We start from the raw sequence: 72,089 nt of genomic DNA, 5'->3' as shown, positions 1-72,089 counted from the left end.
TACCCTTATCTCCACGTCTCTTCCTCCACTTTCTCCACCTTCCCTCTCTTATCACTCATGTTCTCCCATTTCTCCCCCTTAATTGTCCATGTTCTTTCGAAGGTCATACTCACTTTCGTCCTCAGGATTTTATCCACATCACTATATGAATTATTATTTCTATGTTTATCCACGCCTGAATATGAAGTTTAGTTGACCAACTATAAGGTTGGGTGGGTTCCATTCTGTCAACAACCAATCCAACGACTTATCCGAACAGTACACGTCCCCCAACCTCTAGCCGAATCGTGCTAGGCGAAGAGGCTTACATGTTTGAGACTAGACGACTTGTTTATTTCGTATGTTGCGAGGCAATTACATTCAATTTTTCATGTTAGATTCAAGTTTCTGACCATGCTTCTTTTGTGCAATTCGTAATCATATATATGCCTCGTCGGCTTCTGAGGCTATTTTCATAGCATTTCCAAGCAACTTTCTGGTCTACCTTCATGGTAATCACCTCCCCTTCTAGCGAGGGTAGTTTCAGTTTTAGATGTGAAGTGGACACCACCACCCCTAGCTTGTTTAACGATGGTCGGCCAAGGAGAAAAATGTAGCATGACGCAACATTGACAACTATGTACTTGATGGTTATAGTGCTTGTTGCGTCTCCATCCAAAAAGGTCATCCGCAATTTCAGATATCCCTATACCTCAAACTGGTCGATGTTAAAGTCGACGAGGCAACCATAAAAAGGTTGAAGTTGGTCAGGAGGAATCTGAAGGCCGAGGTAGGTATCCTAGAACATGACATCCGTCAAGCTTCCTTGTTCGATGAGCATTCGATGCACCTTCCGCCCCATTGTTGTGACCGAGAGCACGACAAGATCATTTTCATGAGGGTACACATCTTCTAAATTTGCAGGAATGAAACAAAGAGAAGGAACTAAAAGGGGTGACCGAGCTTACAGGGACAATACCTGATGGGTTGATACCAAAAGATGTGTTGTTCTTATTGAATAATGAGGTGAAGGTGGCAGAAACAATTGAGGTGATGGATCAAGGATGACTCATATAGAGCTATGGGTTCCTTATAGGTGCATGAAATGTGTGGAAAGTGATTGGTTGGGTCATATCACTTAGAGAAAGGTGAAGATCAAGATGTCTAACCTAGAGAGGCTAGACAAGGGAGTAGAAACTTGCAAAAATTTGGCAGCATTTACTCATATAAATTGATCTTACAAAACATGAGCCATGCACCTTATTATATAGGTGCAAGTGCCTTGGAGAACAAGGAGCAAGGGTAGGATGAGGAATACACGAAAGATGGGCAACTAGGGTATTGACTAAAGTAAATGCCACACCCTAGGAGCAAAGTTCTAGAAGATAGGTCAACTTCCTACCCAATGATAAAGAAACTAGCTCCCATGGCTTGGCCTTTACTTCTTGTGGCCCTCTTTGAACATATAAAGAAAAGTTTCTCTACCATCAGTAGTAGAGTCCCAATCTTCTTAAATCCTTTTTTCCATGGACCTAGTTGTTAGGCTTGAACTAGAGCCTGAGATTGGGCCTCTTCCATCAATACCAATCTTGAATATTGTTTCCGGGTTAATGAAGAAGTTCCTCCTCCTGAAAATCTGTCTGCTATCATATGTAGATCTCCCAGTACAGGGATTTCGTGATTGTGTTCCTGTGACTGACTCTTCCCCTTCTGGTTGACATCGAACCCCTTGAGATACTTCGTCAGAAAACCTTCGTTGACCAGCTTGGCGAGCTGGTATTTCAAGGTCATGCATCTTTCAGTATCATGGCCTCGAGCCTGATGGAATTCGCACCAAGCTTCCCTTTTTTGCTCCTAAAACTTGCTCGATATTTTGGGAGGAACTAAAGTTTCTTTATCACATCCTCTTTGCTCAAAAGAGATTTTATTGTCGTGTTGCATTGGGGTTTAGGCCGATCATAACTCACAGGATGGCTTCTCTCCATATTGCTTTTGGCTACGTATGAGACGTATTTCTGCTTTGGTCTTCTTCCAGTCGGTAATTCATCGTTCTTTGTTTTGTGGTTGTGCGAGCTATCCTTATATCTTCCCTATCTTTGTAGTTCGTTTACTCTCTTCCTTTTTATGGCCTCCTCCATCTCGATGTGAACTGCTGCTCTCTCGCGAATCTCTGTTAGTGATTCGACCCTATTCCAGATTAGTGAATCACTGAACCAACTTGCTCGACGGCCCTTCACGAACGCGTCTACTACCAATTCTTCATTCGAATTTCTCAAACATACAGAGACGACACAAAACCGGTTGAGATAGTCTTTGCAAGACTCCCCTTCTCTTTGTCGTACATCAAATAGGTTGGCAAGGCGAGGGGGTTCTATCTTGTTAATGAATTTTTTTTCTTTGAACATACTAGAAAATTCTTGGAACGATGTGATGCTGCCCTTAGGGAATCCACTGAACCATTGAAGGACGATCCCGATGAGCGCCCCTACAAATATTTTACAACAAACCACGTCAGATCCTCCTAAAATAATCATTTGGGTTCATAACGCTTTTAAGTGTCCCTCGGGGTCCTCCACCCCCGAGAAAAGTGTTAGTCTGGGAGTGATGAAGTGTGGTGGAACTGGCTTCTCCATAATGGCCTACGAGAAAGGCCTGGGATTATCTCGTGCCGAGATGTCAGTAGAACAGACTTGAGTGCCCCTTCGTACTTGCATGTGTACAACCCTCCATGGTTCATCATTTGTAGTCTGTAACTCCTCGTTCATCCGGACGGTGTCCTCCATCGCCTTCCTTGCACGGTCCGCCTCCTCTCGTAGTCTATCCTGCTTGGCCCGGGACTCCTCCTTGTCTACCCGAGCCTTTTCCCGCAGATGATCTTGCTCTTCCTGGAATTCTCGTGCTTGTTGCTTGACTTCTTCATTATCACGTTGTAATACTAACATTGTTTCCATGATTTGTTGGAGGGTGGGTGCGTTATTCTCCCCCCAAGCTTGCTGATGCGTGGTACCCATCTCCGTCAATAGACAATTCATAATCTCCTCTTTGTGATGGGTGGGACCAGTTTTATCGGCCCCACGGTGGATGCCAAATATTCTCGTCGGGTGACGTTCTCACCGAGCTATCGAAGAAAGCAACTTTGCTCTCCTTCTTATCCCGAACTCTCCTCACTTTTCCCTCCTTTTCGAACTCTCTTCTTTCCTTTTATTCTCGAACTCTCCTTCTCTCCTTTTCCAAAAAATGTTGTCCCTTTCTCTAGTTACTCACCCCTTTTTATCCTTGTTCCTCCTCTCCTGTTGGGTATTCCATTACCCTTATCTCCATGTCTCATTCTCCACTTTCTCCACCTTCCCTATCTTATCACTCATATTCTTCTCTTTTCTTTCCTTTAATTGTCCATGTTCTTTCAGAGATCATACTAACTTTTGCCGTCAGGATTTAATCCATGTCAGCATATGAATTATTAATTCTATGTTTATTCATGTCTGAATATGAAGTTTAGTTGACCAACTATAAAGTCATATGGTTCCATTTGGTCAACAATCGATGCAGTGACTTATCCAAATAACATAATTTAATATGAAACTAATATAAGAAGACACGTAATTCATTTAATAAAAAGTAAATCATACATGTTCATTTCCTACCAAATAATCTTACAAATAATTATAAATAATTATAAGAATAAATACTGTGTTGTATTTAAATATTTAAGACTAACATTTGTTATATCATTCATTATATATTTAGTTGTCAATGATTATTCAATTTCGAATTACTGAAAAACAATTGTCCATTTTTTATCACTTTATATTTTTATCTATATGATTCAAGTATTCAATAAAATTTGAATATTTTATTAACACATCTCATAATTCAATATCCACGTTAACTTGTATCAAGTTAAATTACTCATCTAGTAATCACCCCTCAAACAATCTTATCAATAATTTCATCTCATTCAGATGTTAAATATAGATTAAAAAAAATTGGATTCCCACACATTTTCAACCATAATTATATAAAAAAAAAAACATTAGAATTACTCAATATCATATATAAAAGACTTTTGTAATTAAAGTTTTTCATGGACATCATTTTCTATTAGCTAAATATATCACTTATTTGATAGATTTTATTAATGGATAAACTTAACAGGTTTATGTTAACTTTTTTTTAATCAAAATTTAAGATTCATTTTACGAATTAAGTCTTCATTTATGAGATAACTTTTCTCTAATTTCTTAACTATAGTTTTTGATCTTTTATGTTTGAATGTTTAATTAAAGGTAACTAATTTTATTTGACTCACCAATTATTTATGATTGTGGCATGTTGTTCATCTTATGATTTCCTTTTTTGTTTTATATTTTAATTTTCTAATTCATCTCGCCTAAGTATTATTTGTTTCTTTTGTTTTTGTTTAAGTTTTAAACTTAAGCACAACATTAAAGTATGATTTTCACTGAGTATAAACTTTTAATTTATGTGTTTGAAATCAATTAATCAATTCAACTAGAAGTGGAATCAAATTAAGAATTAATTATGATTTGTTGTATTAGATATGATAGAAAAATTACTATATACCTTCCTTTTTACAATATATGTTCAACTAATTGAAATAGAAGAAAGTGTAAACAACAAATGGAACATGACCCAAACAACAAAATAGTTTGAATGAACATCATATATTATAAGCTCAAACCAAAACATTACTATTAACCTATGATTTATTAACGCAACTAGCAACGAAATTAAGAACATAATTATTGACAACAAAAATTAACTACTAATGGAATTAAAAACACACATCATGACAAAAATTAGAAATTGAAATGAAAATAGAGAAAAAAAATTAGATTTGTAACCAAATTCTAAATTAAACACCAAATTACTAATTCAGCTCAATTATTCATAATTTCCATGGATTTAAACCTTGTTATAGTAACCAAATAGTGAACTCATAGTCAAAGATTTTGTTTATAACCATTTCCAACATATCATTAAAAATTAGGATACACGAAAGAAAATAAGAAGATGAAAAAGACGTTACACTCGAAGATGATATTAAGTTGAGAATGATTTACCAACTTGAATTAACAATTTATCACAAAACAAAACTTTATTTATTTTTCTATAAAATGAATCTTAATATTTGACAAAAATCAATATAAGTTTATTTATAACAAGGACTAGGACTACTCTGTCTATTCACTAACAAGGCTCATTTGATAAGACATGTAATCAAATAATAAAAATGATGTCTCTAAGATACTCTAGTCACAAAAACATATAAAAATTAAAAAAGACCACGTAAAAATACTTTAAGAAAATAATTAAATTATAATTAATTTTAAAAACTAAAATAATTAATTATTATTGAATTAAACCAGAGATATTTTAAATATTAAAAAAATATTGTTATTTGAAATAGTTTTTAAATTAGTATCTAACCATTAATTATCAAAATCTTATTTATTAATATTTTAAATTAATTTTTAAAAGACCAATTTAGAACCTAAAATATTAGTAACTAAAATTGTGATAACTAATTTATATACCAATTTAGAAACTATTTTTTAATTTTTTATTAATAATAAAAACCATTTTAGATATTAATAATTTTTTAACCTCTAAAAGAGTATATAATCTAGTTAATACAGTAACTAATTATTTTTTATCTAATTTTAATTACTATTTAATAATATTTAATAATTTTTTTATAATGAAATATATAAAATTCATATTTTATTCTCAAGATTGTTTCTCTGATCTATGCACTCATCTTAGTCATAAACACAATATAATTATCAACACCATTATAAAAAACTGCAACATTATAAGACGATCATCATAAAAATGTGATTTGTTCCATCCTTGCACTCCATGTTACACCCTCAAAAGAAAAATCAACCTCATTCTCCCACAAATATTCCAATTAAAATTGTTTCACCCCCTTTCAATACGTCTTAATAACATAAAAATAACTAATTCCGACATATGCAAAGTAACCTTATTCATATCATTCACCATTAGGCAACCCCTACTATGGAACCTAATAATGATATTTAATGTACTTAAAAGTTTTATCTAATTTACAACTTTTGACATCTATGTGGCTATAAATGTAAAACTCATCTTATGAAGTGACATTCTACTTCATGGTACGTTGAAAATCATGGTTTATCCTAGGGTATCCTATTATTTAAATAATACTAGAGACTTCTGAATACTATGGAACTCGATAAACTAGTCAAGCCAGCTTTATTACTGAAGCAGAGATCTTATCAGAAGGTTTATATTCAACCTTTTATTAAATAACATGTATGCGTGCATATGGTACTTTACATATCAACAGATACGTGCATTGATGGGTCACAGATCCTCATCAGAACAAGCTTCAAGAAACTCCTTTATTCTCACTCGTTCCTCCGTTGTAAGATCAGGATCATCAGAAGAGAATCTCTCCCGAAGGGAAACACGATCACTGCTGCTATTATCACGGACCTGTTAGAAGAGGATGAAATATGAGAAATCAATAACAGACAAATAGAATGTGCACAAACTAATAATTTAGAGTCAGATGGTGAAATATGATGTGATGGGCTAAAATACGAGATAAAAAAGAGGGTTAAAAAAGTTTTTGGTTCCTCCAATATTCTTTATAGCCAACATTTAATAAATATGTTAACTTGGTTGTGATATTAACTCTATTGTTTTTAAATTATGTTAAAATGTGATCATTCTAGTAAGATTGAAACTTTTTTTAAGGTATCAATGTCAATAACGATCAATTTTTAACTCTAAAAAAATATCATGGTTGTGAACCAGAAATGTTGTGGTACATTTGTGTTCTTTTTATCTTTGAGCTGATTATCAGTACTGATTATAGCTTCTAGCAATTTCCTAGGATTCGAAGGAGTAAGTTACCAATCACAAAATTTATTTTCTGAGCTATTTAGTTGAAGTTTATAACTTACTTGAATGAAATTGTTGACATGGCCATCTTTGTTGGGAGAGGTTACAAGCTCATCTTTATTGCATGTCCATTCCCCATCAACAATGTACTTGTACTCATAGCGTCCTTCCTGGTAAATAAGACGATAAACTTGTTTCTCATCAATCTATTGCTAACATCACAGCTGCTGAGTCGATAAGTTATTGAGCGTTCAATGTTAAGACCAAGCTTTAAACAGACAAGTAATAGCAGCCCAATTTTAACAATTTCACTTACAGGTAATTCCCTCTCGAGGTACCACAAGCCCGATTTGTCATCAAAATTTAGGGGTACTCTCTGAAAAGAGATCAAGATTAAGTAAAGATTTTGCATGAATTCGTATAAACAAGGCATATGTTCAAAACATAGGTCAAACGATGTAATTCAGATAATTTTAAATATAAAAAGTCTTCGAATCTGACATGGGATGGGGACTTCATATCATGCGTTGAGAACATCATTTTGGCAAGATGTCAGAAGTGGTTTAGTTTAACTTTGAACTTCCCAGGACCAAACATCCAATTTCTACTGATATATTATTTTTCTCCTATTTTGTCTGAATTCATGATAGCAGCAGCGGTGAGAATTGGTAACAGCTATTAGTTACTCCGAGTTGAATAAAATGTGTCATCTACTTAATAAACAATAGATACTTTAAAATGTTTTTTAAACTAGGAAATGGGAGCTAAACAAGCTAGATGAAGACACAGGATTTACAGATGAGATCATAAGTGACAATGGAAGAAAAGGAAAGAAATATGACAATTGAAGATGCAAAATTGGCCAAGCATATACATTATAATAAAGACTTCCATTATCAAATTATTTCTCATCTAAACAGTTTGAATATATCTAAGAATGTAATGGTAAACCCTTCTCAAATATTTTGACACAGAAACATCATCAGCCACCTCTAAGTAAAATTATCAAAAGGACTCTAAATCACAGTTGCCTTAAGAGGAACTACAACCAAGAGTACACACAATATTAGTAAGATAGTCTTTAAGGTAATGAATTATGAATACACAACATAAAAGTCCCAACAGGAAAAAGAAAATTCATACATGTGAACATGTTTCACAACAAAATGATAAATGGCTATAACCGAAGCAGTTAAGGATGATGGTGCATATAATAATATCTCCATGTAACTTAATGCCGTTACACGTACTATAATAGAGGAACTAATATTCTTAAATCTGAACAAAACGAGACTCAATCATCACCTGCCCCCATCCAATATCAAGTCCGGAAATTTCCACCCTAGAGCAATTGCTGTCTTCCCATGACAGAGTGACAGGTTTCTTACTGAGGCCTGTAAGCTGAGTACCACAAATAAATAATGTTCAAAGGTGACTTTTAAAAAAAAAATGAGAGGGAAACAATAAAAAGATAAAAAAATGAAGAACAGTTTCAATCAAATTCTCATCTTGAAACATCTAAATTAATTATGTCAGTTTTTATAGAGAAAAGACTTATCAGCAAGATCACACCAGTATTAATACAATTATACAACATAAAAAAGATCCCATTCAAAGTTTAAATCACAATATATATAGAAAAGTAAATTGACTCACAATGTCAGCTGTCGCACTTTTAATGGCATCTAGTTTCGGAAAGCACTCCCTTTTGCTCTACAAGACAAAAGAATAAAAAGAAGGGCACAAGAAAACTTGACCAAATTCCAATTTCATTTCTCTCTTTATACCAAATGCATCTAAAATTGGTTCAGAACAATTATAAACCTCAAATTATCAAATATGAAACTGCTAGAATGAAAATTCTGACATGCAGAAAAAGAAAATGATGATATTAAATTAATTTCTTTAGGTATACATCAGTTAGAGAATATGACACATTTTTTAGTAAAAGAACTCAGGAAAATAAATTAAATAAGAGTGCTTGTAAACTAGATGTAAGAAAATAAATCTGTCAGTAAGTAAACTGCCCAGTTCCATAATTCACAGATACCTAAGTTTAGAAACTGGTGATTCAACTGTAACTATTGAAGAATCGGTAATTGCTACACAATCGGTAATTGCTACTCAAGAGTTACTTGTGAGTCAAGGAAATTAGTGGAACAAACTCACTAATAGGTTTACCAAGCCTAAAAAGGAACTTTGTCAAAGTCATTGAGAAGAAAATAAAAATGGAAAAATTATTTTGTTTAATCCAGGCAATACGGGGTACTGAAAAACATGCTGCATATTATCTACCAAGAATCCTCGTGCCCTTAAAATGTGAAACAATAAAAAGGGAAGTATTGAGCATAGAGTTACCTGAAGTAGTGTATGAGCCTCCTTAAATGTATAACCCAGAACCCAAAACATGTAGGCCGTCTGAGCCAAAACAAATTATTAGTAAATAATCTTACACACACACACACACACCAATGTGGCAGAATTATAAAAAAAATATAAATCATTAAACACGAGATGCCAAAATATTTGAGAAAAAGAAAATCAGACACCACTAACTTTTTCATCTCTATCTTCGTCATAGATTTAAATGATTAGGAGTCCACAAAGGTCATAATTTATGTTGACGTCTCTACTGAGAAAATAAAGGATTTTTTTTTCTACCCTTTCTTAATAAAAACAATGGCATCTTCAATAAACATCTACAGATGAAATTAGGAGTGAATGTAACCAGATGGCACAGGTCCAGACTACATCAAGACAAACGATTCTAATAGCCCAAGGCACAAACAGTGGACAATAAAAAGGGTCGGCCAATGCATAAGGCTCCCACTCTCCCACTATTGAGAAACCTTGGGGAGTGGGGAGGGTCAGATGCACATAGCCTTAATCATGAGAAGAGTTTGTTTCTGTAACTATAACCTGTGACTTCCTAATCACAAGCCAAAATTCTTACTATTGTTTGTTTAGGCAAATTTCTCTAAAAGAAATAGGAAGGAAAAAAAGAAATAAGTCTCTCTATAAGGTCAATTAACTTATTCACAGTTAAATATAAGAATTTAGAGAAGCACGAGAGTATCTACAAATTAGCTTACGGAAAAACTCATTTAATTTTTTTTTCTTAGAAGTGCTTATGGAAAAACTTGTCCAAATAAACCTTTCTAAGCACTGCTTAGACTCCAATCCCCTATGTGCCAAAACTGTGACAACTTCACTCACCAATTTCGGTCAGTCCTTTGCAGGTAGTCCTTTCCAAGGCATTGACAGCCAACTTTGATGGGCTGCAACAGGGCGAGCTAGGGGTTTTCTCAATTATGGGGGTGTTCAACAACATCGTCATTGAAAATGATTTATAGGTGTTTCTTTTGTATCAATATATTTAAGTTAAAACCTTTTGAAACCATTCAGTATGTGAGAGGTTACTGGATACATTCAACACCTGCTCTTTCTGTATTTAACTTCTTAAACAGGAAATTATTTCCTTTATGCCATACACAGAACTAACCAAAACACTGTTTCAGGTTAAATATTCTAAGAGTAACAAGTATCACATAAATGAAATCAAGGGACATACTGCAACAGCAGGAGCTCTTCCAAGTCCAGCAGTGCAATGAATATATGTTACACCTCCGTTGGAATTTACTGCCTTATATAATTTGCTAACTACAGCTGGAAGCTGCATCCGTAGATCAAATGCATCAAAGTCCCTGTTACATCCATGTTAGATCATCACACAATGTGAAGAAGAACATGAAAGACAGGCAACAAAATGTAAAATGCAGAATACATCACTGTTTAGTTACAAATGCCATGTTTACTAAAATACCCATATATACTAGGAGATTATAAATTATTATATGAAGGTGTCATCACCAACTAGTGTTACACAAAACACACACAAAGAACTGACCTAACTACTTCAGTTTTTGGCTCGCTCACAACCAAATACCTAAATCTTCAAAATCCCCTTTTGGCAACAATTTATAAAACATATCTCAGATTTTTTTTCTAGAAGATTTTAGGGGGATGGGGGAGGTTATGAAAACATATATCTAGTATCTGTTTGAGCAAGGGAAAAAAGGAAATGTAGAATTTTCATGTGATAGGATATTCAAAAAAAACGTATCATAAAAGTGCATCAGTATTTGTAGGTTTATATTATCAAACAAAATTTTGTCCATATTTGAGTGCATATTTACACATCCAGAGTTAGGATAAGTATAACTACTTGCTAACAAACTGACTGAAGACCTGGATAGAAAACCAGGATCTTATTCCCAACCAAGTTCCACACATCATTGCCTCACTCAGAAAAAAACATGTGGCATACCACTACCATATTTGAGGTTTTCTGCCGAAGTAGTTGCCTTCTACTACCATAAAACAAGTAGAATACGACTTAAACCCTAACTAAAGATATAGAACAGTACATAATTGTGAGAAAGTTACTATGTGTGACACACACATAGGGTCTATCTTGTGAGGAAGTCATTTTTATACGAAAACGAGAAAAGAAAATCTAGATCATACAATAAAACACAAATGATCGATATTTGAACACAATCACTTTAAAAAATTCCATGACTTTTACATCTTAATCTTTTTCATTCGTGATAAGATCTAGAGGTAATGAATAAAATCATTCCTCTCATTCTCATAAAAATAAACTTGTAAATGATTTTTTTATATATCCATGATTTGTAAGAAAAAAATATAATTAGAAAAGAAATAAAAATTAACAATTTTGTGCAGGATTTATTCTACCTATAGTTTTAAAGAATAATTTTGTAGGAAAAAAATTTCAAATTAATAATAATTCAGTTCAAAGTGGGTTTCCTCATGCACTTATTATTAAAATATCAACAAGATGTCTCACAATGTTTTGATTGTATATTAGAATATTTTAAATATCAGTACAATATATTGAAACTCAAGAGTAATATCATAGTTTATTTTCTTTGGCAAATGTCAATTGTTAATATGTTAGTGTTTTTGTTAGTGTGGGGATTTGAACCCACGATTTATCCCACCCTCCCTTCTACTTTTACCACCAGGTCAACCTTTTATCTTGCAATTCAATATCATAGTATTCAAAGCATCCTTTGTTTGTTTTTATTCCTGCCAGTTTAAAAACATAATTATTTCTGACAGTTATGATATAAATATTTCATGACATAACTAACCTTATCTCAGCACGCAAGTGTTGAACATCATGTGTCTTGGCATATTCTCCTATGGCCTTAATATCAACTCCAAAATATCCAAGCAGTTGTAAGGAAACACAATTGTTCATTTGCTAGACTAAATAGTTGTTGGTCTTTGTCTAAAATGCAGAAAGTGCATCTAATTAAACAAATTGATTAGGATACTCAAGGTCCGAATCTTGTTGTAAGCAAAATATAGTTTTCACTCCAATTCTACGCAACTTCTCAACATCGTCAGGAGTCTGGCAATTTGAAAAAGATAATAATAATAATAATAGAAGTCAGAGGACCAAACAAAATTTGACATAATTGGCTCAGGTATCCATAATTGAAACAAAAATACCTGTGGGCATGATCCCACAATTAAGTCTGGACGGATGAAGTTATAGTTCATTCCTAACTCATGCTTATAAGACAAAACTGAGTAGCATTTGTTAGAAAGGTTAACAACATGAATTATTCAAAGAAAAAAATGATAGAATGGGCAAATGAGTGCTCCTATAGTTAATCCAAACTATTACCTGAATATGAATATTACAAAACCTAAGAATGTTAGAATTGGTTGCAGTAAACATAATGGAGGTTTATCACCATAATTTGAAATATTTCAACACAGCTTTCTGAAAAAGAAATTACAATTGAACAGGGAGCTTCAAGTTCAAGATACTCTCAGTTTCCCCCAAATTGTATTCCATGTCTTTTACTAATCAGTAACCACAAAGTAGGAAAAGACCAACAAATGTGAGAAAAGTAGATCAAATGGAAGATATTCTGATTCAAAGGGGCAAACAAACACTGAAGAAAACTTAGGAGAAGCAATTAAAACAAGACCTTGGTCTATACTGAAATTTAGGTTTTTGTTAGGGCCTAAATGATGTTTAGCCAAGTCTATCTAGCAGGATAAGACTGCATCATTGTTGAACTAGAAGAACAAAAATAGTAAACATACCAACACCCATGGCTTCTGTCATGTTATGAGAATATGTCTCAGACTTCTCCTCTTCCTTGTTCGCACTACTTTTGTCTGCACTTGGTACAGAACCTGAAGCAGCCTGCAAAAGAAAATGTCAATCAAGTTCTCTATAAAACAAAGGAAATATGAAGCAGAAATGACATGAATAGCAGATAAGTCCACTTAAACAGACAAGCCTAAATGATGATGAATATTTCACAGGGCACGGCATATAAATAACAAACGGTGTTCATCTTTTTAGGATTTTATAGTTACTTCTACAGCAATATCTCCTTGTTTTCTTTTCATTTAAATTTGCTCGCGGGCACACACCAAAATGACAAATCTTACAACTTTCAAATGACAACACCATCATCAATTCTGGTAGATTCCAGAATATGCCGTGAACATGCCACGGTTTCCACGCCTTCAAATGTTGTCTAATTATTCCATTACATAAGCTCAGAGTGTAATCCTCACAAAAACTGAATCAGCTTCAACACCATGAATGGTATTGAGCAACCAAAATCCAACAATATTATCTTATTTAATGGACGTTGACAAAATGCGATATTATTCCAAGTCTTAGCATTTAGGTTGGAACAAATTCAATCCTACATAACCGACTTATGATATGAGTATAACTTCTCACATACATAGTTCAATCAGGTCTTATCACTGGTTGCACAAAAGGGACTTAAGATTATTTAGACAAACTTCTTCATGAGGATTTCCAAAAGATTAAAATTAACTTGTGCATAGGCTAAAAAGTAAGACTTTAGAAAAGTTATAACAGCTTCTACAAATTATACATAAACTAATTCAAAAAAATCATTTCACTTTTTCTTGTAAAAGTTGTTAGGAAGAAGTTTGTCAAAACATGATCAGATGATAGCTTCCCACTTGTATACTTGAATAGGACATATCACTAGTTGACGCGAAATTTCCAACACTAAGATCTTTAAATAGATTGAACTTGAAAAGACTACAAAACCAATATCATAGCACTAGCAAAACACCATTAATATTAAAAAGAAACTAAAGGAAGGAAAAACAAAGAGTGTAGCTACCTTGAGCGCCATACTTCGATTATGATGAGAATTAGTGACGATTCGCTGTATCGAGCGTTGAAAAAAAAAGAGAAGGTGTGAGAGAGAAAGAGAAATATAATTGTAGAGAAGTACTAACGAAATAAAAGGGAAAATGGAGTGTACCAGGGACAGGGGAAGGTTGTTGCGGTGGCGCGTGGCAACCGTTTCGAAGGGTAAAAGAGAGAATCTGAAAATTGAGGAATCTGATTCTTTGGATGTGGATAAGAATAGGAAGAATTGAAAAGGAGAAGGATAAACGAACCGAGAAAGATTGTGAAGACAGTTCATGATTTTTGTCTGTGTTCAGTGGCGCACTGCAACACTGCACTGGGTATTGTTTGGATTTGATATCGATGTAGTTAATTTCTTCTTCTCAAATCTATTCTTTGTTGTGAGGGAAAAAAATCAAATAAAAAACCAGCAAGAAAAAAGACAAGATCCTTTCTCACTTTTCCTCTCCTCGCATTATTATCTTGTTGAATCACGAGAAGTATCTTAAACTCAGCCAAAAATATCTTTCTTTCTAAAAATTCACATTCATCAAAATTTATAAATTTTCGTAAAATTCAACCACTGCTACAAAACGTGTACCCAAAAGTTATTCTTTTCACTAACAAGAAATTGTTATTTTAAACAAACACGGTTTTTCTTCTTCTTCTCTTTACACATCTGTTTTTACTTTAACTTTTTAAGAGATATTTTCTTACAAACTATTTTTGTTATGCACGTACATCTCATGTAATCAAAACAAGTTCCACGTAAATAATAAATAATAAATAAACTATAATATATTCCTTCATAAAGATAATTTTTTCCTTATAATTGGTGTATATACATTTTTTCCTATATCTTATTTTATCTTTTAATTTTTAAAATTATGAGAAGAAACATTTTCTCATTTTATATGAATCACTTAAAAATATTTTTTTTTTATTGTTTTAAATTAATGTTAAGAAACAATTTTATATATTTTTAAGAAATAGAGAAAGAAGGAAGAAAGAAAGAAAAAAAAAAAGAAAGAGAAAAAGATATCTTTATTTCTATTATTAAGTGAAATCATATTTTTTTTTTATTTACAGTGAATCCTGACCTTAATTTAAATCACTAATAATAATAATAATATACAATCATATCTATCCTATTATAAATTACTCATATGCATATAATATATATATATATATATATAAAAGAGTAATAAATTTGTCACCAATCTTAATTTATATAATTTAAACACGTCGGCACTTTAATTAAAAAACATCAAAATTATTTTCAGAAAATTAGAAAAAGTTAGAAAAAATTAAAAATTAATGAGATTTAAAGCAATAATTAAATAATTAACTCAATATAACTTAAAATTGTAATTTTTATTATATTTAAAAAATAATATTTTGCTAAAGCAAACATGGGATCTCAGAATAGGTAAGGATATAAATGAAAATCATAATTAGATTGAAAAAAAATCATTAGAATATAACTTTTTCGCAACTTAATTATTTTTCTAAGAATAATCTTATAACAAGCAAGAAAATATCATATTCCTAAATTCTTATTCTCAAATTTACATTCCCAATAACTTTATTGGTTTCTTGAGAATTATTTTGTAAAGTTCAAGAGTCTATAACATTATTGAAAATTTTAAACATATTTTCAAAAACAGTTTTATAATAAATATTTATAATGCGATCAACCATATAGTGAAGAAATAACAATCATTCAAGAAATCAATCGAACAGATGAGAAAATCCTAAACAAGGTAAAGGAGAAAAAACAAAGAGAAAAAATAAAGTGGAAATCTGAATAGCAAATCAATGGAAAAAAACTGAATATTATTGGATTTATAAGAGTATTTATATGTACTTGTCAAATAGCAAAACATAGATGACAAACAAAAAACCAAAAGCCCAATGATGGTGGCCCAAGAATTTTATCATCCCCCGACCAGTTTGGACTGGAGCTCTTTATGTATTGTAGGAGCAAGAGTTTTGGTAAGGATGTCTGCAATCTGCATAGAGGAAGAGATGGAAAGCAACTTGAGAAGGTCATCATTAATCTTGTCTCGAACGATGTGACAGTCAATCTCAATGTGTTTGGTGCGCTCATGAAAGACTTGATTTGAAGCAATGTGTATTGCAGATTGGTTGTCACGGTAGATGGTTGCTGGTTGGATATAGGGATGTCCAAGGTCTTGAAGGATGTAGGTTAGCCATTGAATCTCACAGGTGGTTGTGGCTAAGGCTCTATATTCTGCTTCAGAAGAACTCTTGGAAATGGTTTTTTGTTTCTTGGATTTCCATGAGACAAGAGAATCACCCAAGAAGATGGAGTAACCAGTTACAGATTTTCGGGTTTCAGGATAAGTAGCCCAATCTGAGTCATTGAAACTACGAAGTTGGAGAGTGTTGTTGCTGTGAAAGAAAATGCTATTCTCAGGGTTGCCTTTCAAGTACCGAAGAAGGCGAAAAGCAGCTTGTTGATGGAGATTGGTAAGAGAGGAAATAAACTGCTTAGGTTGTTGACAACAAAGGTAATGTCAGGCCGTGTGTTGGTGAGGTATTGAGCTTGTCAATGAGTCTTCTATATGCAGAGGTTTCAATGTCAGTGAGTCTTGTACCATAGGAGGAGGAAAGCCGAGATGAGTGAACCATGGGTGTAGACATAGGAGCAGAGTTGATCATGCCAGTGTCATGAAGAAGGTCCAGCACGTATTTTCGTTGACAGATGTGGAGCCCTTGGCTGTTTCTGGCAACCTCCAGGCCCAAAAAATAAGTGAGGTCTCCTAGATTCTTGATTTTGAATTGAATGTCCAACAAAGAGGTGATGTTGGTAATTTCCTCATGATCATCACCAAATCATCAACATACACAAGAATAATGGTTATGTTAGGTCCATTATGGTTTAAAAAGAGAGAGTGATTAGTGTTAGAATATATGGCCTTAAACGAGAGGGGGGTGATTTGTTTAAGAGGGATTTTCGCAAACTTTGAAGGTATAATGAAAATCAATGCTGAATGACAGAGAAAGAAATCAAAGAAACAAAGAACCAAAATTGTTTCAAGATGATATCAAAAAAACAATCGGTTGTTTTTATCAGCAGTTTATAAAAACAACTTAAAAACAGAATTTAAAGGGTTAAGGGTAAGAGATAAGCATGCAAGCAATTTATACTGGTTCGCTCTTACACCAAGAGCTACATCCAGTCCCTAGAAACCACTGGGTATTCCACTATGCAATCAAAACCAGATTACAAACACCACACACCAAAGTAGTGACCTTGAACCCCTCAAGAAACACACTACCTTTGGCAAACCACACCAAGAATGTTGATCTTGAACCCCTCAAGAACACACAACACTCCTTGGCAACACAACTACAGAAATACAGTAATCAAGGAAGAAGGGAATAGAATACACCTGGGTATTACAAAGCTTAAAGATCAGAATTACAACCCAATCCTATTCCACACACTTAAGAATGATCCAAAGCTCTTTTCAAATCTTGGAAAAACTGTTTTGATAAACTCTTTCTGTTACTTCAAGATTAGGAGCGTAAAACTACCTTTATATAGACCAACCAAGTGGTCAAAAGCATTTAATAAAGGAGCCAAGTTAGTTAGGATCATTTAAAACATATTAAAACCGCTTAACAGAATTCTGTTAAGGTTTTCAGGAAAACAATCGGTTGTTTTGTCGAAACAATCGATTGTTTTGGTTTGACAGCAAAGTCAACCAAGTTTTTCAAAAACAGCTAAGGCAAAAACAACCTGTTGAATTTTTTATAGCTTTTTAGAAAACTCATCTTTTCAAAAGGTTAAAGATTCAAATGAACTTGGATCAAATTAAGGAGTGAATTAACAAGTTTCAAACAACTAGACAACACACACACACCTAGCAGCAAGGTCTTCAAGCTTTCCTCTTGGATTTGGAGACATCAAAGCATCTTGTTCAACAATTAGCAGAGGATAAAATGTAGTTATTTGAAAGTAAAAATTGAGACAGTTTTGCATACCATTGACGGTCGACCTGGCGAAGGCCATAAAGTGATCTTTGTAATTTGCAGACATGTTGAGGAGATGGAAGTTTGAAGCCTGGCGGTGGTTGCATGTAGACTTCCTCAAGGAGGTCACCATGGAGGAAGGCATTATTCACATCAGGTTGTTTAAGAATCCAGTTTTGAGAAGTAGCAACAACAAGTAAAAGTCTTAAAGTGGTTAGTTTTGCTACAGGAGCAAAAGTATCTAAGAAGTCAAGACCTTCTAATTGTGTGTAGCCTTTTGCTACCAATCGTGCTTTGTGGCGATCAATGGTGCCATCAGATTTGTGTTTTACCTTAAAAATTCATTCGCAACCAATGGTTTTCTTTCCTGGAGGGAGAGTAGTGATCTGCCATGTATTGTTAGCATTAAGAACATTAAGCTCTTCTTGCATTGCTTGTTTCCAGCAAGAATGCTTAGAAGCCTCGGTTTAGGAGTTGGGTTCATTGTTAGAAGATATAGAAAAAAATAGTCTTTTTGAAAGAGGGTGAGAGAACATTATAGGAAAGAAATTTATGAATGGGATACCGATTACTTACAGTGTTGGCAGCGGGTAAACAGGTCTGGAAGTCCTCTAAATAGGAAGGGAGTCGTCTTTGTCTACTGGAGCATCTAGGTGGAATGATGTTGTCTTCATTGTGAGTGATGGGAGTCTCGTGCTCATGATTTTGACAGTTATAATCAAACAAGATATCATCATAGAATGTATTATAGTCAGCAGGAATGGGTAAAGATAAAGTGTCGGGGCCCTGTGTGTCATCATGATTCAATTTATATGGAAAATGATGTTCATGAAATATCACATGTCTTGAAATTTCAATGCGATGATACTTTAAATTTAAGATAATGTAACCTTTGGTATTATGTGGAAAACCGAGAAAGATGCCATGAACAAACCTAGTATCTAATTTCTTTCGATTAGCATGAATGGTAGTAGAATAATAAGAGCAGCCAAAAACACGTAAGGAAGAGATATCACAAGGTTTTCGAAATTTTTTTTTCATATGGAGCAATATCTTGTAAAAGGGGAGTATGTGTAGTATATGTGCAATTTATGAGGAAAACAACATGTTGGACAGCGAAGTCCCAAAAAATATGAGGTAAATTTGCTTGAAACAGTAAAGCGCAAGTCATGTTTAAAATGTGTTGGTGTTTACATTCAACTATACCATTTTGCTTAGGTGTTTCTATGCAAGTAGTTTGATGAACTGTGCCTTTGGAAGCAATAAAGGTTTTTATGGAAAATTCAGCGCCATTATCAGAACAAATGCATTTGATGTTAGTTTTAAATTGATTTTCAGCATAAGCAAAAAAGTTTATGAGATGGGTGCGAACTTCAAATTTAGCATGCAACAATATAGTCCATGTATAACGAGAAAAATCATCCACAATATTAAAAAAATAACGAAAACCTTGCATAGATGTAGCAGAATAGGGTCCTCAAATATCAACATGAATGATGTCAAAGATAGCAGTAGTGTGAGAAGTGCTTAGAGTAAATGGAAGTTTTCTTTGTTTTGCACGATTACAAATATCACACATATGAGTTTTATCAGCAGAAACAAAAGGGTATTGACTTTTCAAGACATGCAACCTTTCATCAGAGGGATGCCCCATTCTACAATGCCATAAATTATTTTCCTTAACAGTGTAAGAGACAAAAGGAATAAAATTGTGTGTGGCAGTGTGAAAAATAGAAGAGTTAAAGATGAACAAGCCAGCCAATATGCTTTTTGGAGAGGTTGTCCTGTATAAGACAATGTGTGGGGTAAAAGATCAAGGTACATTTTAAGTGTAGAGACAATTTAGAAACAGATATAAGATTGCATGTAAATTGAGGGATGTACAACACATCAAGAAGATAAAGTTTATTTGTAAAAACAATTGTCCCATAATAGTTTGCAAAAGCATGTTGGCCATTTGGTAAATTGATCAGGACAAGTTTAATAGTTTGACAAGAGGTGAAAGCAGATAAGACAATACAAACGTGATCAGTGGCACCAAAATCAACAATCCAGGAATTATGACAATGATTTAAAGAGGTAAAGGAGTGTTTACTCGTTGAAGACGACTCATGTGCGTTGGGGTTTGCAGAGAAGGAGCCCACTTGATTCACTTGATTCTGCCTCAAAACATCATTGAGAATTTGAAGTTGATGAGCAGTTAGATGGTAATCACGTTTTTCATGTTCTTTTGGACAAGGCTCAAAGAAAACTCTATAAGTAGTAACAAGACTATTAATCCGACTAGTCCTATTGTTGTTATAGAATTTGTACCCAGGAGGGTAGCCATGTTTCTTGTAACAGGTATCCACAGTGTGACAATTCCTGTTACAGTGCGTGCAAACCTTTCTAGTGTTGGATTTTGAGTTCCTATTGTCTTGATTAGGGAACCCAACCTTTTTAAAACAAACATTTTCAGTATGCCCATGCTTACCACAAAAAGTGCACAGTGTAGATGAGGACGTCCTAGTGGAATTAGCATTGTTAATACTAGAGATGCTAACAGAGATGTTATTTGTTAATTTCCTTTCTTGTTGGGCAACAAGAGAAAAAACTTTGATATAGGTGGAATTGGTTCCATGAGTAAAACGTGTGATCTAATGTTATTGTACTGATCATTTAACCCTCTCAAAAATTGCATAGCATGATCTTCATATTTTCTTTGACTTATGATAGAATTGACCGAGTAAGAATATTTTACAGAACATGTGCATATGGGGATAGGCCTAAAATTATCCAACTCGTTCCAAATTATCCTTAATTTTGTAAAATACTCAGTCACAGATAAATCCCCCTGGTTTAAAGAGGCTACTTCTAGTTGAAGATTAGAAATCCTAGATAGGTCACCCTGAGAGTATTTGGTTTTTAAATCATTCTAGATGTCTAGGGCAACATCCATCCAGATAATGCTTTGCCGAATAGGGAGGGAGACAGAGTGTACTAACCATGAGACTACCATATTATTGCATCTGTTCCAGGATGAGAAATTATGATGATCTTTTTTTGGGCAAGGATGCGTTCCAAGAACGAACTCCACTTTGTTTTTAGCATTTAGTGTCATCAAGATCGAGCGACTCCAGGAGTGGTAATTGGAAGCGTCCAACACCGGTGAGACGAGCGGTGCAAAGGGGTTCTCACTAGGATGAAGGTAGAGGTAACTATTCGCCGGATCGGCTTGAGACGGAGACGACGAAGCGACGCATTCTTCCGCCATTACTGCAAAGAAAACCCATAGAAAGGATTCAAGAATAAGAAAGAAGAAAACAAGATTTCGGAGTGCGCAACAAAGCTCTTCAATTAAAGAGCTCTGATACCATAATGCGATCAACCATCATAGTGAAGAAATAACAATCAACCAAGAAACCAATCAACAGATGAGGAAACCCTAAACAAGGTAAAGGAGAAAGAACAAAGAGAAAAACAAAGTGGAAATCTGAATTGCAAATCAATGGCACGGAAAACTGAGTATTATTGGATTCATAAGAGTATTTATATGTATATGTCAAATAGCAAAACATAGATGACAAACAGAAAAACAAAAGCCCAACTATGGTGGCCCAATGTAAAAGGATTTTATCAATTTACACAATTAATATGATGTATGTAACTTCTAAAATGGGTAAATAAGTAATTTTTGTTTGTTTGAAATAATACAATGTATCTAAGTTTCAAGGTTAAATTGAAATAAGTTTAGTTTATTTTATTTTGACATTATTTAAACTAGCGAGAACGGGAACACAAACGCAAGAGCGTTTGGTTTCACATTTTTTGTTTAATATTAAAATTCGAATAAACAATGTTATTATTCACATATTTATATTAACAATATAAATTTATAGTACATTTTAATAAATATAAATATATATAAGAAGACACGTAAATTATCTAAGTGCACCTTTGTTATATTAGGAAGGAAACATAATCAACATAATAGTTATATAGTTTAAAAACAATTTAAAAATAGAGAAGAAAAACAGTTTCCAAAACAAACGAGTCAAAACTCAAAATCAAATTGTTTTGTGGTCCACAATTAACAACGGTAAGTGACAATAAATAAAATAAATTTTGAAAACTAAAAAACTGCTTTGTTAACGGTTGAAATTGCAAAATAACTAAAATAAATTAATAAAATAAAATAGAATATTCATAACTATATAATGACAATTGAAAAAAATGAGTCTAACACAACAACATACCAATTTCTCCACTCTTTTCAAATAACATGATGCATACCTAACAACCTTTAAGTGACAATAAATAAAATAAATTTTTAAAACTAAAAAATTATATTGTTAACCGTTGAAATTACAAAATGACAAAATAACCAAAACAAATTAATAAAATAAGATATTAATAAGAATAAAATAGGAATAAATTTATGTAAAAGAAAATTTATAATAATATGTAGGTATATATGTGACATTATTAGCTAGCTATTCTTTGATTTTCCTCTATATTTGTTTTCTAACATGTCTATCTAACTTAAAGTCTAAAATTCAAATACCAAAAAAAAAATAGTTCGTGGATTGATACTGAAAAAAATTGTTAAATTTTTTTATGTATTCGATTGTTTTGGTCAAATCCTTTCATGTAATTGATTATGTACCCTGTAGCTGTCTGTATGGGTGTGAAAATGAAAGCACTCTTTTTTTAAATAATTATTTAATACTTAGTTTACTTAACACAAATTTAATAAATATAATATAAAATAACGGCATATTGCACCTTCATGCTCATGTAAATTAAATGATTTGCGCTTGTATATAATACATTAAAGTAAAATTAAGTGATAAATATTTAATATTTTTAAATTGTATAAAAAATTGTAGACTTAATGTATTTGATTAAAAAAAATTGAGTTAATGAAATTTAATTTTACAAAAAATCATTAAATAAAGTAAGATAGCCTTATTGTTGAAATAAGTGGTTCAATGAAAGCCAAGCATTCATGGAGTAATTTTTGCCCTCTTGTTGCTTATTTGGTTAAGAAAGTACTAAATCGATGGACAACACAAACACAATACATCTCCATTTTCCCCAAAAATAAAACATGCATTTAAAATCTTTTTTTTTCTTCTGCACTTCCATAACTTGTGGAATTCCATACTTCTTAAAATACTAAGAATACCTTTTATTTTGTTGATGTTTTTTATTTTGAAATGAGTGATCACTAGAACTCATGAATTATGGAATGAGAAGGTATTTTTGGATTACAAAATTCAGAAGATAATTTCAGATCCGGAATACCTTCAAAATTTTGTAATCCATAATATATTTCTTTAAAAAAAATATTTTAAATCATTGAATCTGAAAATAGTAAATAGAAAAAATATATTTCTGGATTGTAGAATCCAAAATATATTTTTTAAGGACAAAATGGTCTCTTAGATATTGGGGATGTACAGAGAAGCTATGAGCCTTTTCATCCTATGCCATAAACTGAATCCCTATCTGGCCGAGCATTTTAAATGAAATGCCCTAAACTTAAGAGGTTATCAAGTAGATCAAGAAACGAGAATAAGGAAAATGGAAAAATATCCAAAGATGTGCCTCTTCAATGGAACCCATCACATAGAAGCTACTACAAAACATCCTTAGTGGAATTTTCAAATTTAATGAAGCCAATTTGATTATTCGCAAAGTTTCTAAAATAAAATTACACATCAATAATGGTCTTTAGTTTCAAATTTTCCACCCAAAAAATAGAAGTAAATGCTTGGAATATCAGTGAAGTGGCTAAATATACAAGGGCTTAGATAAATGTTGATACAACAGCAGAGCACTGAAGACAATCAAGAATTTGAGTGTTGTCACATATCAACTGGTCCCCAAACATTTTGATCGTCATAAGACTGGGGATCTCTCAAGACAGGTTTAAACCTTGGTCTTGCAGGTTGGTCTTTGCCCATGGGAAATTTCCAAAATGAATCAGAGTTCTCAAAGAATATGTAAAATGCAACAGCTGATGCTAAAAATAGTCCCAAAAGCACCAAATAGATCTGCCACTCTGCAGGTTTGGAAGGATATTTAAAATGTCAAATTAAATAAAATTATTGTATGCCATTAGAAGGAAGAAGGGATGGGTGCATCTGTGTAAGAGAGAGAACCTTTCCAATCTTTAGGTACAGTCAGCTTAGTGACCAGCGCTCCCCATTCTGCTGAGGTTGTCAGAACAACCCTGAACAACAAAACCCGGGTTAGACAAAAATGGTAGATTTATTAGGTTAATTCGGTGAATAACTTACTAATGTGAAATTAGTGCCAATCATCATGCAATCAACCAAGGTTCAATTTCAAAAAAGTCCACATTTGATGAGGGGAAAATCCATTGCTAAAATTACTCACGATCTAAGGGAATGTAACCTATCCTAGATCCATTTCAGCTATAATCTGTCAGTTACACTGTGCCTTGCTAATCAGAACTAGTCCAGGGAACAGTCTCATCATCCAATATTATCTACACTCGTGATTTTTCGCCAAATCATTTGTCTTAAAATTCTAATTTAGAACCAACTCAACCTTCAAAAGCTAACTCATAGGGTGAGGGTTGTATGCGAGACTTAGTTTTTCCTAGTATTTTGCATACCGTTCTTCGCATGTACGATTTTGTGATTCTATGCTTCTGTCTGATTTTCCTTGATTTCTCAAACAAACTTGAGTCAAAACACAACCTAGTGTTTTTGAAAACCACTTATCATGCATACTTGTTACATCAACCCAATGTTTCGTAATAATAAATATATAGCTTCTAAATATTGGATCCTTGGATTATAAAATCCCAGAAATATGATAAGGGAGAAACTCAAGAGGATTGAGCATATTCTTCTTTATGTAACCATCTATCTTTTTGGCAGTTAACATATTCTCCTTAGCCTCTAGCTTTTTGTTTTGCAAGTATCACAAAGGCTAGTATAACTTTGCCTTTTTAACATTTACATAGTTCTTAAAAATACCCTTCACACTAACCACTATGTTCCCATTTTTGGTTTTAAAATTTGGGAAAAGAAGGCTTTAACAATTTACTCAAAATCTACATAAATCCGTACCCAATGAATGTTCCAATATTCAAATGAATAGCTTAGTCCCAACTTTGTGACCAATATTGAAAAAGAAGGAGGTTTAAGAAATATACTAAAAGCTTACATGGATTGATATTTATTTATCAGAGGTGCCAAATTAAACCGATAGAAGATAGAGACTACCTTTCCCGGGGACAGAACTCAAGTGATGAAATATTTGTACCCAGGTGCAGTCTTTTGCTATAATGGTATATCTGCATCTTCTTTACTTCGACTACACATATGTCTCCATCCTTACTGCCCCTGGATTCAAAGAAGTTTAATGAGTTGAAGAAATGCAGGAGGCATATACCGTAGGCTGTAATGTGATATAGAAGTTAAGTGCAAATCATATCACAAGCTTGCAGGCCTTCAAATATTTTTAATCAAAACATTATAGTAATTTTTTGGTGAATATATAGTAGTTATTTTATAGCTGGTGCACTCCCGACTTTGGTTTACAAGTGCACTACATTTAAACATTTTTTTATAATTATGAAAGAAGCAATCGCTTACTCTTCCTTTAACAAACAACTACCCAGGAAAAAAACAAAAAAAAAGTTGACAAAGGCAAGCCACGATTGAAAAAAATAGAATCAGAGACATCATCTTAGGTCATACTGTTTACAGGGAAAATGAGTGTTGAAAAAGCTATTACGATTATAAAAGGAAATAGGATCAATCTGACACAAAATGAGTTTTAAACAAGTTAATTTATCTGTAGTTTGCAAACAACTTTTCAACCACTTATGCATTAAATTGGAGATATGGTTAACACAAACTAAAAAACTTTGCAGTTATGCGGAAGAAAATGATTGGTAGTTCTATCACCCAGATGACTAATGTGTGCAAAGTTAAAAATGATTCACAAGAAAAGACATAAATATAATTAGTGCAACATAAATATAAATGTCAAGCTATAGTAGATCAGAAAGAGACAAAGTAATAAGATGGAAAAGTTTGGTCAATTCTAATACCGTTTTCTTCACTCCTTAACAGTTTTAGCAACATGGACAAAATCACAATATGTTTAATAATTTAGATATACTAATATAGACAAGGTGTTCTATACAAATTAAGAAAGCGACTGCGTTTTTTTACATAAGGAAGACTCTACATGGGAATCTCAACATCATAGTAAGATTAATTTAAATTTAAAACAAAAACTTCTTTTTGTGATCATGTATTCATTGAAGAACTTCCTGGTCAACATTTTTAGGTTAGGATATTTACTTCCTGGTTATCGTGACAGAAGTTATAGTTTTGATTATTATGGAGTGGTTTGTTTAACCTAGGGAGAAGTCAGGTAAACAAAATACATTCCTGGTCAACATTTTTAGACTGGGATATTTACTTTTGAATCAGATAACGCACGGGGGAGGAGAATAAAGGATTTCTTCCAGTATGTAGAACTGCTTGGCATAACAGAAGGCAATTGAATAGCAATTGTGTGGGACAAAACAAAAGAAATAAAAATTCTAAATCCTAAAGATAAGACTTGCAATAGTCACATGTCTCAAGAAATTTTCAAAATCAAAACTGACAAAAGATTAAGGAAGAATATTGACCAATGACCAAACATAAGCCCAAAATTCAGAATGTAACTTACAGAGAAAGGTATTTCCCATCTTGGCTAATGGACATTACTGAAGCAGACTTTCTAATCAGCCTCTTATGCCCAACTTTTTTCCATGAGCTAATATCATAAACTGAAGTAACTGAAGTATCACCTGCACGAAGACAGAAGTGTCTATAATAAAGGCCAAGCTCTGCTGGTCAAATAGATTTGAAGAATATTCAAATTACTACTATAGAATAAACACTAGAGACTAGATACTCTTATACCTTTTTGAACAGAGCAAAATAGAAATGGTTTTGTTCCGTCCTTGGAAAATCGACACAGTTCAATCTTTTCATCCTAAAGAGACAGAACGAAATTTTTGGATCATGCAATATAAGTAACTGCTTACAGATCTTGCCAAAGGTCCTTAAATCAAATATACCATACCGACTGGCGAGACAAAGTAGTCAATGGAACGCCATCTTCAATCTTCCAGATTCTTGCAGACCCATCAGTAGAAGTTGAAGCTAGAAATTCTGAGTCTAGACTGACGTATGAGAAAAATGAAAGGCAGTAGAGTAGGTATCAATGTCTTCAAAGTTTCCGGCTTAAGATATTTACAAAGTAACATACTTTTATTATCTAAATACATAAAAGATCATATATCCACAGTGAAGTTATTGCCGGCATGAAAGTGCAAAGCAAAAATTATCTTATCTCATCGTAAGAACTCCAAATAAGATTACTATAGTTACTAACTCTATCAATTACTTTTAAAATTTACTAGATGTGTGGATTAGTGCATCTTTTAGAAGGATCCAACTAGATTTGTTTATTATACCTACCTAAAATCCATATCCCGGACTGATTTGTGTGCTCTTGGTTCATCCAAAATCACGCCCATACTAGGCCACTGCATAATTCTCAGATGTCCATCCTACACTTGTTAAAGACAGAAAATCAAACATACAGGATCAAACTCAATACTGCACAGAAAATAAAATCAATTGGCTGGATTCTAGAGCTATGCTTACCAACCCACCAGCAGCAAATTTAGACCCATCAACACTAAAACTAATGCATTTCTGGGGACCAATGCCCTGTAGAGGAGCGAGTTCCTTAGCCAACAACTTCATGTTTGTTTCACGACCATACAGCTCAAACAATCTACAAGCATGGAAAAATAATTCAATCCTTATATTTATTTGAATTAAGAACCATGGGAGGATCTCCCACCCAAGATTATACATCTAGAGGCTAGAGAGCAAGTTTATAGGCTGGACCAGACATGTGGGGGTGAGCAAACATCAAGACTGAATATGCTTTCATATCGCATTAGAATTTAAAATAAAATGGGTCTTACAAAACCTCAAAAAGTTAACTCAAGTGGGGAGGACTGCCAAAGTCATTATAAAGTGTACTTTGGCCATATAACCAACTGAGTAGTTTCTTCACACGGTATTCAAAGAAGACAGACATCATATGATGAAAATAGCTAGAGGCAAAAATTCAGCTATCTACACTTCAGAAACAACAATAACTACTATGTCAGACATTCACCTAGTTTCTGGGTAAAAAAAGAACAAAAAACTGTGCAAAAGAAGTTTGGTAGACTTGAGCCTACAGTATTATTTTGCCCGTTGAGTAGTTAAAGGAAGATAATATGTTGTTGGACGTCTGATTATGAGATTATTGAAAGTAGAAGGGGCTGCTAATTTTAGATATGCAAGTTGAGACACAGCATTAAAGTATTTCATCGGATGGATATATATAGAAGAACAAAGTTTCAATCCCAAAAGCTCTGAAAAGGAACTTACTTGCAGCTACCATTGCTGAAAGCACACACAAAGTCATCCCCACTAGGGTGAACTGCAAGAGCATCAGGATCACCTTCCTCTGCTTCCAATACATAGGTGGTCTGAAATATCAAACAAATAAAAACATCATTAAAACAAAAGCAAAAGCCCATACATGCTTTGCTTCCATTCAGCAACCCAGAAACTCAACACTGAATATTTTTCAACAACAGAATTCGTGCATAATATCTACTTCCACCAACTATCTGCTTCAGGGAGGAAAACATAAACAGTTTCAGCAAGAAGCCAAAAGGATAAACACAAACTCGAATGTCTCACTCAGAATCTACATGCTCAGACATCCACAAACACAACACATTAAGAAACACAACAGTTTCTCAACTTACATTAAAAAGGGCCAGGACAAAGCAAATTAATGTTTCGAATGATCACACTACACAATATAGGATAAATTACAGACGCATGCATGCATAAACACACAAAAGACACACATGGTTGATATGTATGTTCAGAGTTTTAGAGATATACCAGAGGAGAGGTACACAAAGAAATGGTTTTAGGGTCGAAGGAGAAAATCTCGAGGAGAGCAGGACAAGAATTGCCACGCCTTGACCTTCCCAACACCACCAAATTCACATTCTCGGGCCTCCGAATCCACGACCCGCAGGTAACCGGACCCTGCGGTGACCCTTCATCATTTCCCATACAAAGTGTTCGAAAATTGAATACCCAGATTCCAAGTTCGTTTCTTTTTCCAATTGAGGTGCAACAAATGGAACTCTTGGACGATCGCTGAATTAATTCCTATGCAAATTTAAATAGAAATGTCAGAGAAGAAGAGAACCCCATATAAAAAAAAAGTCAAAAAGCATAGAAAGAGGCTTTGGCCTGTTCTATTTAATCACTAACTAGCAATAAATTAAGCACCCATTCAAAACAGACATGTCTGACCTTTTGATGTGAGTAGTAGGTATGCACAATTGGAGGGTTTTATGATGATGTTAGTTTTCAAGATGTGAAAATAAAATTTATAGAAAATATTAGGGTTGGAAAATTTGAAGCGATTTGTTTAATGGAAGATGGGTCCAGTAGAAGGATGATGGAAGAAACATTGTCAACTATGAAAATATTCGCTTAAGATTCCGCGACATTAGCGCCAAGTTGTTACTATGAGCCGTAAGGGGACAATAGAAAAATTGTTTGGCACTGTTGTGTGTATGTGCAGAGGGTTACACTGATTTAAATGATTAATTTTCATTGAAGATACCTAATTTGACTCCATTGGAAGCAATGATAAGTTGATGACCATAAAAAATCATATTAAGAAAGTAGAGTTGTGAAATCGCATGTCAGTCAGGAACCTCACCACCAAGAAGATGCGCAAGGGAAGGCACTGCACGATTAATGGAGTAGACTTGAAAAAAATACATGGTATTTTATATCAGAGTATTGGTTTGACTAAGAAATTGATTTCATTCAAATTTATAACGTAATTTTTATTAGATTAAAATATATATAATTTATAGTTTTATTATTTTTATAAATAATTATTCCGATACGCAATTTTTATTTTTATCATTATAAAATTATTAAATAAAAAATAAAAAATTAATCTTCAATTATTCCATATTTATATTATATATTTATTGATATATTTATATTAATATTTTTCAAACTAAATAATAAATATTTTTTTATCAACAAAGGATTTTTTCAACTTTTATATCTCGTTTATTGTTTTCTAAGCATTCTAATTTTTTTCACTTTCTTTTACTTTTTAAGTTAATTCTATTTATTTATTTTAGTATTTTTTTTATTATCCATGCAATTTATACATTAATATTTATTGATATATTTCTATTAATATTTTTTTATTATCCTTGCAATCTATACATTAATATTTATATTAGTATTTATTGGTATATTTAAAATTAAATTAAATATTATTATTCACATATTTAAGAGTGTAAATTTATAATTTATTTTAATAAATACGAATATATTATATTAAATATAAAAATGATTATTTTTATAAATAATATTATAATTTAGTTTGATTTTGAAAACTGGGCTTTTCTGTTTTATTTAAGAATGATATTCCAAAACAAAATTATATAAATAAATATATATAAATTATTTAGCTTTTCTGTTTCTACTACTTGAAAATCTCTTAGTCACCAAACAACTTTATGTTTTTTTCTTCTTCCACTTTATTATGCCTTTTTGTTATTTTTATTTATTTCACGTTGTAATTCAATTTTTATTTTTCTTATAAAAATCAAATAAATCATAATACTTAGCAATCTATTTTTTTTTTAATCTTTATAAGAATATGCAAATAAAAAATAATACATAAAATTTGTAGATTTTTAAAATTAAAAAAATTATAAATGATATATTTTTATATAATTTGATTATTATTATAATTTAATTAATGAAGATATTCGTTAACAGTGATTTCTTTTTTTTAATAATATGCAAAAAAAAAAAAAAATCTTAAATATCGATGTTTATTTTTATTTGATCTTCCCTTTAAAAAATAATTTAATATTTTTTTATTTCAAATATATATATATATATATATATTTTATATAGATAGATAATTTGATATTTAAAGGATACAAATATACATATATTTATATTTTATTTAAATAAATATAAATATATATATAATAATAATAAAAATAAAAAATTGGATACATCGGTGGTGTAATAGCGTCTCTGTTTTTGCTAGTTATTATAAAATATTTTTCTAAAACAAAGATGTTTTCAGTGTAAACAATATTTTTTTATATTTTATGATTAGAATATTATTTTAGACTCAACATTTTTTACTTTTCATTATTAGGGTCTTATTTAAAGATTTACAATTTTAACTTTATTATAATATCAACATATTTTATGCCTTTTTTTTGTTTTCGTCGATGCATTTGGATGCTATGCATTTTCTTTTTCTTCACACAACTACACAGATTAATATTGATTAAACATAGGCTCGGAGGATTTTACATGCATACCCTTAATCCTAACAATATGCATGACATTCAAGTTCTTCAAGTTGTTTTCGTAGTTAGAGGCAACAACGTTACTCATGGAAGAGTAAGGCGGAAGAGGTAAAATTGATGGGATAATCGATTCTCATTGACATAGTTGAGCTATGAGAATCAATTTTGTGTTGGTTTTTTTTAGGAGAATCGACTCTCATTCAGGTTGATTTCATGGAAGAATCGAATTTGTCCTAGTGTTGCTTATGAATATCGATTATCGTTTACTTTGATTTCATGTGAGAATTGACTTTGTCCTAGTGTTGCTTATGAAAATCAATTCTCGTTTAGTTGATTTCATGTGAGAATCGATTTTCAATAGTTGTCGGTGTCTTTGAACCCAAAATCAAGTATTACCGATGGAAGAATCAATTTTATTCATTTGTTGGTTATGAGAATCGATTACGATGGTTCTTGAATACATGATATAATCAATTCTCATACTTTTGGTGTCCATAATCGATTTTGTGTGACGTGAAGACAAGGATCGATTTTCTCCTTCTCTTATTTTTATTGGAATGATTTTTTTTTTATATAATTTTTAATGAAGATTGAAATGCTTATAATTAATTTTGAATGTTTTAACAATTTTATATATTTTATATTTTTATTTAAATATAACATTAAATATTTAGAATTTGTATTTATTTAAGATTTTATATATTTTATATTTTTATTCAAAAAGGACATTAAATATTTAGGATTTGTATTTATTTAAGATTTTATATATTTTATATTTTTATTCAAAGAGGACATTAAATATTTAGGATTTGTATTTATTTAAGATTTTGAATATTTTAAAACTTTTATATGTTTAAGATTTTTATTTAAATAGGACTTTAAATATGGATTTGTATTTATTTAAGATTTAAATATTTTAGGAATTTATATATTTTATATTTTTATTTAAATAGGATATTAAATATTAAATATTAATATTTAATTATAATTTAAAATATTTAATTATTTATTTTTATGTTAAAGTTTCCAATTTTTACATATATAACCCTAATTATGTTACGTAACTCATATTTTTTCCGAAAATAATTATTCAACAGTATAAAAAAATAATTCACAACAATTTAATTAACTCAATTCTACAAAAAAAAATATATCATAATTTATTATTCAAATATTTTTTCATAACAATAGTAAAAAACAATAAATTTCCTCTTAACCATTACATCAATAAGAAACTTTAATAAATTATCCTCACAAATCCACACTAACATGCCTCAATCCAAACAACCTCACACATCCTCTCAAATCATCACAAATTCACTTTCTCCCCTCTCTAATCCAAACACAACCTTAGTGTAAAGGTTTTATAAAACTAAATAGTGTAAGCGTCTTTTAAAACAAAATCTTAAATTTAAGATAAGATAAAATGTCTCTTCACTCTCTTCTCTAAGCTAACTCTATTAGAAATATGGACTTAATTTACTTCATTGAAACCAACCATTCTCGTATTATTCTTAAGTTCCTCAAGTTTCACAAATTTAGTCTACAAATCCATACTATGATCATATTTTCCACAATGCATCAACTTAGCTTTTTCATTATTTTTAAGATTTCTTATGCTCTAGTATGTTTACATGCATGACTGGATTTTTTGAACGTTTAATTGTTGAGTTATTATCACACATGATGATTATGCTACCTTCTTAAACATGATTTACGTCTCTCAAACTCAATCACATAAATTGACATACACAAACAACAACAATCATGAATTATGTTTTAGTAGTTGAAAAAAAATAACAATTGGTTGTTTTTAGAAAACAATGACCATGCTCTTAGCTTAATAAGAAAACATAATCATATGTACTTTTAGAGTTTTTTTTTTATCTCATACATAATTGTGAAAGTAAACAAGTCTTTTGCTCCTCCCTTCTCATAAAAGATCTATTATTTAAGTACATTAATATTCTTTATGCAGTTTGTAAATGCAAATGTGTTGGTTTAGATGAATATTCCTAACTAAGATCACACTAAACCTTATATTGGACCTTGTAGTTTCACGATATATCAAACTTCCAATAATTTGCTTAAAACAAGTGTTATTGACAAGTACAATACAAATGTCATTGTCATCCTTACTATATCTATGTGTGAAGCAAAGTAAAAACTTTAGGATTTATTAGTTTCATGTTGTGCTGTTAAACTTGCCAGTTTCACCAAAATCGTTCAATTTTGTCTAAAAAATCTATTTCACTACATTTTCTTTTGTTTTAGTTGGCCAATCCAAGAGCTCCTAAGTTTGGTTCTATTTTATGAAGCTTATTTCAATGTATATAATATTCTTCCATTTCTCATGCTTCATAGTTTGTTTTGCCTTTGGTATGTATACACATGTTATGCAACCCCAAACTCGAAGGTGTTTTATTGAAGGTTTGACCTTGGTTTAAGTTTCTTAGAGAGTGATGTTCTCCACAACAAGTATTGGACATCAATTAAATAAGTAAAATGTCCAATTTACAACTTCGACCTAAACAAATCGTCTTCCTCCTTTGTCCATCCGCAAACACTTGATAAATGTCTTTGCTTCATTTTTCATTAGTTTCTTGTAAGTCTCAAAACACTCAAGACTTATGGTTTTCCCCCCAAAAAAAGACTAAACCCTTACGAAGATAATCATGAAGGAAAAGAGATACCTATTTCCACTATGTGATATAGGCTTTATTGGTATGTAAATATATGCATGTATGAATTCTAATCTTATTAGCATGTCGTTCACTCTTTTTAGGAAAAAGATTGTGGTGTTTCTTACTCATAAAACAATCTCCACAATAAACATTTTAGGCTTCCAATTGAGGTAATAAATGCATCTTTTGTTTGTTAGTAGTGTTTTCAATCCCCTGTAGCTTAAATGTCCATACCTTTGGTGCCGAAGGTAAGTTAGATTTGAGGAAGCACTCAACATTCTTCAATAATGTTTGATCTTTCATTGAGAAGAATAAACATGTGATTTGTAATCATCTTCATATGTGTAATCAATCCTTTTCTTTGACGATAGATATTTTGTATCCCATTTTTTTATGAGAATGTCAAGACCTTTTTCAGTAAGTGTTTGATACTCAACAATTTGTTTCGAAGCTTAAACACATATATAATGATAATGATTTTTTATGATAATGATTTTTTATAATAATGTTTTGCACTGTGACTCATGTGAACAAGAAAATACTGTGAATAATGATATGCATTTCATTTTTTGGGACAATCCTCCTAAGCACCATCCTCACTACCAGAATTTGATTTGGGTATTGTGGAACATTGGGGGTATCTCTCGGCGCCCTCCTCTGCCTCATCACCCTCCAACTCCTCCACGAATATCACCTATTAAGGCATCAATGATTCGCCCTTCCCCCATTTTTCCTTTACCATTGGCTAGTCCTCCACCAATACCCATTTTGTGTGGCGGTGGTTGTCGCTCCTAATTTAGGGTAAACATGTATTAGTATCGACATTTCTCTCAAATTCTTCATATCCTCACCACTGACTCATTCATCCACTTGTCCAGCCTGTCATGTCCCTCAACAAAATCATTTGCTCTTACCTTCCGCTTCTCAAGTAGCTCCATGTTCGTCACACTCGCCCATTCCGTCGTTATCGCCATCGAGATCCTCCTCGTTGTTGCCATTGATTGCTTGATCACGAGAGAGCATGGTGGTTGGATGGCCAAACCACTTCGACTTTGGATTCTAAAGTTGGTTGCGATGCGAAAGTTGGTTTAAGATTACATTTGTGTAAAGAACTAGGATCCACTTTGAAGGCTTTGAAAGAAAAACGATTTAATAATAAGCAAATAGGATAATAGATGCGTTTAAAATTAATGACGAAAAAATAGTTTCCATGATTCAAAGATGACTCTAACTCTGACTCAAATTTCTCTTTTTTATAACACATTTAAAGATGACTCCAATTCTGACTCATATTCCATGTGGAGTTCACCTATTCATAAATGTGCGACTATGTTTGTCACATCACAACCACTTAAAGTTCATGCATATTTAACGGAAGAAATCAATTGCATGTTTTTTTTTAAAATAGGACGAAATTGAATTATTTTTTTAAACTAGTGGACCAAAATGACTTTCGACCCTTAATGCACTACAACAAAAATTAATTTTAATAGGGGTTTATTACCGGAGGTTATTATAACCTCTATTAAGACATAAAAGTATCAGAGGTTTTTCAAACCCCAGGTAAGTGTAGAGTGTTTTTATCATTATAATATCTAATTTTACTATTTTCATCCCTTTTCAAAACTCAACCCTCTGGAACAAGCTCACTCTTCTTCCATGACTTATCAAAACCCTAAAAAAAAATTCCCTCAATCCTCAAGTAGACTATTCTAGTTCCGATGCTCTCTCGCCTCTCCTTGATCTCAATCACTCATCCTCTTCGCAAACCACACTCTACCCTTCGATTACAACAACCCTCGTTCAGAACCTCTTCTCCGAGGATGCCTTCAAGTACACTTCGTTCCCCTCCGCGTCGCCTGAAGCCACCGAGGAGATCCTCCTTCTCATCTCCGGAGCGATAAGGAATACAACGTCGAGCTTACGTACGGGGACTTTTCCGTCATCCGCCTCCGACAAGGAGACAACGCACTTGCCGTATACACGTGCGTCGTGGACGAGATCCAATGGCCGTTGCGGAAGGACGAGACCGTCGTGAAAGTCAACGACTCGCATTACTTCTTGTTCCATGAGAGCAACTACATTATTTTTCTCACTATAATATGAGGAAATTATTTTTAATGTTCTTTAATTTCTCATGTTTAGTTTATTGTTTAGTTTTCTTCAATTTCTCCTTATTGTGTGAGACTGTAACTTCATTAAAATATGTTTGCCTAGTATTGCTGATAAAAATTGGGTCGGGTTGGGTTCCAATTTATTTATGGCTGCATTTTGCTCCGGGGAGATTGTAGTATTTAGAAATGTTACTAATAATTTTTTCTAAGATTATTGAGAAAGTACATCGGTGAAATTGTAGGGTTCAGAACAAGATCTCTGCTTTTTCTGTACTATAGTGTTTTCTGTTATTTGTTATTTTATTTTTACAAGTGAATATGATATCATGAAAATACATGTTTGGTTCAACTTATTATTTTAAAATGACAATAACTTGTTTTTCTCTTCTTAAGAGACTTTGAAAAACTAGTGATTATAATGTGAATTTGGATTATGGTATTAGTTTCCATGATCTCTAACTTGGAAATGTCCAATATGTTGTTGTATATGGCAACTAGCTTTGAGTGCTAGTGTTAGATCTGTCAGGCCTCCTCCTTCTTAAAGATCCCTTATTTAAGCCTTAAGTTTGAACTGTGAATGTTTGACAAATTTCCAATCTTAATGGCATAGTTAAGGCTTAAATGAATAGAATTTTGGATTGTGTTAAAAGAATTATATGTTGTTATAATAGACATAACTTGCATAGATTGTGAAATGTCATCGACCTTTTATTGTATATAACTTTTGAAACATCTGCATCTAAATTCATTCCAGCAGCTTAATTAAAACATTTCAAAACAATATATTGATGACTAAATTATGTATTTAGTACAAGAACAAGAGTAGATATTTGGTCCTGTGATGGTTCTCATGAAGTTTATTATAATAAACACATAATATAACTAAATAGTTATATTTTTTTTTCGGTTCTTACCATGTTTTTTTGGCTAATCACTTGAGTGAGATGTGATATAGATAACTTGGTACAATTTAAATTTTATATTAATTTAGTTTGGTTTTGCAAGCATTTTTTGGCAGAATGTATATAGGTATGTGACCATCCCTTTCATTGGCTCAACTTTTTTCTAATGGTAACAAATAACAAATAAAAATTAGCCTCTACTCCTTAATGGAAATACGTAAATGGTGCCAGCGAAAGTGGTGATGATTAAAGGAAGAAGATGATTAAAGTGGAGGATACAAGAAGGTTGTAGTAGAAGCAAAATTGAAGGTTGCCATTAACGGGTTTGGAAGAATTGGAAGGAACTTCTTGAGATGTTGGCACGTTCGTAAAGAGTCCCCTCTTGATGTGATTGCCATCAATGACACTGGTGGTGTGAAACAAGCCTCTCATCTCCTTAAGTATGATTCCATCCTTGAAACCTTTGATGCTGATGTCAAGCCTGTGGGGAGTGATATCATCTCAGTTGATGGAAAAGAAATCAAAGTTGTCTCTGACCGCAACCCTGCCAACCTTCCTTGGAAGTAAGATTCTTCTTCAGTTTCATACAATTAGAGTTTGTTTGCATACAAAGTTAGAAGTACTTTTCAAAGTTTCTCTTGGGTACAAAAAACTATATTTCAAGTAGAAAAGTTGTTTCTGGTTTGTATCTAAACATGCTCCTAGTTTAGTAAAATCTTGACGAAAGTTATGTATGGAGAAGAGAGTGACAGTGCGTGAAGGTGACTATGTGCTTTAATTGCAGGGAGTTGGGGATAGACTTGGTGATTGAAGGAACTGGGTGTTTATAGACAGAGAAGGAGCTTGGAAACACATTGTAGCAGGAGCTAAGAAGGTGCTCATCACAACACCTGGTAAAGGAGACATCCCCACCTATGTGGTTGGTGTCAATGAATATAATTACAGACTTTTTCTCAACATAATAATTGTTGGATATTTGAATTTAGAAATGGAAAATGTTCACTTTATTATTTAATAATGAGAATATAGTCCTACTAGGACTATTTAAGAATATTGTTTGAGAGAATGTAGTTTGCAGGTTCTGCATATCATCCATATGTACAGACTTTGGTTTATTTAAATAAACTTCTCCCCAAGATTTTGTTTTTATATTAACTTGTCCAAAAGCTATTTTTAAATCTTTTTTGCATAAGGTAGTCTTAGCTTATAATAAATTTACTTTTTTATAATAAGAATCAAACATAAATTTTTTATGTTTATTATTCTAACTGGTCACTAACTGGATCTTAATGAATAAGATGAATGATTTAGTAAGTAATATGTATTTTTTATATTAATATAATTATTTGGTATTAATACGAAATTATACCTATATAGTATTATGCAACTTTGGAAAGTAAATAAACAAATTTGAAGGGTAGTAGTAATCTATTAATGTTAGGTGGTAGAAGAAAAACAAAGGGTTTAAGAAAATCTTTGAACTATTCTGGTTTAACATTTTTATTATTTATCACTTACTTTTTTATACATACACCTCCTAAAAGTAATAGGGATTTTCAAACCGCTGGCAATAGCAAGGGTTTTCAAAACGCCGACAATAGTGGGGGTTTTCAAACCGTCGGGAAAATTGAGGGTTTCAAAACCGCTGGAAATAGCGGGGGTTTAAAAACCGTCGGGAATAGCGGGGGTTTCAAAACGGCCGGTAATGCCAGTAATCATTTAGCGACGCTGGATCTTCCAGGGAAAAAACAAACCGCGGGCAACGCACTTAATGAGGGTTAAAATCGCCGGTAACGCCAAATATAACCCCATTAAAATTAATTTTTTTTGTAGTGATGTAAGGACAAAAAAGATAATTAAGACTAATAATAATATATAAATTTATATAATACAATGATACAATTAATAATACTAATAATAAAAATAAATTTATCAAATAATAATGATAATAATTAATTTTAAAATAATCATAATCAAAATAAATTTATAAAATAATATTATATATAAATAATAATAAAATTATAAATAATCAAAATAATGAAATTATAAAACAATAACAAAAGTAATAATAACAAAATTAAAAAATATAATAATAATAAAAAATTAAAAAATAATATTAATTTATTTTTAATTTTATGATTTTTTATACGTGTTAGATAAGTTGTAACTTTTTCACTTTAGTTTACAAATAGTACGAAAATATTGCTTTACCCAAACAAATATGGTTATTTTTTTCCGCTTAATTATTGTAATTTAACTCTATTTTTCTATCATATTGTATTTTACAGTTTTATATTTAATATTAATTAGGTGCTAAATTTTGACATCAATTTTGATTTATTTTATTAAGTTTCACAAATTTACAATTTCACTTAAATCTTTTACAATTACTTATATTTCAATTTTATCAAAATTTAATTTCAACAACTTTATATTTATCCACAATGTCACATAATTCATATATTTTTTTAATTGAGTTTATGAACTATGGCGGGAATAATATTCTAATCACAAGTGAGTTCCATGTACAAATAAGTAATCATATCCCATTTTAAATTAATTTTAACCACAAGAGCAAATTTGTAATCTTAAAATTTCATCACATCATTCACAATTTTTTATAAACTCTTTTCATTTTTTCTTTACTTTCCACTTTCTTTCCCTTATGTTGTGTTTGCTTCCGCAGCTATACGGTTGACGAGGAAGGGCGAGCACAAATGAAACATGTTTGGATTTGTGAGTAAGGGAGTATGTGACAACAGAAGAAAAAGTGTGTGTAACTTTTGTATTTTCTCTCAATTGCGAAGAAATACGAGTAAAGCCACTTAAGTTATTAATGTTTTACTTCATTTCCCTTGCTATGCACTAAGAAACTGCCATGAAGCAATGCACACAAGGCCATGCAGATGGGAACATTAAAGATAACATTGTTAGAAATATTAAATTTTTTGAACTAGTGTTGAGTCATAATCTATTAGGTGCAATAATACAGAGATTAATCATTTTTTTTAGTAGATAATAGATTATGTATGAAAAAACACATGCAAGATAATCCATTATGCTTATTATGTGGTGTTTTTAACTTGAGGCATAATCGATTAACAACTACTTTAAAACCCTTAATCGATTATGTTGAGTTTTTACCTTCAAGCATAATCGTTTATGCATATGTTTTGTAAGCTTAATCGATTATGTGATGCATGTATTAATGTTGATAATCAATTACTCACTAAAATTGTTTTGTTTGACTTGGTTTGAGGTTGTTGTTGAGTTGATGTTCATTCTTAGTTTTGGTGGCTTTGGTGGTGTTCCTTCTTGGTTGTTGGGTTGTGCTCTCTACTATTGATTTTTATAATCCAATAAACATGGTGTTGATGTGGTGGTGGTGTGATGTTGGTATCTCTCCTGAGAGTCTTTGAAAATTCAGATCCCGGCATAACCCTATATTTTAGATTTTGTATTTATTTTATATTTTGAATAATTTAAAAATTTTATTTATTGATGATTTTTATTGAAGTAGGATATTGAATAATTTAATATTTATATTTATTTATAATTTTAAATAATTTAGAAACTTTATTTATTTCAAATTTTTATTCAAATAGGACATTAAATATTTTAGAATTTATATTTATTAATTTTTTAATATTTAAGGGATTTTATATAATTCATATTTTTATTTCGACATGATATTAAATAATTTAGGATTTGAATTTATATAGAATTTTGAATATTTTAAAAGTTTTATATATTTAAGTTTTTTTTATTTAAATAGTGCATTAGATAATTTAGAACTGGTATTTATTTAGGATTTTTAATATTTTAAGAATTTTATATATTTTAAATTTTTATTTAAATAGTACATTAAATATTTAAGTTTTGTATTTATTTAAAATCTTGAATATTTTAGGAATTTAATATATTTATGATTTTTAGTTATTTAGAACATTAAATTTATGATTTGTATTTGTTTAGGATTTTGAATATTTTAGATTTTTTATTTAAATAGGACATTAAATTTTAAGATTTGTATTTATTTAGGATTTTGAATATTTTAGAACTTTTATATATTTCACATTTTTATTTAAATAGGTTGTTATATATTTAGGATTTATATTTATTTAGATTTAGAATATTTTAGGAATTTTATATGCAATTTTAATTTAAATAGGGTATTAATTATTTATAATTTGTATTTATTTAGGATTTTTAATATTTTTAATAGTTTTGAAATTTTAATATTTAAATTTTTTATTTAAATAAGATATTAAATGATTTAGGATTTTTATTTATTTGGGATTTTTAAATATTTTAGGAATTTATATATTCAATATTTTATTATTATTATAGGACATTAAATATTAAGGATTTATAATTATTTAAATTTTTAAATATATTAAGAATTTTATATATTTTAGATTTCAACTTTTAAATAATTTTTCTCATAATCATAAATATGTTTAGACAATTTCACAAATATGTTTAGACAATTTCATGTAAATTAATTCGTACACGGTACCGAAAACAATACTTTAATTGAATATAATTATAATCCACAAATAAATAAATCAAATTAATTTTTAACAATTTTTTAAATAGAGAGATAAATTTTTTAATGTTATAAACAACTCGTATTTTTCGAAAATAATTATTCAATGGTACTGGAAATAATTTACAAAATTTTAATTAATTAAAATGTATACAAAAATACTTCATAATTCATTATTCAAACATTTTTAAAGATAATGGTAAATTTGTAAACTTAGATTTTACTTTTTTTTAAAAAGTAATAATTTTTCTCACAACCATCATATTACTCACAATCTTCAATCAACTTTCCTTACAAATCCACAAATCCACTTTAACATACTCCAATCTAAACACACCCAGTTTCTTCTCAAATTTGTATACATCCATCCCTGAAATCCCCACACACCTCCTTCTCAATCCAAACACAACCTTAATTAAAACAAACTCAGTTCCTCCTCTCTTTCATCGACCTCAAATCCAATAAAAACCTTAAGTTTAGAGCAACATTAGTGTTGTGTTTGGATTGAAGAATAAATGTGTGAGGATTTGAGAGGAAAATGTGAAGAAAGTTAATGTGTTTGGATTGTGATATATTATACTTTGTTTGGATTAGAGAATGAATTTAAGAGAATGAATTTGACATGATTTTAAGAGAAAGTGTGAAGAAAGTGGGTTATTTAGATTAAGGTAAAATAGAGGAAAAAGTGTTGAAAATTTGTGAGTGAAGTGACAAATGTGACTGCAATGATATTTTTTTTAATTGATAAAAATGTAAATTTATAAATTTATCCTTGTATTTGAAAATTATTGAAAAATTATTTGATTTTTTTTATATTATAATTATTTTTAATTAAAATATTATTTTTAGTGATTGAAATATTGTTTCTGATCCTGTGTTAGAGTTAACTTCGGAAAAAATACAAAATAATATAATTTGTAATAAAAAATATTTAAATGTTTATAGTTATAAATATTTAATAAAAACTTATTTTTATATTTAATAATATTATTATTTTTATCTTTATTTTTTATATTTAATATCATTTTTATATAAATTTATCTTTTTATTATTAAAATATATTTATTTTTATTTGTATTAATTATTATAACTAATAATTATTATATATTTTTATCACATAATTTATTTAATATTTATTTTTTAAATATTATTTTATCATATTATATTATATTTGTAATATGATTAATTATATTATTTTTTAATAATTTTGTTTATATTTTTTGTGTTTAGACTGTAATTTTAGGTTACATAAAATGTATAATAATTTGAGTTTAAAATGAAAAAGGTAACAAAATAAATTATAAATAATTATATATATATATATAAATAAATAAATGTTTCCTCGCAAATTACTTTTAAAATGTGAAAACAATTTAAAATTAGAACATTTTATTGTTTTGGTTAGTATGTTTTTTTCATGCACGTAAACACCTTTATTTTTCGTTGGTAAACAAATAGATGTTAAAGTGGATGAGTGATATAATGGTTGGAATGTATTTTGAATTATTTTTAATAATATAAAATATAATATTATAATTTATTTTTTATATTTAAAAAAATGAAAATATGAGTTATTTTTGTGTAGATTTTTTTGAAAATATCTAGTATTTAATAACTCATATTTTTGTGAAAATATGAGTTATTAAATAAAATAACATAACATTAAATATTGATAAAATTTAAAAATTATTATTAATTTTCTTATTATAAATAAGTAGATATTTTTCTGTTATAAATAAATACATATTTTTATGTTATTTCCAAAATTATGTTAAAAGTCACTTTAAAAAAACTACAGATTATTATGTCAATTTGTCAGAAAATAAAAAATATCAGAAAATAATTCCGTTTGCATTTAAAATAAAATTTTAATATTCATAACTGAAAAAAATGAAAAATTATTAATAGATGTAAAAATTAAAAATTACTAGATAAATAAATAATTTTAATACCAGGACATAATTTTTTATAATTAATATTATTATATATATTTATTAGATCAATTTATTTTTATTTTTATTAATAATATAAATTAAATATTTATTAAAATAAAATTATCATTATTTATTTAATAAATTTATTAATCATTTTTATTTTTTAATTTATATTTATTATTATTATTTTAAAATATTTTTTATAATTTTTTACTATTTTATAATATAATTTTATAATATAATGATTATATTGTATATAAATAAATGAAAAATTAAGGATAAATTGTATTAAAAGTTGGATGTATTAAAAATAATATTAAATAAAATTATTAGCAATAATTAAATAAGGGTAAATGTGTATATTGTTATATCGATTTCTTCTCACATCACTGCTGTATGTTTTTGTGAATCTCTTAAATGCGCGCTCACACTTCTTCCGAATTCATTGAAACAAAGGTACGCCTTTTTATCCAGTAAATCAGTAGAAGCAAACGTTTGCATTGCATAGATGTAGAGAGATATGAAGATACATGCTTTTACTAAAATTATTTTTTAACTTTTTATTTTCAATTTGTTGATCCAATTCTTATTAGATGTGAGGTGACTCAATTTTTTAAAATTAACGTTGTGTTTGTTTTTAAGTGTTTATTGTTATTGAAGATAGAAATGCAAGAAAAATTATGTTTGTATCTATCTGATTTAGGGACGTGAAAAGACATGAAATCTATAAAATAGTTTCTATTCATATATATATATATATAAAAAAAACCCAAAGAAAAACACCTAAGCATGACAAAATTTCCTTTTTATCCTTAACAAAAATCAAAGTAAATGAAGATGTATTTTTATGGTTTATCAGTGAATCCTTTTTTAACTTTTAAAATATAACAATTTTTTTAAAGATAAACAAATTTATATAATAATAATATAAATGTATTTATATAGTAATAGGAAAAGAAAATAAATTAGTAATATAAATGTAAATACTATGAAATAATAGTAATATATTCAAACATTTAAAATAGGAATAATATATATTACAGTAAATGAAGATGAATAATCCTTGTCTGATGTGGTGCTTTAATGTAGCGTACGTAATCGTAATGAAGAAAGAGAGGTTTTGATGAACCCTAATTGTAGAGAAAAATAAATATAAAAGAAATTTTTATTCACTTGTATATTAGAGAGTAAAATACATAGTGTATATATAAGAAAAAGATTAAGACCTAGCTGAAACAGAAAAGGAAAGTTGGGCCAAACAAACAAAGCCCAATAATTTAAAATAGAAAATTAAATATATTAACACCCCTCAAGCTGGGGAGTAGATATTTGTCAGGCCCAACTTGGATTTGAGAGGAGAGAATTGTGCGGAAGCAAGAGGCTTGGTGAATATATCAGCAACTTGCATTGCAGAAGTAATGAGCAATAATTTGAGGAAACCAGAGTTAAGTTTTTCACGAACTAGGTGACAATCAATTTCGATGTGCTTGGTTCGTTCATGAAAAACTTGATTGGAAGCTATTTGAATGGCAGATTTGTTGTCATTGCAGGCTGGGAGAGAGGAAATGTAAATCCCGAAGGAGGTAAGACAACCATTGTAACTCACATGTGGTGGTGGCAAGGGCTCTATACTTGGCTTCAGAGGAGCTGCGGGAGATAGTTGGTTGCTTCTTTGATTTCCATAATATTAGGGAGATGGAATATCCAGTGACAGATTTGCGTGTGGTAGGTCATGTTGCCCAGTCAAACCACAAAGGTGAAATGAACTAGTGTGAGAAAAATATAGTTCTTCACCAGGGGTGCCCTTGAGGTAACGCAAAAGAAGTGAGATAGCTTGCTGATGATGAGTTGTGGGTGCAGATATGAATTGGCTTAAATTGTGGACAGCGAAGGCGATGTCTGGTCGCGTGTTGGTTAAGTAAATTAGACGTCCAAGGAGTCTTCTGTATTGGGAAGTGGCATCAACATCAAGAGGTGAGCCTTGGTCGGGAGAGAGACGGGAGGTGTGAGTCATAGGAGTGGCCACAGGTGCAGAGTCAAGCATGCCAGTTTCTTGAAGGAGATCAAGAGTATACTTGCGTTGACTTAAATGAAGACCAGTACTGTTGCGAGCAATTTCCAGTCCAAAAAGTAAGTGAGATTACCTAAATTTTTTATCTTGAAGTGATGGTGAAGGGATGCAGTAATTGTGTTGATTTCCTCCGTGTCATCACCAGTTAAGAGCAAGTCATCAACATAAACAAGAATAACAGTGAGTTTATCATTATTATTTAAGAAAAAGAGACTGATCAGCAACAGAAATAGAATAATTATTTGATAAAAGAAAAGTAGAAAGTTTGGCGTACCATTGGCGACCAGCTTGACGAAGGCCATACAAAGACCGTTGAAGCTTGCAAACATGCTGAGGAGAAGGAAGAGAGAGGCCAGGTGGGGGGTCATGTATATCTCTTCATGGAGATCACCATGAAGAAATGCATTATTGACATCAAGTTGTTTTAAAATCCAATTTTTGGTAGTGGCAATAGCAAGGAGAAGGCGGAGGGTGGTGAGTTTAGCAACAGGTGCAAAAGTGTCTAAGAAATCAAATCCTTCAAGTTGGGTGAACCCTTTGGCAACAACTCTAGCTTTGTGGCGCTCAACAGTGCCATCAGAATGGTATTTGATTTTATATACCCATTTACAACCAATAGTTTTCTTTCCTGAAGGGAAAGGGGTAAGTTGCCAAGTATTGTTAGCAGCAAGAGCTTGAAGCTCATCTTGCATGGCAGATTGCCAAGAAGCATGTTTGGAGGCTTCGTTATATGTCCGAGGTTCAGGATGAGAATTGATAGAGGAAATAACATTTCTAAAATTGGAAGATAAGGAATTGTAAGACAAGTAATTATGAATAGGATATCTACTACTTACAGTGTTGGTTGCAGTGTAGAAATCTGCAAGATAGGCAGGTTGTCGGTGAGGATGAGCTGATCTGTAAATTTAAACATGAATAAACGTGAATTGAACACATACAATTATGTTCACAAATAGATCTTATCATATCATGATTCTCACTTAATCATACAATCAAGAAGGAATAGGCACTTACCTTGATCCATGAGTGATCCTAATTGAGCAATTACTTTATCTCCTTTGTTCCAATCTATCTCTTAGCAATTCCGTTCTTGTCACACACTTTCGTGATGGTTACCAGTGAGACAACTATTATTTGCAGAGACAGAACCCTATAACCTTTAGTTCCCAATCTCCATCAGATGTGGGTTTTCCATTAGGTATATCATCAGATATATATTTCTCACATTAACCAATGGGCCTTTAATTCTATTATTATTAGTAAATCATATTCGGGGGCCCAAAGCCCAAACTCTAAGTCATGTAAGTCACTTTATAGAAATTAATTTACATAATTTCTTTCATCTTCTTGGAAATTGGGGTGAGATGCTTCCTGGAGATGCAGGCGGAGATAATTCTGATGGAGGTGCAATGTTGGATGCAGGAGCAGAGGCACTATTCGTTGGAAGATCATAGGATAATGAGGCTGGTGGAGGGACAGTATTGGGTGCAGGAGTAGAGGCGCATGGCTCGACAGGAGGTACAATATCAGAAAAAAAATCAAAAGCAGAATTATATGCATTAGAACAAGGGAGAGATAAAGTGTTAGGGTCCTTAGGCAAGCCACTGTCCAATTTATATGAAAAGTGGTTTTGATGAAAGATTACATGTCTTGATATCTCTATGCTATGAAACTTTAAATTTAAGATTATATAACCTTTTGTATTTTGCGGGAAGCCAAGAAAATACCTTTGATAGATCTATCATCTAATTTTTTCCTATGTGCAGTAATGATACTAACATAACAGAGACAACCAAACACTTTTAGAAAGGAAATGTCATATGGTTTTCCAAACAACTTTTCATGAGGAGTGATGTTATTAAGTAATGGAGTAGAAATAACATTTATTAAGAAAATAACATGATTTACAGCAAATTCCCAAAAAATAGGAGGAAGATTTGCTTGAAAAAGTAAAGTCCGAGTTACATTTAGTATGTGTTGATGTTTACGTTCTACAATGCCATTTTGTTGTGGTGTTTCAACACAAGATTTTTTATGTATAATTCCCTTTGAAGCATAAAAATTTGACATAGCAAACTCAACACCATTGTCAGTACGAATCGTTTTGATATTAGTTTTGAAATGATTTTGAACGAAAACAGTGAAGTTAATGATGTGCTGACGCACTTCAGATTTGTTATGCAGCAGAATAACCCAAGTATAACGCGAGTTATCATCAATAATAGTCAAGAAATAACGAAAACCTTGCATAGAAATTATGGAACATGGTCCCCAAATATCAAAGTGTGCAAGATCAAAAATAGCAAAGGTAACAGTATTACTTAAAGTGAAAGGAAGTTTTCTCTGTTTTGCACGACTACAAGTGTCACACACATGATGAGTATCAACAGTAATAAAAGAGTATCGTTTGCTTAAGACATGTAATCTTTCATGTGAAGGGTGTCCTAGTCTATAATGCCATAGTGTTTTGTCTGTGATATTACAATTAATAAAAGGAGCAAAACAATGCGATTTAGAATGACTAGAAGCAGGCAAGGTACAAGCCAGCGGTGGCTTTAACTGTACCAATCCTCTCTTGGTGAGATTGTCTTGTATAATACAGTGGGTTGAAGTGAAAGTTAAAGTGCATTTAAGTTGGTGTGTGAGTTTAGAAACAAATATTAAGTTTAATTGAAAATGAGGCACGTATAACACATCATACAAATAAAACTTATAAAAAAAACGTACTAAACCAGAATATGTGGCATAAACGGTTTGGCCATTTGGAAGACTAATTAAGAGAGGTTTAATTTTAGTATAAGTAGTAAAAACGTTCAAATTGTGACAAACATGATCAGTGACACCAGAATCAATAATTCAATATTCTTTTATAGAAGATAGTGAAGAGAGAAACTTACCTGTTGAAGAATGCTCAGTATTGGGGATTTCATCCGTAGAGATGGTGCCGACTTGATTAATTTGAGTGTGAGGGGCAGGATCCTCAAGGTTTTGCTGACGCAAAATGTTGGTAAGGAATTGACACTGTTGTGATGTAAGTTGAATCCCCTTTACATCCTATTCTTTAGGAAAAAAACTCAGAAAAAGTGTCAGTAGTAATCATATTATTGGCTTGGGATGTCCAATTAGTGAATTTGTAGCCAGGAGGGAACCCATGCTTTTTATAACAGGTGTCGACAGTGTGGCCAAGACGATTACAAAAAATGCAGACTTTTCTAGTAAAAGAAAACTTTGAGGTTTTAACAATATATAAAAAAGTAATAAAATTATAAATAATACTAGTAACTAAAATAAATTTTTAAAATAATAATAATAATAAATTATAAAACAATAATAATAATAAATTATAAAAAATAAAAATAAAAATAAAAATAAATTAAATATTTAATAATAATTAAAATAATTTTATTAAATAATAATATTAATAGTAATAAAAATTAATTTTTAATTTTTATTTGATTTGATTTGATTTTATGAAAATATTTTTTATATATATTTATCAAATTTTAATTAACTAAAATTTATAAAAAATATCTTAATTTTATTATTTAAATATTTTTTAAAGAAAGGGTAAATTTGTAAACTTACATTTTACAAATTTTAAAAAAATAAAAATCTCTTTACAACCATCATATCACTCACAAACTTTAATAAACTTCCCTTACAAATCCACACTATTATACACCCTAATCCAAACAACCTCACTTTCTTTATATTTTCCTTTCAAATCACTCCAAATTCACTATCTCAAATCCTCTCCCCAATCCAAACACACTCCTAAAACATTGTTTGCATTGAAAAATTGTTAAATAATCTAGTCTAATTTAAATTTTTAAATAACGGTTAAAATTGAAAATGAAGTACGAAACACAATCCTATTCACCAGATTGAAGGAACAGATTATTTAGATTTAGATATTGTTTTATAAATAATGATCATGATTATATTTGCGACAATGATAAAGAAGAAAAGAGAATAATAAAATAGAAAGAAAACATTTTATTCATTCAAAAATTCTATAATTTTTTTTGCATCGCCTATATACATCAAATAATAAATAATCGTTAAAGCAGATAAATTTAGATGATTAATATATGTATCAGATGATAACACACATCAACATTTAATCCATACATACATACCACATGTGTTACATGAATTGTTTAAACTTAACACACTGGTACACATTCTCAATCAAATGGTCTTATGTGCTATTTATCGTACTATTACGATTTAAAGTAAATTATCACAAACATAATTTATAAACAAAATAAATATAAAATAGAAAAATAAAAAATATCACAAAAGAAAAATAAAAGAAAATATTAAACACAATAAAACTAAAAATTATATATATAACAAATAATAATAAACTAACCGTTTTTTGTAAGAAATAAGATATAAGATATTAAAGTATTATTATTATTTAAATGGTTTACTTTAGTTTCTTTATTTTTAAAATTTTAATTCAATTCTATAATTTTAGTAAATGTTTACTATTCTCATTTTGTTTTTCTAATTTGACACTAACAATATAATGTAACTAGAAAGAAAAACGATATTTAATATATTTTAAAAATGAAATATCAAATTGAATATCTACAAATAGATTTTTTTTAAATAAAATAATTTTGATAAAAGAGGAAATAAAAAAGATTTAACCACAAATATATTTGACGTTGTTAAACTTTTTTCACAATGTGAAATACGGTTTTTGCTCTTGCCATATAAATGCCTGAAAACCAAACTCCAAAAAAAATTATTCCATAAAATATTACGTAAATAATTTGAAATTAGGAGATAGGCAAAAAGGCGAGGCCAATTTTGTTCAAAACCCCAAACAACACAAACAAAACCCTCTAACCCTGCGACGCCGTTTTCCTCATTTTCTCCTGCTCTTCACTGCTCCGCCGCCAGCTCCGTCGTCCAACGAGACCGAAGCCGTGCCCCGAGATGGGTGATATTGAAGAGAACGATGCTCTTCCGAAGAACAAACCTTCCACTGAAAAGGTACGCAGAGTTTCAAGGACCCTAAAATAGTTCATGAATACTTCATAATGTCATTGTTGTTTTCCCTATTATATTGGCAAACGAATGCTGAAGCAAAATGTAGTCATCTTTGGATCTGATTTAATTTATTCATTACACTTTTGAACTCACAATTCTGAACGAGGAGTCGTCATAATTGTGTTTTAATATTTTAGTATAATCTTATTTCTCTGTCAATCCAGGAGCATGCTGAACCTATGGTATTTCTGCTTTGTATTATGAGTTTTTTTTTTTATTCTTGATTTGATAATATTGCTTTGCAGGATGTTTCTGACGAGCTTGAGTTGAGAATGAAGAAGTATCTCAGAGGAGAAAGTGCTAATTTGGAGGTACAAGTCATTGAGGTTGCTGGAATTGAGACACTGGTGCTTGATATTGGAGTCTTTTAGTCTTACTTTGTAAACTATAATTTGCAGGTTTTGAAGGATAAAAAGCTGAAGGGTCAACTAGCTGCTAAGGAACAGTTATATGGAAAATCCGCACAAGCTGCTGCTAAGGCCGAGAAGGTATTACATTAAATTTATCTTTTATATTATTTTTGTTTTTAGATATCATTTGCTACTGGATTGTTCTTAAGTTTGTTCATGAGTGTGGATGAAAGCTGTGTAAAGTATCGGCGTGGCATGTTTGGTTGTATGCTTCAGTTTGATATTGGGTTTATCATGAGGTGACATGATCTGATGCATAATCGTGTTTGAGTGTTTTGCTTCATGCTGGATTATTGTTGAGTCTAGCCAAGTTATTAATTTCTTGCTTAGGTTGTTCATGTTTTACTTTATCAATGAATTAGTGGAAGCTTTTGCCCAAAATTGGTGTGAAGAGAAGTTAATTAAACCTGACTTGCTTGGAAGTTTAAAATATGACATTTATGCAATTAGTTAATTACGCTGTTAGATTATAGTCAACATTGATGTTTTTGTTGTTAAAATATCCTTCCTATTAAGCTAAAATTCAACTATGCAGTGGCTTATGCCTAGTGAAGGAGGTTATCTGGAGGCTGAAGGCTTGGAAAAGACATGGAGGATCAAACAGGAGACAATAGCTCATGAAGTAGATATCTCAGGCTCACGGAAACAGTATGATATTATTTTACCAGGTATTAATGATTTTTTTTTCATTTTAACTTATTCAATATTTTGGTATTAATTTCTTCTCTGGTACCTACTTGTATATCATTATATCCTCTAAATAAAAAAATGCTTGATGTTCTTGTTAGATAAATGCAATAGTGAGGATAATGGTAAAATTTAATTAGTTTATTTCCTTAATTTTTTTACCATCATTACCAATTGGATATGTGGTTTTTTCTTGATCTGTTATTGAGCCAAGGATATCTTTACTGTTTTGTTATCAAGAAAGTGAGATCATTTGATTTGATAATATCATGAAGTTTGTGTATCTATATAGAAGTAGCAGCACATTGGGTTTGATTTGGTCTCTGGGGCATAGTTGTAAAACTCAGACTGGTTGCTGGTTTGGCTTTGAGCCAGAACTGTTATCAGTCTGGTCGAGTTATTAGTTTGGACATGTGCTGAACCCGGTGATAACTCCATTGACTAGGTGTTAAACTGCATCCAGTTTAGATGCTAACCCATTAATTCATCAAACTGTCTAGCAGCCCATTACCCGACGTCGTCCACCAAGTCCATGCATATGTGAAGTGAACCTGCCAAGAGGAAAAATCAAATTCAATTTAAAAATTGCACTAGCCTAGTTTGATCTCAAGTGCACAAGTTTGAAGCTATTATATATATATATATATATATATATATACACACACACACACACACAGATAGATAGATAGATAGAGAGAGAGAGAGAAAGAGAGAGAGAGAGAGTATATTATATACAATTTTTATATATAGACTAGTTCATATGGTTCAATTATTGATCCACTGGTTCAGTCAGTAACTCATCGACCTTGTACCTGACCATTTCAGTGATCGGTCTGGTTTTTAAAACATTGCTGTGGCTTGTTTGATTGTTCCTGCATGTGAAAGGCTAGACTTACGGACTCTGATTTATTTCATTGTTCTCTCAGAATCTTCTCCATTTATTAGCCACAACTTGTGGCAAGGAATGTGCATACCACTGCTGATTATTTAATGGGTATATTAACATATAGTTCAATAATATTATGAATTGGTAGAGCATGATATGTGATGCATGTTTGAATGTAGTTTATTTTCTTTTCCTGTTGCATAATAGAAAACCCAAGTTCTTGGGCTGCTAAGCCAAATCGTTGTGCCAGAGGTCAGATAGACCTTTTACACTCAACTCAAGTACATACAAATTTGAAAGCAAATCTGTTTGGTCCAGTAACTTAATGAATAGTTGGGGCTTGATGTGAGATGCAGGATGCATGAACTTTATCTTCTCTCCTGTTCTCACATGATGAAAAATCCATGTTTTTCGTTTGCAAGGCCAAATCATTGTTCTGTAGGCGAGATAAACCCTCTACAATTAGTCCAAGTGCATAAAAATTGAAAACTGATGTAACTTGCACATAATTGCTTGTATACTGTTAAAGGTAGCAGATGGTCTTCTCTGTAAGTTTTTTGCTCTTAAATCCTGACTCTTATTACTGATAAACCCTTTAAGAGATTTTCGCCCCCTAACTGTCTTTCATATTAAATATTAAGATTTAATGCCATGACTTCAATTTCAGTAAAAGTTATTGGAGCTGTGTGCTTCATAAGTTATTGACTAGTGAAAAATTTGATGTTTAATTGACGTAGTTTTTTAGTTTAGTTATATCGTAAAGATAATATTCCGTTCTTTTTGACTTGTTCTTGACTCCTTTTTCTTGACTGGAGATTTATTGTATTTTTTTACAATCCATATTTGCAGAACTTGGTCCATACACTCTGGATTTTACTTCAAGTGGCCGGTATATGGCTGTGGGTGGTCGTAAGGGCCATATAGGAATAGTGGACATGATAAATCTGAGCCTAATTAGAGAGCTTCAGGTATGGTCAATCCTAGTTGAGCTTGCTATGCAGGGTTTTACTCTTACTAAGCAATACATTTCATAATATGTTTTATGTTTAAGAACATTGTTCGATTTGTTCTTTTCTAGTGGTAATGTTCATCGTGACACCTTTACATGACATCATTTAGTGATGATATCGACCGCTGAAAATCACCAAAACAATGTTTGTTGAAGTTTTTGTAAATAGCTGATTAGTAATTACCATAAATTTTGAAACATGTTTTTTAGTGAAAAAGGACTTTTCTTTTTCCTTTTAAAAAAATGACCCTAAGTTCATGCTAGCTGAAAACTGGTTACAAATACAATTGACCATATATGGATATTATTGTTTTTTATTGTTCCAGGTAAGGGAAACAGTACGTGATGTGGTATTCTTGCACAATGAGCTCTTTTTTGCTGCTGCACAGAAAAGGTAATTTCTCTTCCTTTATTTGGTATTCCACTGTTTAATCCAAGTAACAAGTTGGTTCTAACAGTAATTTGATCACTCTTGAATTAATGATGTTGACGTCTAATCATCCTAGTTAGATGTTTGTAAGTATTTTGGCATGTGACACTGTCATAGTTGTTAACACCATTAATTCAGAAGTATTAGAATAGCTGTCAGACCAGGACCAAATTAACATATTTCTTTAATGCTGAATATCAAAAACATTGAATTTTTTTTTGGAGGTATCAATTTCAATTTTGGAGGCACTAAAAGTGTATTTAACCGTTTAATTTAATCTATATCGTTACAACAAATGCATCTCTTAAATCTGAAAGGTGAAATAAGTGTGGTTGGGGGAGGGGTATGATTTAGTTCTAAAAATAAAAGAGTGACATGAATAAACTTTAATTAAAAAAATTGGGGGACAGGGAACTTCAATTTATATGACGCACCCTGCCTACACTTGGTATTCAATTTTGCTGACACTTGTTAACTAATTATATGTGACTTTGAAGAAAATAGCATTGAGTACAACATCAATGCATCATGTTTGTAGGTTTTTCTTGCAATAAATTATAGCCAATGATGGTGTGCTTTCAGGATTGATTTTATTTTTCCCCTTGGAAGGTGAAACGAATTTTAAAACCATAATTACCAAGTTCTTGTTTTTATGTTTCTTAATTCCACGTGCTTCCTGCTTATTACTTTGAAATGAATATCAGACTTCGGTTCTTTATATAGTAATCCTTTAAGATTTTCACTTTTCTCTCTTATTTTGTGGTAGCATGGTGAGCTTAATTAATCCATGTAAATCTTGTGTATTCATGTTGTTTTTCTATAATTTGGAAAAGTTAAGTAGACACCCCAAAATAAGATATCCCTGAATTCATGTATATGATGACTTGAGTATTTGAATTTGACAGGTATCCATACATCTACAATCGAGAAGGCACAGAGCTTCACTGCCTTAAGGTTGGTATATTTTTCTTTGCAATTACTTTTTATAAATTTAGCTATTAATGTACTATCGTTGTCTGGAGTGTTTCTACATATGCTCATACCTGATGAGAAAGTGCTTGTCTTTTGGATTTAAACCTTTCATTTTGGTATGCTTGGCTTTTAAATATCATATTTAGTTGATATTTCCTTTCCAATGTCATTCATCTGAACATCCAATAAACTCTTTTACTGAAACTTGGTTATGTTGTGACATGCGGATTGAAATACTAGTGCTGCTTCACATTGCAATTAATCCTAATTTGGGTACTGTTAGGAATTAGGAGAAAGGGAAGGGAAAATTAATTAGGGCCTATCATTCTGACTGTATCATTCTGTAAATTGAGCGCTTGATACTATTTGATACGCTAGAGGTTTGTGATGAATAAGAGGATTGAAGGGAAATATTCATTCTGACCTGTATCATTCTCTAAATTGAGCACTTGCTCTTTGTAAAAGGAAATATTTCTTTTGAAGAGGAAACTGTTGGAGGAGAGACCTTTCCTTGTTATTTTCTTTTGCAATCAATCAATAAATACAATCTTTCTATGCTTTTTTGTTTTCTAATTCGAGTCAACAGGCACCCCTTCATTTATTTTGTTAGGCTGGTTAAATCATGTTGAATTTAGATTGAGATACCATTAGTGGAACTTAATGATTTATTTTGAGAATGTAACAAGTGAGAACTCGTTATTATGAGAAATGAGAACTATAAATCTGTGCAATTAGTCATATTTGAATGATCAAGATTAAAAGATAAATGCACATTTCTTTTTAAGTGATTATGTGACAACTAATTAACTTTTCATTTTGATCATCCAAATAAGATTGTATGACTTTATAGTTTTCATTCCTTACAATAGGAAAAGTTCTCAATTGATGCACCCCCTTTATATACGAGGAGGGATTAACTTAACCACATTAGGTCACCAACTTGTACACTCTTATATAATTTCTTACAATAATCCAGAGTATTCTCTTGATTCACCTTGCAGATACATGTATGTATAGGATTTTTTACTGATCCAATACTTGAATTATAATTATATATTAATTTGATTTGTCCAATATAAGAATATAATAAGATAACGTTGCTATGCTATTTTTTAGAAGTGTATATTATGTCAATTTTGGTATAAATTAATGAGATATGGAATACTTTTGGTATAATATAAGATTTTGGACACATGAGATGCATCCTTAAAGGGTAAACGGTTTCCTTTTTCTCCAGGAACATGGTCCAGTGTTAAGGCTTCAGTTTCTGAAAAACCATTTTCTCTTGGCTACAATCAATAAGTTTGGGCAACTTCGCTATCAGGATGTTACAATGGGTTCAATGGTTGGTAATTTTCGAACTGGCGTAGGACGTACAAATGTGATGCAAGTAAACCCCTTCAATGGGGTTGTTTCTTTAGGTCACTCAGCTGGAACTGTTACCATGTGGAAGCCGACCAGTTCTGCTCCTCTTGTCAAGATGCTATGTCATCACGGGCCTGTCTCAGCGCTGGCATTTCACTCAAATGGCCACTTGATGGCCACTGCAGGGAAAGATAAAAAAGTTAAGCTTTGGGACTTAAGGAAATATGAGGTTCTTCAAACCTTACCTGGTCATGCAAATACTCTGGATTTTAGTCAAAAGGGCTTACTTTCTTGCGGTAATGGTTCATTGATCCAGGTTCTGCGAGATGTTTCTGGTACACAGAATTATTCCAGGTACATGACTCATTCCATGGTTAAAGGTTACCAGGTAGAAAAATTAGTATTTCGACCATATGAAGATGTTTTAGGTATAGGGCATTCCATGGGTTGGTCTAGTATTCTTATTCCAGGAGCTGGAGAACCCAACTTTGACTCATGGGTTGCAAACCCGTTCGAAACTTCCAAACAGAGGAGAGAAAAGGAAATACGGACTCTACTTGATAAGCTCCCACCTGAGACTATCATGTTGGATCCCAGCAAGATTGGTACGGTGAAACCAAAAGGAAAGAGGCCAACAAAGAAAGAGAAGGAGGCTGAGATAGAAGCTGCCGTTGAAGCTACTAAGGGCAAGAAACTGAAGAAGAAGACAAAAGGTAGAAACAAGCCAGGTAAAATGATACAGAAAAAGCAAGACGCCATTGCTAGAGTGAAGAGGCCCTACATGGAGCAGAAAATTCAAGAAGAGGAAAACGTGTCAAGAAAGAAGCAGAAAACTAGTGTTGAACTACCAAAATCTTTACAACGGTTTGCTCGTAAAAAGGCATCGTCGTGATCTAACTTTCCCGTAGTCTTGTATTCTATATTACTGTTCTCCCTTTTGATTATAAGCTTGTATTTTTTTGTTGCCCTTCATATTTGTAGCCCTTTAGCCTCGAAGTTGGCGTTTTTGTGCCTTTTAGTGAGGGGCATATCCAAATTTTGCCTTAGAGAGACCCCTTGATTAGAGTTTCTTTAATATTAAAGTCTTCTTTACCTACACAAAATATTGATCGGAAAACTTTCTGAAGTTTTAATGATTGTCTGGATTTGTGTAATAGAGCAGGTGTCACTCGAGTATCCTTTCAAAAAGGTGACATTTACTCTTTACTATTTGAAAACTGATAGTAAAAATAGTTGAGCAGTAAAAGAGAGTTACTATAACTGTTTTGGTTATTATTGAGGATATATATTCCAAAAGTTTTAAATCTTGTGGTTATTTCCTAAAAAATTTGTAAGTTACTTGAGTTATGTTTGAATTGATGGAAAAATATGAAATTAGAGCATAATGTAATGATTTTTTTTTCTTCCATTTCTCGTGTATGAAACAAATTTTTTTCTTCCTATTGTTTAGGTAATGAATTGGTATTTATTTGTTATCCTTATCATGAAAATAAAAAGCAAAAGGTATGTGTTTTTGCTAGATGTCGACATGTTTTGTACAAATTTATAGACACTAAAAGTGCCCCTGGAGCCATAATCTTCAGTAATAGTGTAGGTTAAAGGGCTACTGTAAAATGGTTTAATTAATGGTTTTCGATCGAATAGTCTAATTTTTGTAAGGTTTGACAGGTGGATATTTTTTTTCATTTTCATATTTCAAACCAAACGGTGATTTTCTGTGCTGGTTAATTTGCTGTTAATAAAACTGTTACTATTAGACCTATTATTATTTAACAAAATCATCGTGCATTTTTTATTATTACTACATGTTGCATCGTCTTAGTCATGGCGGGTTTTATTGTGTGTAGGTAATGAACGATCGAACTATAAGTTAAGAATTATAGACATGGTAATGTATGCATTTTTTATTTCGTTGAATTAGTAAATGATTTTTTTATCACGTGGATTAACCGTCCTTAATAATGTTATTTCTTGTCTTAAATAAACAACAACAAATAAAATATATAACTAAATTTAAACATAATATAATAAGTAAATTAGAAAAATAAAATACATTTAGTGCTTGTAACAAAAACAAAATAAAAATCTGACCTAGCAAATTTATAAAAGAAATATTTTTTAAACTTTAGTATTACACTCTTTAAGATATTAAAAAAAATATTAGCAGGATTGGTTATATTTGGTGATTTTTTAAGTTTATATATCACAAAAGTATTTTTTTATATAATGATTTGAGTAATAATCATAATGATTTGTGTAATATTATTTAAAATTAAACAATTAGTTATATAGTAATTTGTAAAACATTATTTTTTATTTTAAATTATTATATTAAATGACATGTAGACAGACATAGGTTAAATATTAAGGTATTTCTTCTTCATATAAGACTGACATTTTGCAAGTATATATCTATATTTAGTGCAAAACTAATTTAATAGGTGAATTTCTTATGCACATTATGAGTATTTTTTTTTAAGTATTTATTGGGTTCGAATCCAACTGTTATACACATACCATTGTTATGAAATAATTAATTTTTGAACTTTCTACGATAAACAAGTGTAGCAATATTCCTGTGAAAGGACCAAAAATTGTTATATAAAGTGGTGTTTCTAGCAATATTCACTTATACAAAGTAGGAGAAAATGTATTTGAGCAAATACTATTACTATAATAAAACACAATAACAGGTTATTTTAATTTGTAGCATCGGTAAATAATCAGAACATGTTCTCTTGAAATGGTGTTGAATGACACAGTTCCACCAACTCCAATGCTAAATAAAGTAGATGATCCTGTTAATGTTTTAAAAAGACAAAAACTATCTAGCCATGCTGCTACCATATTCACAGCACCATACTGCAACTTAACCATGGAATGTGCCAAATCTGCACCTCCATTTTAACACTCTTGTATCAAATTTGTGATTTCTATATGATATTTGACATTTTTTTATTAAGTAACATTGACAAAAAAATAATAATTAATCTATATATTATTTTAGAGATTAAAATATTATTATTATTTAAAATAATTTTTATTATTAATAAAAAAAGTTATAAAATAATTTTTTAAATTAATATCTAATTAATTATCAAGATTTTAGTTACTGATATTTTAGATTATAAATTAGCTTATAAAAAGCTAATAGAAATTAATTTACAATATAAAATAGTAACTAAAATCTTGTTAATTAATGGTTAGATACCAATTTAGAAACTATTTTATAAATTTTTATTAATAATACAAATTATATACTAATATTTTTTTAGTTTATATAATAATATCTAATTTAATTAAATAATAATTAATTATTTTGATCTTTAAAATTATTTTTTATTTAATGATATTTTTGTAGTATAATATTGCATCAAATTGGACCAAAATTTTTGAAAATTTTATATTAAAGCATAGATGCAAAAACACTCTACCATTATTCATTAGTAAGGGAATTTGGTGAACTTTTTTTGGTTGAAGAACCAAGTATACACACAAATATTCAAAGTTTGTTCGCTTTGTTGGATAATCGTTGAATGGTGATTGACGGAATGAGATAAATTTATTAAGGAAACTTTTGAAGAAGAAGGAATGTAAGTGGCCATGTAACAATTTAGTGATGGGAGGAAATGTTATTAATTTCTCTTACTTAACTTTCACTTATAACACCACCATTGACAATGATATTGTTAAAAAAACGCTTATAGATTGATGTAACATTTTTTCTATTTACCTTTTATCTAAGCTATCTATATTGAGAGCAATACAACTTTATAGTAAATGTTAAAACTTTGTAACATATTTTGTTACTCTTCCTTTATGCAAAATTTAGGGAACTTCAAATATAATTTGTAGTTGTTTAAATTTTATTTTATTTTAGTGATTTTGTAAATATTTCTACAACTTGATTATCTGTTGTTAATACTTAAGTTGAATTTGTTTATTTTCTTTAGCTTCTACGATAAAGTGATATTTAATAATTATGTACTTTGTTATTTGATAATGAATATGATTTTTTTTCAGTACTACTATTGACTTCTTGTAGTATATAATAGTAGGGTCATCTTGTTATTCACCCATTTCTTTAAGTATTTTTTAAATTATTGTTTGAATTGTAGTTTTTTTTTAGTTGTCACATGCTCTATTTTAGTTGTTAATTGTGTTATTATTACTTGCTTTTTATATGCCTAGGAGAAAAATACAAATCCAACTAAGAAGGCATAAATTGATGTATTCTTCATGTCATCTATCGATCATGTCTAATCACTATCATTGAGTTGTCACAATTTGTACCATATTATTTTAATTTTTTTTATTCTTTAAAATAAATTTATTTGATCTTTGCATGAATCTTGATAGAATAGAATACATATAGCATAGTTGATGGCTGGTCATGTGGTTGTAGATATAATAAGCTTTCACTTAAACTTCTATAGCGTGATGCATCAACTTTAGGTGTTCAATAATCTTTTTGTAGCTTTTCTTTTGTCACCAGTGAAGTAGCAACAAACTTGCCACTGTACATCTTGAATTTCGTTGGTAAAGTCTCAATATATGTCTTTTGAGAGATAAATATATTTTGCTTTTGTTGTCTTACCTCTACACCAAAAATGTAATTCATCAAGTCAAGGTAAATCATCTTGAATGTCTTTATTATGTTTTATTTGAATTTTGTCATCATCCTCTTTATATTTGTGTCGATAAGATCATATAGATATAAAGAGACAATAAGAGTATTATATTGACTTTAGGTCTTAAAGTTTGCTATCATTGTTACTTCTCTTGAATCCTTGATCGATGAAATATTCATCAATTCTGTTTTACCATGCTTGAGGAGCTTGTTTCAAGCTATACAAAAGTTTTTCTTAGTCTTAACACTTTAGCTTAATTTTCTTTGTTATAAATCCTTGTGGTTACTCCACATATATTTCTTCTTCAAGAAAATCAATTAGAAAGGTTGATTTGACATTCAATTGGTGAATACTCCACCCTTTTTGTGTTGCAAGAGATACTAAAGTCTCAATTATATCTAAGAGAGTAATTGAGACAAATGTTTCATCATAGTTAGTTCTAGGTTGTTGTGAGTATCACATGACCTTATTTTTTTGTATGGTGCCATCAATATTGAGCTTTTGATTTTGTAAGCTTATTTAAGTCCAATGATGTCTTTTCCATTCAGGAAATCTACTACATATGAAGTACTGGTCTTTTCAATCATTTTAGTATCTTCCTCCATTGTCTAGATCTACACTTTTTGCTTTACTACTTCATAACATTCAAGCTTATACATTGCCTTGTTGCATGTTTCATATCTATTCAACAAAGATGTTACTTGTCTAGGAGTACACTCTAATGAAGAATATGATCATTGTGTAGATAAAGGAAGCATGCTGAAATCTTTTGCCACTTATTAAACTTCTTCTTGAGGTTATTGTACGAAAGCAAAGAAGTTGCTTCTCATAAGTTTTTCTTCTTCCCAATTCTAAAAGCATTTTCATTATCTTTAACATCTACACTAATGGTGAGCTTCTTGGTTTATAACTTGTAAAATCTATAGCCTTTTAATTGTGTGAAAATTCATCATATAATGTTGTTTTGTAATTTATGTATTTCTTGATCAAGTACATGTATGTAGCAGATAAATTTGAAAACTCTTAGGTGCTTAGTGATGACCTTTGTCTACTCAAATATTTGATTGACATATTGTCCTGGACTTCTTTAGTTGGACATATGTTGAAACCTAAGAATATTGGGTTGACCTTTCTCCTTTAACATTGATCTATTTCCATGACTTTGCGATTCTTCATTTTTGACATATTATTTTGTTATGGAGAATATACAACTGTAAGATGTCGTTTAATTCCTTTGTCTTCTCAAAATCTATCTGACTTGTGCCACAATCATTTTTAAAACTTTTATATCTCTCACTTTGTCTTTTAACGAGTGATTTTTTTTTAAATAAAAGCTTTCATGCTAGGCATTACTATGCAACTTAAGATCTCAGTTAGGCTGACATTTCAAGTAACAACAATCATTTGCCATCACATGAAAAAAATATTATTAAAAAAAGAAAAAAATAAAGAAAATACAAAAATACGGGGGGACTAGACCAAAACCCATATGTTAACAAAAACGATACATAGGTAGACTATACCTATTCATAAAGAATTCTAAGAACAGACAAGATAGAAGCCTATTATACCAATGGAAAGATTCTCTATGAATAAATCCTAAATTAGCCAACTTATCAGTACACACATTCCCTTCACGAAAAATATGAGTAACCCTAAACCTAATTTTCCCACATTAATTAAGACAAGTATTCCATCATTTACGAAGCATCCAAGGAACATTTGTCCTAGCAGTAAATGCAATACAAACCAAATCAGAATCACATTCCAGCCAGACATTAGTAAGCCCCATCTTTTGAGCTTCCTCCATAGCATGTATAACCTCATAAAACTCAACAACCAGAGCAGTCTGAACTTCAAGAAACACAAAAAAAGCTTCAATAAATTCCCCCATACTCCCACGAAAAATACCTCCACAAGTAGCAAGACCAGGATATCCCCTAGCAGCCCCATCAGTGTTAATTTTAACCCAGCCTAGTGAAGGAAACTTCCACCTAACAAGAAGATGACATAGAACTTTACCAGTACGAGTGTTAATACCAAAAAACTTGAGCACATTGAAATCGAACATATCATTCTTCATTGGAGTTTTAGATGAATTAACCACTAGACAAGTTAAATCTTTAATAACCAAAATAGTCCTAGAAACCTCAATCTTATCCTGAAAATGAGCATAATTTCTCATACGCCATATCATCAAAATAGAAAAAATTATCACAGCTAGTTTAATCAATTTAACCAACGGACTACCAACACACTTAATAAAAGAAAGAAGATAATTCTTATTAAAGAAATGATAAGTAGAAAAAACATTAACACATTAAAATAATATGCTCTGCTGGAACACTCATTAAGACTTCAATAATGTTAGGTTGTGGGGGAAACACCTGGCCAGATTGTAAAGACAATGGATAAGGTTCGAGCGGCTGGTTGACGTGATGACATTTTGGCAATACATGAGACCTTCAAAGCGCCATATGCCAATATCTGAATATGTTACACCAGAGGCATTTAATAAGTATCAGACTCTTGGCATGGAAATGTGTTGGGTATGAAGCCAGGACCAATTTAGTTGGGTTGACTAGGCACCATGTTTAGTGAGTGGGTTTAATCATTGTGTCCCTTTTATAATCTCTACTTAAAGAGATCATTGTACTTGTAATTGGTGTGCAACAGGACAAAATGAAAACCTAATAGTTTCCCGTGTGGATGTAGGTTGCAGTTGGCGACCGAACCACGTTAAATCCCGTGTTGTTTATTTTCTGCAGTTGATTCGTGATTGTGTGTGTTGTTTCCGCGTGCATTTTTTCCCATCAAGTGGTATCAAGAGCTTTGGTTCATTTACACACTAGAGATCCGATTAGCAGAAATTAATCAACAAGACGTGAAAATTACGGTTGCAGCTGCATCCCAAAAATAGGGTTTCGTAGGGGCGACATCAATGTCCCAAAGTTAGGGTTTCGCAGGGGCTGCATCCCAAAGTTAGGGTTTCGCAGAGGCGGTAGCAGCGTCCCAAATCTAGGGTTTCACAGAGGCTGCAGTAGCGTTCCAAAGCTAGGGTTTCATAGAGGCGACATCTGTATCCCAAAGCTAGGGTTCCATAGAGGCGACATCAGCATTCCAAAGCTAGGGTTTCGCATGGCTGCAGTAGCATCCCAAAGTTAGGGTTTCACAGAGTCGACAACAATGTCCCAAAGCTAGGGTTTCCTAAGGGTTGCAACGACATCCAAAATTTAGGGTTTCACTGTGGCCCAGGATTCGCGACAACCCAGACCTGCGACTTGCGACAGGTGTGCACAGTAGGCGGTGCAACGTGCAATGGTGTGGGTCGCGATAGGAGTGGTGGTGGCTCGCGACGTTGTGCAGTTGCTCGCAGTAAGGTCGTGTCCAGGCAGTGCGACGACGAATCATGTTTCACAGCGAACAAGTGCAGGTGCTTGCGGTGAGCGAGACGACATGATGGTGCAGTGCGATGGCAGTGACGAAAAACGCAAGGTGGCACGTGCATTTTTCTGCTGGTGCAGCAGTGACGGTGCGATGTGTGACTGCTTTTCACTGTGGCACGAAGTTAAGACAATTCAGTTACTGAGCAAATTAATAAAATGAATTAGATCTTAGCCATACTTATGTCAATGGGCATTAAGTTCGATGAAGAAGTTCAAGCTTTACTATTGCTATTGTCTTTGCCTGACAGTTGGTCCGGAACGGTTACAACAGTTACCAATTCAGCGGGATCCGATGGATTCACTTTTGAGAAGATTCGTGATTTCATTTTTGGCGAGGATGTCCAAAGAAGAAGTTCTGGGGAATTATCTAGTGAATCGCTATATGTCATCAGAGGTAAGAAAAATATCAGAGATAGTGGGAGCAAGAACAAAAGAAGGAGCCAGTCAAAGACTCGGGATTGCTCAAGTGTAACATGTTGGAACTGCAATGAGGTGGGGCATTTCAGGAATCAATGCCCAAATGATAAATAAGTCAACATTGCAGAAAACTTCGCGGATAAGGACCTTTTACTCTATTGCGCGAATAACAGTGTGGATTCCTGGGTCATGGATTCTGAAGCATTACAAAATCTAGTTATTTGAGACTTTGGAAAGGTAAGACTAACGAACAACAAAACTCTTGATGTTACGGGCATGAGTGACATAGTGTTGAAGACACCAGTTGGTTTTTGGACTTTGAAGGATGTCAGAGTTGTTCCAAACTTGATGAAAAGTTTGATTTCTGTTAGGCAGTTGGACGAACAGGGACATGAAGTGAAGTTCAGAAATTAGCAGTGGAAGGTAGGTCGTCAAGGGAAATCTTGTCATGGCCCACGGAAGAAAGAGAGGTTCGTTGTATATGGTCGGATTACTGTCTAAGGGAGTGACCATCCCAGTTCAGAAGATAAACAAATTCCGGTTCACAGAATCTCGTGGACAGAAGAGGGTTGTCTTTACAAGAGAGAAACCCAGAGCCACAAGTCAGATTCAGGATGAACGAGCATTGAAAGGTTCAGGTAGACTAGTCAGAGGTACTTATGGCAGTGGGAGCACGGGTCGTGCTTCAGCTGAGGTTCCTAGATGATAGTGGGTTAGGAGAACCAGTATTTCAGCTTTTGAAACATCTCCAGAAAATTTCTTGTTGAGTATGGAGTATGTTTATTCTCAGGCTATTCCAGGATCTGACAGTTCCTGTAAGTGGGAGCCGGTAGGAACAGAGAACGGGTCAGTGACTGACGTGTTGAAACTTAGGGAAGTTTTAACAAAGTCTTCAAAATGATTAAGAAGACTGGTGGTAACTAGAAGTGGAACATTGAGTTCTGTCGACAGATTACAGAAGTACATGTACACAGTTGAAGCGTAGGTGAACATTGTTTCGTGACTTCAAGTGGGAGATTGTTGGGTATGAAGTCAAGACCAATTGGGTTGGGCTGACTAGACACCATGTTTAGTGAATGAGCTTAATCATTGTACACAGTTGAAGCGCAAGTGAACATTGTTCCGTGGCGTCAAGTGGGAGATTGTTGGGTATAAAGTCAAGACCAATTAGGTTGGGCTGACTAGGCACCATGTTTAATGAGTGTGCTTAATTATTGTGTCCCTTTTACAATTTCTATTTAAAGAGCTTATTGTGGTGTGCAAGAGGACAAAATAAAAATCTAATAGTTGTCCGTGTAGATGTAAGTTGCAGTTGACGACCGAACCACGTTAAATCTTGTGTTGTTTATTTTCTACCGTTGATTCATGATTGTGTTGCTTCCGCGCGTGTTTTTTCCATAAAAAATATTAAATCCATGGTTGAATCAGATCGAACTGCATCTCCCTCAAAGCTGACATCCTCTTGATCCATTATCTTTTTTCTTTCTTTTATTTACTCACTCCAATGTGCATTATATGTAAGGAGCGCAGGTTCACTACATGCTGTTGATGGGCATGTGCTGTCTGCCATTCTTTTTTCCGCCTCCTCCTCTGCAACCCCAACACCTATTGTTTGGAGATTGATTTAAATTTCTTAAATATTCAAACTTTTGATTTTTCCTTATATCATTCTAGAAAAGTCATCAGATAAAAAGATAAAATATCTATTTTTCTTTAGTGATAGTGACATCATCAATCTAAAAATGTTTGTACGGATTAACTTTAACAAGTCTTTTTCCCTACATATTTTATTTATTCAAAATAATAACTCGTATTGCTTCTCGACAAAATATCCTTCATAAGTTTCATTACTTTCTTTCATATATGTAGATCTTTCATCATATTCTTTTAATATAACAACTTTAAAAGTCTAGACATTGAAGTTACCAAATGTTTAATGCTAAAGCTATGAATACTCAATTTGGACTTTCATTACAACATCGATAGTATAATTAAAGTATACAGAAAAAACTAATACATTTTAACTTTACATGTCTCTAGTTGTTATCATTGATTATGCATGTGTAAGCATCACTTGGCTAATGTCCAAGAGATTCTTTTAAGATTAGAAATGAGTAAGAAACTTTGATAAGTTTTTTACCTTTCATAACTATGTCTTTCATTTTTTACTCAACCAAAGTGTCATTTTTTCAATAGATTTTTTACTTTTACCAAATCTGTAAATATTTCTAAAAATATTTTTTTTTTATGTCAAGAAAATTATGAAATAAAAATAAATTTTTAGAAATAAAAAATAATTAGTTGTTATAGTAACTAAACTAAAGACCATTTTAGAGATTAAAAAAATTTTAGTTTTTAAATTAATTTAAATTATTGTTAAATTGTTTATAAATTGATGTCTAATTAACAATCAAAACTTTTGTTATTAATTATTTAGATTTTAAATTTGATAGCAAAAATTTTGAATGCTAATTAGACACCAATTTAAAAATTATTAAATAATAATAAAAATTAATTTAAAAATTAATTTTTTTTTAATTTTTAAAATAATTTCTAATTTAATTAATATAACATCTGATTATTATTTTTTTCAATAAAACATGGTGACATAAAAAAAAGGGTGTTAGTTGCCATCACATTCTTCAATAAAATTTGCTTAGATTTTTTTGTATGAAGACAATTTTTCTCCACATGTTCAAATTTCCCGCAATATTGATATTGTAATCTTTTATGACATGACAATAGGTGACTTTAGTTTTGTACATGTCACATGGAGGATATATTTTCTAATGGGACCTGACAAAACTTGTACAATTGTTTATTATTGTTTTTTTTCATTTTTTTTTTTCATTTATGAGATTGTAACTTGACGATTGATTGAAAGACATTTTTTTTTTTTGTAGAATCTTTATTTTACCTTTTCAGTCTTTTTTTTTATTTTCACATATTCAAGAGAATTTATTACTTTGTCATCTATATAAGATAGATAAATCTTGATTTATTCAATTATTTTCACAATTACATTATGTTTATAAAAAAATATAAATTATAATCTTTATAATAATTTTCTCATTAAAAATATTTTTTTACAGGTTCTTATTTAATTAATTAATTCTTTAATTTTAAAATAATAGTCTCTAAATAGTCTCATACTTTCTCCTAAATACTTTAAGAAGAAAAACATGAAATAGAAAGAGACAACAAATAATTAGTTATTATAATAATTAAATTAGAGATTATTTTAGAAAAAAAGATTTGGTTTCTAAATTAATTTTTATTATTATTAAATGGTTTTTAAATTAGTATTTAATTAGTTACCAAAGTTTTAACTATCAATTATTTAATTTTTAAATTTGTTAACAAAAAATCTTGGTTGTTAATTAAATACCAATTTAGAAATCATTTAACAATAATAAAAACTAATTTAGAAATCAAAATTTTTGTATTTAAAAAAGAATTTTCAATTTAATTATTATAATAAATTTAATTATTATAATAATTAATTATTTTTGAAAAATTAATTTTTATTTCGTGATTTTTTTTTAGTGAGAGTTTAAGTTTAATAATGTGTAGCTTTATAGCCTTGAAAAGAAATGTATTAGTTTAATAATAAGGTCTTTCTACTCATTTATATGCAATTCCTTCTTTTGAACAACTATTAGGTACAAGCAATGAAGTCATTTTTTACACTCTCCATTAATTTTGAGAAAAAAAATTATTCATTTTAATTTTTAACAATACTTTATTATAAATTAAAATTTTCATTCTTGAATGAAAACATTTTTGGGAAAGTGATATAGTATTTTTAAGACATTCGCACTCTTCTTTTTAAGACACGTGACTTATACTGAATTTATATACAATTTTTTTGTTTCATTGTTATTTTTCAATATATTTGTTAGTTTTAATTTTGAAATAAATTTAACTACTAATTCAAAATAAATATTTATTTACAGCCTATCTCAAATCATTCTCTTTTTAGTTTCTTAACACTAAAAAATTATTAAATAAAATTTAATTTAAAAAATAATAATTAATTATTATATTAACTAAATTAAATAATATTTTAAAAATTAAAAAAAAAATTAATATTTAAATAATTTTTTATTATTAAAAAAAATTATAAATTAATATTTAATTAACCATCAAAATTTGAATTACCAATTTTAAAATTAAAATAATCAATTGTATTGTAGACATGTTTAATATGATTCTTCTTCATACTCATCTCTAGTTAAATAAATACTATAATTTTATCATCACATTATCTATTCTTTCTCTTAATTGATTTTTCTTTGAAAATATGCTATCACCGTTTGCTTTTAATTTGGATTATGGTACTTCTCTGTATCATTTTGCATAAGCACAACAACAAACACTTCTGAAATTTGGAAGCAAAAAATATTATTTGTATTGGAAGCAACAACAAACACTACCTATATATATATATATATAGATTTTCTTCTTTAACTGTTTTTAAGTTTATATAAATTTTTTCTTATTTTACTCTTATACCAATAATTAATATAATAGTTACAATTTTTTGAATTTAAATAAAATAATTAAAAAAAAGTTAATAAGTAGTTATCAAACTGTTTTTTTTTAATTTAAATAAAATAATTTATTATTTTAATTAATAGAGTAGTTATCAATTTTTTAAATTTAAATAAAATAATTATAAAAAATAATTGATCCTGTAATTACAGTTTTTTTAGATTAGTTAATAACTATCCAAACTAGTATTTTGTGATAAAATCTTACAGCACTGCTGTACTATTGTCTATTAGAGAGTAGTTTATTAATTCAACATTGTCTACTTTTTGTGTATTTTTTAGTTCATAATATTTAATTATGAGATCAATTTTTTTAATACATGAAAGTGTAATCATCAAGTACTTTTTTTTTAAATTTCAGAAATCAATAAATTATCTATTTCATAACATCTAATTTATTATTAAATTATTTTCTTATTATAAATTTATAATTAATTTAAATTAATACATATACATATATAATAATTATAAATATTAAATGCGGATGCACAGGTATTTTTATACCTGTATTTTCGCTAGTCTATACCTATATATAAAGGGGATTCCCCTCTTCACTGTTTTTAATTTTTTTTCCTATTTTATCTTTATATTAATATTTAATTTTATTATTGTATTATGATCATTGTGTCATTTCTTATTTCCCTCCTAGTTCCTCTTAATTTTTTTCCCATTTTATCTTTATATTAATATTTAATTTTATTATTGTATTATGGTCATTGTGCCCTTTCTTATTTTTTCTACCATATTTGGTATACATAGTGGGGTGATTTTGAATTGAAAGAGAAGTGAAAAAGAGGTTTTGAATTGAAAGAGATGTGGAGGAACAATTATGAATTGAAAGAGAGGTGGAGGAAAATTGGAAGAAAGGTGAAGGAGTGATTATGAATTGAAAGAGATAATTTATTTTGAAAATTAATTGCATAATGAGAGAATGTCTGTTGTACGATAGAGAAATAAATTTAATAAAATATTTGAAATAAATGGAGCAACCGTTTGAATTGAAAGAGATAATTTATTTTGAAAATTAATGGCATAATGAGAGAAAGTGTCTATTTTATGAAAGAGAAATAAATATTAGAAAAATGCGGATACTCAGGCACTCAGTTACTGTGTTCCCGCTAGTGTTTAAATAATGTATTTTTGCCTTCTTTTGATTCTTTAAGTGGGTTTTATGACCGCATAACCTAAAACAATATCATTGGCTTCATTTCCTGAAATGCAAGAGTGGATTATTATAACATCTTTTTCTTTCTTTCTCAAGTATATCCAGTGTCACGGGTAACACCTTAAAATTGCATAACAAAACTTACTCAAAACTTTTAATTTCATAATCACTTCTTTAAAGAATGGGTTTAATATGTTAATCGTTCTGTATTTTTAAGAAAAAATAAATTTTTGTCCTTAATTCAAATAAAAATATATAATAAAAAATTATTATAATGAGTTATAATAAATTTTTTTATGTATCACCAGATTTTTATATGAATTGTAATGTTAAAATATTTTTATATCTACTCATCATTAATATGTATATAGTAACATCTCTATTTTTACTCATATTTGTTAATATATTATGTAAGTAATATCTAATTAACATATACATATGTTACTTTCTCATATTTGTATCTCAAAAAAATATCTATCTTCATAGGAATTTAATATATACACAAAAGTCATGAAGTGTCTATCACATTTATCATCCACATTATTTTTATTAGATTTTTACTTACTCACACACTCAGATAGTCAACTCTACTTCCGAAAGACTCGCATATTGAAATTAACATCCGGAGACCTGCACCTGCCACACTACTTACTGTGAATCCACACAGTCATGCGCATAATCAATCTCAATATCTCATAATCTCTTCATCTCATATGACAGGATAAATCCATTTGATATGCTCTGATCAATTATTTCAAACCTCAGACTCAGTCAAATAAACCTCATTCGACTCTCACCAATTGAATAACTTCATCTATGTGATTCAATTATATCAATAGAGTCACGTTCGTCTCATTCATAGGACACTCACAAATCAATACATCTTAATAACAATCTCAACACAATATTTTCTTTCCTGAAAAATATTATGTATGGATCACACTTTCACCTCATTACATACATCATTTAACACATCAATGCAATATTCAATCACATCATATTTTAAACTTTCTAAACAATTCAAATATATCTCAAAATTCACTTAAACACATAACTAAGTTCCAAATATATGCTCTTTAAATCAATCGTCATCTAAAATCAAACCATCACTTCTCATCAAACATCTCATTTAAGTAATTCAATAAAATATTAAAAAACAGTTCAACTCGTTTATATTATCATTTAAACAC

The 72,089-nt window shown here is 30.9% G+C and overlaps 3 protein-coding genes and 1 long non-coding RNA gene across 7 annotated transcripts; 2 read left to right on the top strand and 2 right to left on the bottom strand.

Annotated features, from left to right (window-relative positions):
- Positions 1 to 6,223: 6,223 nt before the first annotated feature.
- On the bottom strand, positions 6,224 to 14,658 carry LOC137828716 (phosphoglucan phosphatase DSP4, amyloplastic). 2 transcript variants are annotated; one of them, XM_068635400.1, is made up of 14 exons: positions 14,401 to 14,658; positions 14,262 to 14,325; positions 14,118 to 14,162; positions 13,045 to 13,147; positions 12,439 to 12,515; positions 12,261 to 12,337; positions 12,075 to 12,152; positions 10,466 to 10,598; positions 9,253 to 9,312; positions 8,551 to 8,607; positions 8,200 to 8,295; positions 7,211 to 7,270; positions 6,957 to 7,064; positions 6,224 to 6,483 (listed from the first exon to the last, which is right to left on the bottom strand). In XM_068635400.1, exons 1-14 carry the CDS (start codon positions 14,424 to 14,426, stop codon positions 6,352 to 6,354), a joined length of 1,116 nt encoding a protein of 371 aa, XP_068491501.1. In that variant the 5' UTR covers positions 14,427 to 14,658; the 3' UTR covers positions 6,224 to 6,351. The 2 variants fall into 2 exon arrangements, with proteins under 2 accessions (XP_068491501.1, XP_068491500.1); XM_068635399.1 differs by having other exon boundaries at positions 14,118 to 14,325; positions 14,401 to 14,567.
- Positions 14,659 to 23,748: 9,090 nt separating this feature from the next.
- Positions 23,749 to 30,011, bottom strand: LOC137828715 (SEC12-like protein 1). Of its 3 annotated transcripts, none has more exons than XM_068635398.1 (11): positions 29,972 to 30,011; positions 29,134 to 29,409; positions 28,606 to 28,706; positions 27,823 to 27,955; positions 27,634 to 27,725; positions 27,236 to 27,335; positions 27,073 to 27,145; positions 26,837 to 26,957; positions 25,372 to 25,491; positions 24,277 to 24,347; positions 23,749 to 24,176 (listed from the first exon to the last, which is right to left on the bottom strand). In XM_068635398.1, the coding sequence occupies exons 2-11, from the start codon at positions 29,308 to 29,310 to the stop codon at positions 23,980 to 23,982; spliced, it is 1,185 nt and encodes a 394-aa protein (XP_068491499.1). In that variant the 5' UTR covers positions 29,311 to 29,409; positions 29,972 to 30,011; the 3' UTR covers positions 23,749 to 23,979. The 3 variants fall into 3 exon arrangements, with proteins under 3 accessions (XP_068491499.1, XP_068491497.1, XP_068491498.1); XM_068635396.1 differs by having other exon boundaries at positions 29,557 to 29,975; XM_068635397.1 differs by lacking the exon at positions 29,972 to 30,011 and adding an exon at positions 29,533 to 29,576.
- Positions 30,012 to 35,853: 5,842 nt separating this feature from the next.
- LOC137829570 (uncharacterized) lies at positions 35,854 to 38,251 on the top strand. Its single transcript, XR_011084030.1, has 2 exons — positions 35,854 to 37,873; positions 38,095 to 38,251. It is a non-coding gene; the product is annotated as an uncharacterized lncRNA (long non-coding RNA).
- Positions 38,252 to 50,616: 12,365 nt separating this feature from the next.
- On the top strand, positions 50,617 to 57,790 carry LOC137828713 (probable U3 small nucleolar RNA-associated protein 7). The gene is made up of 8 exons (XM_068635393.1): positions 50,617 to 50,871; positions 51,174 to 51,239; positions 51,327 to 51,416; positions 51,874 to 52,006; positions 53,761 to 53,879; positions 54,247 to 54,314; positions 55,256 to 55,304; positions 56,560 to 57,790. Exons 1-8 carry the CDS (start codon positions 50,815 to 50,817, stop codon positions 57,577 to 57,579), a joined length of 1,602 nt encoding a protein of 533 aa, XP_068491494.1. The 5' UTR covers positions 50,617 to 50,814; the 3' UTR covers positions 57,580 to 57,790.
- Positions 57,791 to 72,089: the final 14,299 nt, after the last annotated feature.

The sequence above is a fragment of the Phaseolus vulgaris genome, chromosome 7, assembly GCF_000499845.2.
Source record: "Phaseolus vulgaris cultivar G19833 chromosome 7, P. vulgaris v2.0, whole genome shotgun sequence".
Taxonomy (NCBI): Eukaryota; Viridiplantae; Streptophyta; class Magnoliopsida; order Fabales; family Fabaceae; genus Phaseolus; species Phaseolus vulgaris.
This window is presented reverse-complemented; position numbering and strand designations above follow the sequence as displayed.

Coding starts and splice junctions, on each gene's coding strand:
- LOC137828716 (XM_068635399.1), bottom strand. CDS start 14,426: ATGAACTGTCTTCACAATCTTTCTCG. Junction 13,148..14,117: donor ATCGAAGTATGGCGCTCAAG/GTAGCTACACTC, acceptor TTTCTTTTGCAG/GCTGCTTCAGGTTCTGTACC. Junction 9,313..10,465: donor GAAGAGCTCCTGCTGTTGCA/GTATGTCCCTTG, acceptor GTTTTGGCTCAG/ACGGCCTACATGTTTTGGGT.
- LOC137828715 (XM_068635398.1), bottom strand. CDS start 29,310: ATGGGAAATGATGAAGGGTCACCGCAGGGTCCGGTTACCTGCGGGTCG. Junction 27,336..27,633: donor GTCCGGGATATGGATTTTAG/GTAGGTATAATA, acceptor CTCATACGTCAG/TCTAGACTCAGAATTTCTAG. Junction 26,958..27,072: donor ATTTTGCTCTGTTCAAAAAG/GTATAAGAGTAT, acceptor GTCTTCGTGCAG/GTGATACTTCAGTTACTTCA.
- LOC137828713 (XM_068635393.1), top strand. CDS start 50,815: ATGGGTGATATTGAAGAGAACGATGCTCTTCCGAAGAACAAACCTTCC. Junction 51,240..51,326: donor GAGAAAGTGCTAATTTGGAG/GTACAAGTCATT, acceptor TATAATTTGCAG/GTTTTGAAGGATAAAAAGCT. Junction 51,417..51,873: donor CTGCTGCTAAGGCCGAGAAG/GTATTACATTAA, acceptor TCAACTATGCAG/TGGCTTATGCCTAGTGAAGG.